Here is a 64,701-nt window from a genome sequence, read left to right as displayed (position 1 = left end):
CAAAAATCATAAATATCAGAAAGAAATTACTTAAAAGGAGCGACTAGTCGACTGTCGGTCTCTTTTACTGTCAATATGTCGGCCAGCAAAGTGGGAATGAGAATGGGATCCGATGGGATGGATGCCACTCTGGTATTGGTATTTTACTGAGCTAACGGCAATTGTGGGAGTGCACACAAAAGAACCATTAGCAGGGAATTACGAGATAAAGGGACACAAGTCCTGAAGCCTACTTTGGCGGCTGCTCCTTCTTGTGAACTGTGCCAGATACTCGACATTTTTCAATGGCCCAGCAACCATACATAAGTATGTAAGTGAGCAACAGCCTGCGGCCTTTATTAGTATGGGGCGTGGCATACCAAACAACACAAGAAGAAGAAGAAGAGAAAAAAAACGACCAAAACGAAAGCGAAAAAATAAAATATAAGAGTAAACTCGCACATATTTATATGTATTTATGAGAATGCTGGCAAGTTCTCTTGGCTGACTTTTGGCGCATTTTATGCTCGTGTTTTGTGTCATTTGCTTTTGAGCCATTAGCACGTACTTCCTGCCAGCCAAAGAATAAAGAATTGTATATATATGTGTGAGTGTATGTGTGTGTCCATGTGGGCTGTCGGAATTGGCTTCATTGTTGTAATGTTTGCCTCCAGCTGCTGCTGCTGATGCACAAGAAAAAGGCGAAAAGAGAAAAAGAATGCGGAATAAAAAAAACAACTAAGTAGTTCATTTTGAGATGCCTGCTTTTGTTGTAAATTTTATGTATGGCTAAGTAAAAAAGCAAGCTGCAAATTGTCGCAAAACAAAAGACTACAACGAGCTGCCAAAGGAAAATGCCCAAAATGAAAAGCGCCCAACAAAAACATAGTTGATGTTAAAAAGCAAAAAAATAAGAAGGAAAAAAAAGGGAAAGCAGTGCTCGCTGCGTCTTGACACAAATAGGTTTCCGCCCCAAATCCCAAATATCCCCGGAAGCCGATTAAGTGTTGCCCGTAAGCGCGCGCAACAGCGTGAAAGGCGACGACGCTGCCAGCAGCAGCGACTGTGACTGCGACAGCTACTGTGACTGTGACTGTGACTGCAGGAGAAGACGGCGGAGGCGGGAGTGACTGCAAATTGAGCTCCATGCATTGAGCAGCAGCGACAGGCTGAAGCAGCTTTGGCAGCATCCGCAGGACCCTCGGAATATAATGGCAATACATGCTGTTTAAGCAGTTATAAAAGCAACGAGGGCTGCCGCTAAAATTTATAATTTACGCCGCTTTAGAAAAGATCTAGAACAGGGAACGGTCTAACCCTCCAAGTTGCCCTCGCATGTGGCGTATATGCGGCAGCCATGTAAACATTGCAAAACACATTACAATAAAATATTTATCGTTATTATGCCTTTGAAATTGCTTTTCAATTGAGGTATGGACTCAGGGCCCAAGGACGCCGCTGACACACGTCCATTGCGACAGACATTTTGGCAGCCTTTTGCCCGCTTTTTGGCTTCTTGACGCGGCCACATGGATGCACGGATGGATGGCAAGGCGTGGAAGGAATGCGTGGGGTAGGACAGCTCGATGATTGATGAAGGCTCGTGGCATGCCGCTTGGAGCGTGTGCGACGCTGACAGCGTTATTGTTCTCTGAAACAACTTTATCGAATCCGCGAAATTTCGCAATATATTAATATCATGCCTTGACGTATGCGTAATATTATATGTAAACGAAGAGACTGCCACGCCCGCAGAGCAATGTTCAGCGTTGATTTGCCTGATCATATTTATTTCGTTTTCGTCAGCTATTTGCATTTGATTGTGTGTCTCTAAGTGCGTTCCAGACTCCCAGCTCCACTGGCTGACACCTATGCCAAGGCTTAATCTGAGCCTCGGGCGACAACTTCATTTATATTATTTCGTTTCCCCTTTGGAAATTAATATGTCATTTGAGCCAGCACCCGCACACATCCACGTGCAGAGTGAGCTACACATAATACATAGAAGGCGAGTGAAAGACACGTCAAGCGCAGGCTGCGAGGCAAAGTTGGCAAAGGAGATGAAGATATAAAAGCAAAAACATGGTAAGCAAGTGCTTAGGAGTTGGGGGCCTTGGCAATGGCAGCAAAGATGAAGCGGTATAAAAATTGAAAAAAAATGGAGGGAGAAAAATGGTCTAGCCGTGGGACTTTTGCTTCTGGTAGGAAAGAGTGGAGTGGTGGGGAGAGTAGAGTATACCATAAGCAAAGAGTAAAATAAAAATGCAAATAAAATAAAATAAAAATGTGTCTGTCATGTCAATATTTGCCGCCAGCAGATGAACTCAATTTGCAATTGGCATTGAGTGTGACAGGCATCTGTGTGCAAATGTGTGTATCTATACACACATACACATACTTACTTACGTGTACGTGTGTGAGTGTTCGGGGCTGCTGGGCTGCCGTACACTTTGGTGGCAAATCGTGGGAAAATTGATTGACATTTTCATTATACAATTTGCCAGGCAAAGGCAAAACAAGCAAACGAAAGTCAGGAAACAGAAAATGCCGATCTGTGTACATAATATTCCGATTGGTGTCGCTCTGGATGTTGTCGATGTTGTTGTTGTGTTTGTTGTTGCTCGCGGTAGCGGCAAATTAAACAAATTGCTCATAATGTACCGCAAATAATTAATGCCAGTCATTAAAATAATAAAGTGCTCGCATATGGGCGACGACTTTTTGGTGCTTGCACCAAATTTCACGTAATTGCTTAAATAATTAAAGCTTCCTTCGATTTTGGCACTCACTCGTCAGAGCGAAACTCACAAATTGATGATGACAAATAAACAACAACAACAAGGTCGTCGGGATCAAAACTGAAAAAGGAAAACCGAACAACAACAAATACAAAAATACCGATACTGGCTATAGAGAGAAATGCAGATACACAAACTGCTTTCGGCTGATTAAGTGGCAATTAATGCACATAAATAATGCAATAACAAGCACAATGAAATTACAGACGAGCCAATTGCAAATTGATTGCCCAGTCAACACGCTGCCAAGAGTGCACAGCTGACACTCACAATCTGGCCAAGTGGAAACAATTAAGGCTGCTGCAACGCGTTGCAATAACTACAATATAAATTATGATTACCAGCACACAAAAATACAATAAATGATTGACACACTTAAAAGAAAAGAAAATCGATTATTTAAAAATACAAAACTGGGATTTTAGCGAAGATAACGACAGGAATTAAAAGTTCCATTGGTAATTATATTGCTTTATAAAAATATTTATAGAAAATTCAAGTATCAAAATGCCTTGCCATACTTAGAAGTACTTTAAGTCGATGAAAATGTAGATACACCTTTGGTTCCTTCCCAAATGTCTTTTTAATTAATGTATTGATTTTCTTGCAAATTTGTGTCTTTCCTTCAAGGCGCTTCGAGTTCAGTTACCTTTCATTTCGGTTAACTTACACTTCTACCTGAAATTGTCGAAATTGCCAAGGGGACATTTAAACTTGATTTTATTTAAATGCCACCACAAATATGGCAAATGGCAAGCTATTTATTTGCAAGCCTTGACCCGAGCGTAATTGAAGTAAAGGATATGCTGCGTAGCACGGACCGATTTAGCTTTAGTAAGCACAAAACATTTGCGCGTTGACATTTGTAAAACTGAAGCCCATTGAAAATAAACAGACAATTGACATTTTGAGCAGCCAAGCGATGACTGAACTCGTGTTCCCATCGCTCTTCGAGCGACGTAGAAGAAGGGTAGGCGGTTGCTGAACATTAAATTAATTGAGCAATTAATTAAGACGCCATCGAGCTGGCGGAGCAGCAACACTTGACGCGAAGCAGCAACGTAGACGGTGAGAAACACAGAGCGAGGAAAAGGGCGAAATGGAACAGCAAACGTGATTGTGATTGCTGTAAAAGGAGCAATGGGAAACAAAGAACAATTGACAGTCCGACTGCCTGACTGAAGGACTGAATGTCTGAGAAGCTGCGACGGAGTGAGTGTCTGGATGGATGTTATTAAGGCTTCACAGAACACGTGAAATTATGAAGTTGAGAAATTAATTCAGCGGCAAGTCGAAAAGTTCGAACTTTCAATTATGTGGAAAGTGAGCAGCGAGCTGGCAACATGAAAATGAAAACTTCGATGCGAATGCGAATCCAAGTGAAAATGAAAATTGGGAATGGGAATGAGAATGGGATGAAAGATGCTACAGCGATGCTCAACTTTCCAATTTATATGCTCGAGTGGTTGCCGTCAGCTACACTCGAGTAATCAATGATGGCATCCAACTTGAATGCCATTTCAAAACGAAATGTGAAAAATAATAGCAAATGATCCCAGGCATCAAGCATTCAGTTGCCAGTTGCCAGTTGCTCTTGGTTATCGATTGATGACGGATATCTAATTGTAAATACACACGTCTCGAGAGCGCCAAGGGCCAGGCAAAAGGATTCGCCACCGCCTGGCCTGACTGATTTGCGACAGCAGCTCATTCAGCTGATGGAACGGCTGCCGAAGCTGGAGACGGAGATGGAGTCGAGGGCGGATGTGGAGGCGGTGGCGGTGGCGGAACATGAACATCTCATTCAAGTGCAGTGGCCATCGTTTCTGTCTCGCTCTGGTCACGGAAACGGACGACATGTGGAGCCAGTTACAAGCAGTGCCTCCCCACACATTGGATTTGACCTACATATGCATACTATATAACACCCAGTTGTTTATGTATGTGTGTATGACGTTGCCCATTGCTTTTCTAATGGCTGCAACACTCGATCACCGCAGGGCAGCAACAGCAACATCGATGGAAGGCGTCTATGGAGATTGAGAAGGAACAAAAGCTGGCACTTCCCCCATATCCTTTGCTGGCTTGGCACTTTGTCCGCTTGTTAAGTTGATTTCTTGTGCTAAGCGGATGCTGCACGTGTGGCACGGGCCACGTTACTCACTCAGGCACTTGCTACATGCATTTCCGGTTTAATTGATTTTGCCGCAAAATGTGAAATGTGTCGAAAACGAGCTGCATGACAAGCTCGAATTGAGTTCCCTCTGCTTAGAGCAGAGCAAAGTTGCCCCAATGGTGGTGCCACAAATAATGTACAAGCTGCAAGTGATTCAAGGGGGGGAGCAAAATTCCACTGATAGAGCAACTTTTGATTGCAGCTACTTCGTAAATAAATATTGGCCAAATCAAACACTGATTGAAAGGAGCAAAAGTGCCTTCATTTGCCACATAATGAAATGCATTGACTGCTGCAATTGCAGTTAACTTTAAGGGTTTGCCAATTGACAAAATGTCAATTCAAAGTTGAATGTAAATGAAAACGAATTTTCATTCGTAGGAAATTAAATTTCTTAAACGATTTTAAAGTTTGTTGACATTTGTAGATTTATTCATTACATAGTTATACTTATTGTTGCGTTTTATTTGTATTATTCACAAAATACTTGTACATGCGTGTATGTGTATAATTATGTGGACCAGTGTTTATAATGTGTATGATATGAAAACTTAAGCATAAAAAGGCACAACATTTCCATGGAATGAATGTGACATCCGGAACCTTAAGATAATATTTTATGCATTGCATGGACTAACACACAATCTACAGAGACATACACTCGCTAGCTAGACTTAAGCAAGGACCTAAGGACTACCCTTAAAACCTAGTAAAATCATAGGTACTCATATTAACAGTATAGAGTTAAACATAGTCTAGCCCTTCTTGAATTTTAGCAGCAGAATGGTGAGTACCAGAAAGACAAGCACCCACGATGATATCGATATGAATCCATTGTACACTGTGGGATTTTCCATGCCCCAGCCGCGTTGCAGTATGGAACGCATCGATTCCGTTGGCTTGGTCAATGGCAGGAAGGCGGTGACAAACTGCAGCAGCGGATACATGCCCTCGATGGGCCAAATGATGCCGCACAGCATCACAATGGGCAGGAACGAGCCCATGGCCACATAAGTTGCCGTTCTCTCTGTATCCACGGCACATGAGATGACAAAGCCGAAGCTCATGCCGCACAGACCATTGAGTATGCACAGTGCAACGACTAGCCAAATGTCACCCACCAACGTTAGCTCAAAGAAATAGAAGCTAACAATCAGCACAAACACCGTTTGGCTCAACATCACCGTGAACTGTGTGACCACCTGGGAGAGCAGTATCTCTGGTCCCGTGATGCCAGCAACCAGACAACGCTCCAACATGCCCTCGTTCCTTTCAATCAACATGGCACCCGAAGTAATGGCCACCGAAAGGAAGAAAATGATTGTGAGAATGACGCCGGGTGCTGCGAAGTCAGTAAAGTTGGGATTGCGATAGCCATAGATGGGTTGCTCTTGCTCAACGGGAATGCGTCCAAGTCGCGGATTCACATCGCATTCCGAAAGCATATTCTCCACAAAAGTGAGGAACGTGTACTGCAGATCACGATAGAGCAGCGTTGATATTTGTTGATCTGTAAAGTTAATAAATTATGAAAGTTGACTGTTTACTTTTAAGAAAGTTATTCACTACTTACTCGACCAGTCCATGCGCACATCCAAGTCTGATGCTTCTACAGTGGCATCATCCGCATAGCGACCATCCTCAACACGTTGGACCAGCGAGTCTGTATAATTTGACTGGATGACAAGAGCAGCCCAAGCACGGCCACGACGCACCTCCTCATAGGCTTCTTCATCATCATTAACATAGTTCTGTAGATAAAAGAAAGTAAAATTAATTAAACTAAATAAAAGAAAAAAGAAATGCGTGTTTGAATTAGCTTTAAAAAGTCATTGCAGCTGGTCTATGAAACGATCACTCTTTACTAAGTAAATGTACTCTATTATAATCTGGTTTGTAGAGGGGCGTAGGATGACTTGGCGCCTTTTGTTGTTGCGCAATTAAAAGCGTTGAATTATTGAGCAACGCATGTCCTTTGGGCGCTTCCTTTTCGGGTCTATGCGAGTCTCTTTGTTACAGTCAACTGCTAGTGCTTTTGCTACTGCTGCTGTTGGTACAGTTACAGTAACAGCCGTTGGTAACTGTTACAGCGTCTCGCTTCATTTCCTGTCGCATTGTTTGTTGCATGTTGTGCCTTGTCGAGCGGCACAATAAAAGTAACTCCGCGTAATTAATGTGCGTTCCTTGCGTCAAGCGATAAATTCCGCAAACAACAAACAGAGAAGGCAAACAGCAGCAGCATCAGCATGAGCAAATCCTTAAGGAAGCGCCTCAACACAATATGCATTGCCTACTTTTGTGCGTTGCGCCTTTTGCTGTGCCATTGTTTGCTGTTGTTGTTGTCAACAATATGTTTGTGTTATCTTTTACAATTTCATTGCGTTGATTTTTTTCGTTGTTGTTGTTTTGTTTTTCATTTTTGTTTTCGTCGAGTCTCAGTACGTAATACGCAAAAATAAATAATGAAGTGTAAGCTGAGGGAAAACATGACCAGCCCGCATATCCTTGGGCCTAAGCTAGTCGTAGTAAGTGTTCATACATTGATTAAGTTCGCCAAGCCACAACTTTGGCCCTACAACTTTGGCCCAAAGTTTTCCCAGCCACTTATGTACATACAATAACACACATACGACGGCACAACAACTGCTCGTACATGTATTGGCATTTGTATTTGGGCTAAGCTATAGCAATTTTGTGGCTAACAAGCTTGCGTATAAGCGTGTGCTGTGCGTGTGGAGATATTTAAACCGAAAGGGGATCTGAAACAACAGGCGTGAAATTTACGCAATTGCCGCATTAATGTTTAGACAAATGAAGTCATACACACTTCTGCCTTTGCGGCTACACACACAACACACACTATCGCACACACATGTGAGTGTGGTTAAATGGTTCGACACGTCGATAAGCTCCATTAGATTTAATGGTTAATCGAATTTGTTAGCTAAAAACTTTGCTTACATAATTTCCACAAAATTTAAGCACCAAACCGAAAATCTAACCAGAAACTTGCAAGCTCATTTGTCTTGCTAGAAACTTGTCGAAGTTAAACAGAAAACATATATATTTGCATAAATGCGAGATAAGTGAAAATATGTATCGAAGATATTGGTATTATCATGCCATTGACTGCAGAGCATAACATTGATAGACTTCAATGTAGCATACTCATAATCCCCTTCATAATAATAATAATAATTCAATCACATGGCCCATCCTTTGCCACACACATAGTATAGTATAGTAGTATATAACTGAAGCAACAAGAGGCAATCAATTTAGCAGTTCTGACAACTTTTATGCTTTAGTTTAACCTTAAGTTCAACATTGTTTATGACAAACTTGAGCCACAAACTATGCGCAAATGAAGTCAACTTGGACTTGGTAAAGCAGGATAAGAATGGGATGAGATATAAAGGATAGGAACTGAGTCTGGGTTTGTAGCAAGTTGGAAGCTCTACGCAAATGAAGTGGAGACCAACATGGGGCAAAACTTTTCGCTACCTTGGTAATTTCCATTCTCTTTCTCTCACTCTATCTCTCTCTCTCTCTCTCTCTCTTTATTTGCTTTTTTCAGCTCTTCTTTCTAACCACAAGTTTGGCTCATAAAGAAAACCACAACAACTGTGAAAAAACAAGCAAAAAAATGAGGCATTTACTTAAAAGTTAAAGCTTCTCGCTAATCAAGTGCAACAATAAACGCACTGCACTTAGCAGCAGTTCAAAGAAGTTTCCCTCGCTACCCCTTTCCAGCCCCTTCCTATGGACATTCCCTAGAGCAACGGTGAGCAGTCAAAGCTGCCTAATGAGCAGTGTTGTCACGCCTAATGAACTTTTAATTAAAAGTAAAAACAACAACATTCACAGAGTGGTGGTAAGTCTGCCCGCAATATGTTTTCAATTTTGGGCATAAATTAAAAGCCAACAGTGCCAGGGAAAGCAGAAGATTTCTATTCCCATCCCCATGGCCATCTCAACGGTTATATTCGTAAAAGGGTCGCCAAACAAAGACCAATTTTTTGTGTATTCTTTTTTTACACTTAGATAAGGGGCCGATAGCAGAATGCCTTTGATCTAGACAAAACCACAAAGCAAAGAGCCTTTAAGTAAAAAAAAATATATATACATATATATGTATATCTAAAATGTATATACATAAATAGGAATATAATTCGTTGTGCATTTTACAGCTTTTCTTTTTATGTATTTTTTTCGCTTCTGTTGCCTGCGGTGCGAGAGAACAGTGAACATGCAGGAGCTGTTCTTGTTGCTTTAGTTGCTTTTGGCAGCTATTGAAATGCTGTCAATACACGAAGCGGTTGAAGCGGCCACAAAACAACAACAACAACAACAACAAAACAACCAAAATAACAGCAGCAGCAACAGAAATTCAAATTTCAGCAACTGCCAACATCGCCGCTAGCTGATGGCACAGTTCCTGCAGAGTAACAGAGGAGGAGTAGGAGGTGGGCGTGTGTTGGTTTTGTGGTGAAGGTGCAGAGCAAGACATGGGGTTTGTTAGGGCTGCTGGCCACGTGCTGATGGCTCCTTGATATGCTGTTCATTGAGCAAAATTAACTTTTGCCCCACCCCCGCAATTGCAAGGTTGAGGCTACACAATGAAAAGGCCCCACAACCAAAAATAAAAAAAGGAGCAGCAAATTTTTAAGGACTAAAATCAGATGCGTTGCAAAGATACGCGAACTGCGTGTTTAGCACTCTCTTAAAAGGTATCTACACTATATCATTTAGCATGTAACAGTAAAGTATATATGTTTAATGATATTTTTTTAAATTTCCTGATGAACTTCTTTCAAATTATTTATGTATTGTATATTTACTTAAGAGTATTAAGTATTCGCCTCGTTGTCAAGGTTCTCTTCTTGTTTATATAATGCCTGGTTGTTGGTATTATTCTATTTTGTTATCTTAGTTAGAATTTACTCAAATTAAGAGTGATAAGGAGGTCTTGGTGGCTGACCGAGGTGCTTTTCAATTTTTTAAGCCAAACTTTTTCCTCGGGCTGCCCTTCGCAAATTGCCAGTTGAGGCGTGTGGATTGTTGCTGGCAGCTTTATTGCTACTGTTACTGTTATTGTATTGTTTTAACAGCAACAACAAAAAACTTTATAAAAATAATAATAAAATAAATGAGCGACCAAATTTGTAAAAGCGACCCAAAAAGGTCATGCGCTAAGACTTATTCAAGGGAATTTGCTTAATTTTTATATCATAAGGCAGCCTAATTTGAACTTGATTGATTTGCTTCGCCAATAGGTATTTAGCTTTTAGTTGGATTCATTCAAGGAAGCACATTCGATTGAAGTAGTCAAAAAGAATCAAACTGTAATTGATTCTATTTCTCTTTATGAATGAGATGAGAAAATATTAATAAACGAACTGACTCAAAACACTATCATAATTTAACTATTTATCAATTATTTGTGGAAAACAAATTGGATTGTTGCTCGGACAGTTTATACTGTTATTAGAATGCCTAATGCAATATGAATGAAATTTTTGGCCGGAAGCTAAACAGAAACTTGAATGAGAGTGCAAGAGAATGGAGATGGAGCACTTGTGCTCAAATTAGGCAACCAGAGGCTTTGTTTTTGAAGCGTAATTTGCAATAAATTGCCACAAGGGGGCTGTGCTCTTGGTATTGGGCGGCTTTCAACTACTATTTTTGCCCCACAGGCAAGTAAATTTATTGATGATCTCGACCGGGCCGAACTGCCCAGCTGCCATACACGCTGTTGCTGTTGCTGTTGCCAAAGATAAGCAGCTGTAATTTGTGTGCGCCAACACCAATGGCAACAGCAACAGCAATAAGAACAATAACAACAGCAGCAGCAACAGCAGCAAAAGACGTTGCCAACTTCGAAGAGAGTGAGAGAAGGAACTGTTCTGTTGATTTAGGAGTGCAAAGGAGCTGGTTCAAGGCGAGGGAAATGCCAGGCATTGTGTGCAGTAGATTGAAGAGCATGCACACGTTGGGTGACCAGCTTTACTGTCCACACAAATTGAAATAAATTACACGAATAGCCAGCAGGGTCGAAACATCGTCTCTGTGTCCTTCAATAAGCAACAGCAACAGCAGCAGCAACATGAGGCAAAATCACCATGAGTGGTTATAGTAGTTCTCTCTCTCTCTCTCTCTCAGTACATTTTAAGCAAAAGCCAAATGATACAGTGGATGCTGCTTCTATACTTGTATCCCTTGCAGCAACTCCCTCTCGTCTCTTTAGCAAGGTAATTTGCATTGCATACTCACCACAACCATGCTCTTGTTCTTGACCAGCATATCGAGATAACGGCAGCTGAGCATGGTCTGATTGCATCCGGCGTTCACTGGACAGAATTGTTGCATAATCATTTCCTCGGACATCTCGTGATTCGCCACGGCCAATTTGAGGCCAGTCGGATCATGTCCAATCGCATAACAGAACAGTAATATTTGCACCACAGGCAGACCCACAATGAACAGCATTACACTAGAGGGCGAGAGCGAAAAGTAGTCGGGTTAGTTGGCTGATTCGAAAAGTCAGTTAGTTAGTTGTCTCTTCTTTACTCACCCCACATTTCGCATCATCCAGAGAAAGTTTTTCCAGATGAGCGCATGCAAATGATGCGACTGCATCACATGCAGATTATACCAAAAGGATGTGGGTATCTCCTGTATCGGTGGCAACGGTGGTGCCGCTGGCGCTGTCGTGGTTATCGGATCCCGGGCTGCCGATGACATCGATATATTATCACCGAACTCGCCGGAGATTTCGGCCGCATGCTGCTCGTCAGACATGTCCAGGGCCGGATTCGAAATGGCCGGAACTGTGACCTGTTCGACAATCTCCTGGGCAATCGATGAGCGTCGACGTTTGCCCATATTCTGCATGACTGAGAGCTTCAAGAACACATCCTCCAGCGAATCGGCGTTGTACTGTTGTCGCAGATACTGGGGTGACTCCTCGGCAAGCATTTTGCCGCCACGCAGCAATCCAATCTGCAAGGACAATGCATTGAATTCAATTGAATTTGAAGGGAAAAGTGTCGTCAAGTCATTTCAACTTTTGACTTTGTCTAGTTGTTGTCCCTCTTCGACTATTCATGCATTTGCTTTGGGTGCAAACTTTGTTTTGTATACACTTCCTGTTGTTGTCGTTGAAAACTTTTATTGACTGTCCACTGGTCACTTGACCACGCCCACCCGTCCAAAGCGTACGCCCCCGGCCCACGGCCCACGCTGCAGCCCAGCTAATCCCCTTGGCCGTTTGTCGAAACGTGCGGAAATTAACTTAATTGATTTCTGTGCCGCACATGACCAGGCATACTGAACAACGCATTAGGCAAGTTCAGGACATTGAATACGGCTGCCTTCACGCTGCCCTGCAAAACTTTACCGCCTTCACCAAAAACTTGACTGACTGGGATGTCTTCACAGTCAAAGCAAACTCTGCTTGTTCATCAATTCCAACACCCTCGATGGCTTCATTAGGCATGCACATGAGTGCCTTCACCTATTGCTCCCTCTTTGCCGCAGCCTTACGACTGACTGCATGTGGCAGCTCTATGCTAACTATGCCTCACACAAAACACACTCACACACACACACATACTTGTTAGTTACAAAAGTTTTGCTGCTTGATTTGATTTTGTCTTCACTCTTCAGTTTGGCCCGGAAATCGGTTGTTTCCTCGGGCTTGTCTATTGGCCTTGCCTTTTGTATTTCGTAATTCGTCTATGGAGCAGCCAATTAGCCACCTAATTGAATGCTCAAGTTAGACTAAGCTACTAACTACCCCAGCCACTCATCATTTTTGTCCACTCAATTGCAGTTTTATAGTCCACTTTTGCAAATTGCAGATGCCTTAAATAAATTGCTACACCTTGCAGTAGGTTTCAATACAATTTTGTTATTCTGGTGACAAGTAAAATAAATAGATTTGACAATAACTTTAGAAGCAGTAAATGTTATCTCATATCTGAGATTTTTCTACTTTCAATTTACAAAAACTACAGGATGAAAACCATTCAAGAATTGCAGTGCACGCAATAGGATATTGAAAAATGATATATGAGGGGTGAACGCAACGCCCATATAATACTTTTTTCGTTTTCACAAAGGTTCTGCTCTTGCCTACTTTATTTCATGCAAATAACAAGCATTGAACTCTGAACATGCATGATAAATATTTGTAATGGAATATTTTAAGGCGAGTGCAGTTAAAGTGAGCTTAAGCTAAGATTTTTTATTGCATGCAGTTAAAGTCTATTAAGTTTTTTTGTTTTCTTTATTAATAACAAATTACCTAATAACCCAAGTCTCAGATCTTATATCAATTTAATCATTTCTTGTGTTTGCTGTGCTCAAGTATCTTTGTGTGTATCTTTAATACCCATTAGTTTGTTTCAATTTAAGCACTTCCTTGCTGTCTAATAGAAACATGTTCACACCCAGATAAAGATACAGTCAGAGAACCCACATCAAAGGTTGACTAGACATTATGACACAACATCAACGCCTGCAATTGCGTCATTATTAGCCTGGTAGTCGACTCCTCTTACAGCTTACCCCGCTCTCTCCCTTCTTCTCTCACTCAATTGCCTGCGTGCAACTGAAACACTAAAACGGTAAACTGGGGGTCAGGCAACCCAAATGGCAACAGAGCCATTTACTTTGCTCTTTGTCCCCGCTGTGTCGCACTCTCGCAGTGTTGTGTTTCAGCTTTTTTTTCTTTTTTTTTTTTGCTCTGTGCTTTGTTTTTTTGACAGACATTGCTCCCCAAATTTAATGTCAGCTCTGCATGGCTCATGGGAAATTGTTGGCGGGCACAAAAACGAGGGTATAGCACACGCTGAAATCGCGTATACGCCGTGTAGCCACACTCTGTTGGGAACTTGGAAGTCGCTTTTGGTTTTACCCAGTTGGATGTGCAGCACTTTCTGCTCTAATAAATGAAATCAGGGAGCGTAACATTATTTGATGGATATATTGTTACGACTACTTTTCGCCCACTTTCCCTCTCTCTCTCTCTCTATCCCGTCCCGTCTCTAACCATCAGCCCCTCCAGCGACAGCGACACTCTGTGCTGATTTTGGTGCGGCTTCTGTTTCTGTTTCGACTTTTTTCTCTGTCTTGTGTCCTTAATAGTTTATGCTGTCTTTTCTTTGCTGCATTTCCTTTTTGCCGCGTAATTTTCCGCATGTTGCTTTTTAATAGGAAAAAAACCAAAAAAGAATTCTGACGAGTGCTACGTGCAAGAGTAGATGGGGAGGCAAGGCCAAAAATGCTAACGGACAGTTGAATAATTGCTGATGCTGAGAAATTATAAATAAAGTGAAACCTGTCCACTACTTCCAACAATTCGCTTGCCTCTTAAATTCAACAATAAGCAGAAACATAAAGCCAAAGTCAAGTAGCGACTGACAGATAGCTGCAAAAGTCAAGGTTTAAAATATTGCGTAAATTCAATATTAACATTTCAAATTACCTTTTAAACTATGCGTTGAATTTTAATTTAAATGTATTTGGTCTGTCAATAACACTTTTCAAATTCCCGTATAAAATTATTGAAGAGATTAAAGCAATGCTTAAAAGAATATTTAAAACGTGAATGATGATTCAAATGATGTTGCAAAAAACCCTCAAAAGCAAATTGATTTATTCTTAATAATAATTATAAGCATTGTACACAAAATATTAAAATCAAAGCAGTGTTTAACTTATCAAAATTATAAAATTGATGTGCACGAATTAAATTTATCAGCCATAAATTTTACGAGCAGTCATTAATAAGTTATTTATTATATCGCATAATCTCGGCAAGTGCCAGCAGCAATATTTCGTATTTTGTTTAAATCGCTGGCAGTTTTCGAATTTTGTTTACATTAGAAATTATTGCACAAATGCGATTGCGATTGAGAGTAGAGCCCGATGCAATTTGTGATGGTTAAATAAATTCTTAAAATTGTTTACAACAATAGCTTGGAGCGGCAAAGATGGGCGACAACGAGCCAAATTGAATTGCTCGAGAAGCGTGGAACAAGTGCCAGTTAGGTGTCAATCGAAATATCGCACTCAATCAACACGAACTTCAGCTCGGACTAGTTAAATATACATATGTATGTGTTTGTGTGTTTGTATGTGGCTCTTGTGCTGCCGGCACGCAATTCTGTTGAGTCAACAGAATAAAAAGACACAAAAACAAAAAAAAAGAGAAGAAACCAAAGGAAAAACAGCTATAACGAAAAAACAAAAAGTGAGCAATGTCCACTAGGCTGTTGTTGGCCAAGTAGCAAAACGTACGAAAACTGAAGCCCGAGTGACGTGCAGAATTGGCGAAAAATATATCTGTCTGGACTAGGCAACTGGACTAAGCAGAGAACTCAACTCCTGTGAGTATTAGAGAACCTGCGGCAAAACAAAAACGTGGCACGAAAAAGTGACAAAGCTGAAAAAGCAATTTGCTGCCGGTCATAATACAAGTAGTCAACTCAACCGGAGTTTGTTCAACTGTTTGTTGCTCTCCTTGTGTGTGTGTGTGTGGGGGGGGGAGAAGACAACACAACACGTGTTCAATATGAGCAATTAAACACTGTCACCAAAGTTGCCAAGCAGACAAAAGTCAGTTTGTGTAACCGCTCGTTTTCCTTTTCTCTGTCTTTTTTGAGACCATAAATTTAGTATAACAATTGGCATTAAATTCACATTTCAATGGCTGCCGCGTCGCTGTTAGATTAACTGAACCTTAAAGCCATAGCCCATTGTTTTATAGACTGGGGATCGTTCAGGTTACCAGCACGTTTCGCGTTTCGCAACTCACACTCGCACTCTCACACTCGGAGTCTCCCTTTCTATTGCCGGCAGTGATTTTGTTTATTGGCCATAACTCTTTACCGCAATGACACTGTGAGGGTGTCGTTGTCCTGACAGCCGTTGGCAGGAGCATCATGTAAGACTCTCACCCTTAGGCAGCCTCTTTGTCATCCCCCTCGGAATAAGTCAAACGAACTCAGCAAGCACACTTTGCTATAAGCGCTGAAGTAAGCTGCTTTACGAAAATTCAATAATATTTTTTTTTGAATGCAATTTCTCGAAAAGAAATCCATATCTTAAAGCATAAATAATTCGCAATAAAAAAAGTTGTATTTTAAGCCATTTATGGGGACAAAAAATCATCTCAACAGTCAGCAGAGTGGATAAGCTAATGCAAAGATTGTCCAACAGCCCCGCTGGACACATTTAAGTTTTGATAAGGACCTAAGCAAATCCCGGATTCGCAATGTTATAAATCGTTTGCCTATCAATCATTTTGATTTGATAGTAGGGTATTCGGTGGTCGTTTTGTTTGCCTACTCGAGAGGAACTCCTGCTACCTCTTTAATGCTTTCTTTTCTGCATCAATCTTTTTATCTTTCATTGTTGTTGCTGCCACCGACTCGTTTTCTCCCAACTTCCGTTTCGGACCTGACCAGCATAAGTGCGTGTCGGTGTGTAGGGATTTGTTTGTTTTACGTGTGCGTGTGAGTGCGAAAGTGTTTATGTATATGTACGTGCAAGTGTATTCGTGTATGTGTGTGTGCATATCCTGTGCGTGTCGCATGGGTATCTGTCGGTCTATCTATCTATATATCTGTCTATCTAAGTGTCCATTGTGACGGGCATTTGCTTTGTGCGCTTTGTCACGCTTTATTTCTGTATTTTCCATGCTTTTTTTTTTCTTTTTTTCCTTTTTCTTTTTGTTTTTGTTTTGTTTTTGTGTTTTTCATATTTCTGCTGCTCTCACAGTTCATTGTCTGACCCACACATTTGGGGCAGGGGCCGCAAATGACCAAACCCCCAACTCCTCTTGCACATACAGTTGTTCGCTCTCTTTCGCTCTTGTGCTGATTATTACGCCTCGCATTGCCAACATAAATAAATCTGGAGTAAATTTTGCAATGTGTCTCGCTCGGAAATGCCTCGTAAATCGTGCCATGGCCATGGGTCAACAGAGACAGACAGATGAACAGATGAACAAGCAGAGTCAGTAATATTATAGTTTTTTTTTTCCAAGGAAGAGAGAGGACACAGATTTGTTGCAGCTCGCGCAGGATACAAATTTGCCATGCCATCTCCCCCTTCCCATCAGAAGGAAGCACTTAGCGCCGCGTGTTGACAGCGTACACTTGAGCTTGAGCTGATAAGCGCCGTTGCGCCGCAGAGACTTATGGTCGACTCCCTCGACAGCTGAGCTTTCACCTTTCACCGTTTGCGAAGGAGAAGCGCATAATATTGCTCATACGCCGCATATTACAAATAGACGTGCAAGCCGTGACTATAAATCAAGCGGGCAAACAATGCGTGGGCGCCAAAAAGCCATTGACACTTGTGTTCCCTGCCACACACAATTCCCCCCTCTGTTCGTTTCACAAGCAAATTATGTGAGAACTTACCATATGCGCCTGGGCACATTCATCGATGTAATGCGTTGTGATTATCACAGTTGTGTGACCATTTTTCGTGATTTCCACCAGATGATCCCAAATGCTGCAAAAGGCATAAAGAGTTAATCAGCGCACATTAATTTCGTAATGCTCATGAACTGCAAAAGAGCTTCAGCTTCAGTTTCAGTTTTAAGCTGAAAGCTTTAACTAATGCTCTTTGTTCGTTTTTGGAATTCTATACGCACCTCTGTCGTAGCACCGGATCCACGCCCACCGTCGGCTCATCCAATATGAGAAGCTCGGGCTCGTGTAGCAGTGCCACGGCCAGGCTCATTCTGCGCTGTTGGCCGCCGCTCAAATTCTTGACGAACTTCGAGCCATTTGGCAAATTGAGCAATTTGAGCAGGAATTCGGTGCGATCCTCGATGTCGCCGCGCGACATTGCAGCAATCAGGCCAAAGTAGATTAAAGTTTCGCGCATTGTGAACTCGCCATAAAGTGCTATCTCCTGCAAATAGAATTATGTTAGAGAACTGGGAATGCAAATTGAAATTTCAACTGAGAGCATATTATTTCGCTTTGCTCGAAATTAAAACTTTTATTTAAAACTTTATGTTTTCCTCATGTTTTCTTCCTTTTTTGTTCTTTATTTCAGTTTTTTCCGGCCATCAGGCATTGTTTGCTTTTAACATTTTATTGCATTTATTTAATTTAGTTACGAGCAGCAATGCCAACTGTGGCAGAACAATAAAAACCACATGAAAAATTCAACCAGCTGCCGTTGAGCCTTTGAGAGAGAAGAGACGACAACTCACCTGTGGCATGTAGCCAATTCGCGGACCTGGCACACCGGAACCACGTGACCCCGGCCGTCCGCCAAGCACCCAAATTTCGCCCGAATTGAGACGCCGTCGTCCAACGATGCAGCTGAGCAGCGTTGTCTTGCCACAGCCCGAGGCACCAAGGAGACCGTAACTGCAGCACAGAGAAAGAGAGGAAATGAGAGCGGTGAGTTGGTTGAACTTAAGACCAAGGCTTATATAATAAAATGCATATAGATAAGGCCACATATACACAGACAGACAGTCATGTGAGTACTCCACAGGAGCGGTTCAGACCAAGAATTGGGCCCAACATATTCATATTTTACTTTATTCATTTCTAAAGTTGTATGGATAATTAAAGTTTGTTTAGTGTTGTGAGTTCACTGCCGAATTTATTTTAAAATTCCCATTGAGCATGCACTTGCTTTCACTTTAAGTGCGCCAGTAGCTTATGTAAATAATTAAGCATGGCAATGAAATTGTATGTGAGATATATTCGCAGTAATTACTTATGAATGTTCTTGCTATGTGCAAGTCCTTAGGCAAAAGGCATCTCATTGAGATGCTCTTAAAGCGCATTTGGTAATTGCCAGATTGCCAGGCAGTGTCCAGTGGATGCACTTGATGCCACAGCCGGCCAAAGCTGCGGCACTGCAACTGTGCAACTTGAGTCGCATATAAAGCGAAGCGTTCTGTGGCAAGCCAGACATTCGGACAGGCTGCCAGGGCATGCCACAGCATCGCAGGTAGTCAGGCAGTCAGGCAGCCAGGCAGACAAATATTTTAAGCACTTGCATGCAAGACACACACACACATACATAGGCGCATGGAAGGGTTATATAGGGAAGCTCTATGAAAAGCATCAGGTGAAAAATCAACTGTGAATAGTTTCGGAAAAATATTCAGGTGCAAAAAGTTTCATTGCAGCGAAGCGGTGCACACTTCTCGCATCGCATCGCATCGCAGCATGTCCTTGCCGTTGTCCTGCCAGCTATGTGCGCCGCTTATCTCGCGTGTATGTGTGAGTGAGTGGAGGAGCTGTTGCAAAATATATTTAGGGAATGTTTAGCACAGCTTAGCGCGCTGCAATCCACAAGCCCCTCACTTACAGCCAAGCCCCACTTCAACTATCTAACCCAGCGCCCATCTCCTCCCACTTGGATCCTCTCGAACAGTCCAACGCCTTCATTTCACTATATGCGCAGCGCGCAAGTTTAGAAAATTGTTTGCTCTGCAGTTGGGATTGGGAACACGATGGTATGTGTTTGGATGTGTGTGTGTGCTAGGGATGTGCATGTGTGTGCTTAGCCATGAATAACATGCAGGTCAAAGTGACTCCGCAGTGTGCACATGAAAAAGCCACACTTGAATAAGCCAAACTGAGCGCCAAAGGGATAAATAAGAGCGCAACTCTTTCGCTGGCCAGCTTCAGGCTAAAAACCAAAAACAACAACAACATCAGCAACAGTAAGAGCAGCAGCAGGAACCTTAACACGAACAACAGCATCAGGTAAAACAATAAGCACAGATATGATTAAAGTGTGAAAATTTAAGAGCTAAGAGAAGTGCGTAAATAAAGTTGGAAAAACACTTTTTGCTGCCATAAAGCGTTTTGCAACTCTCAAGTAAATGGCTTGAAATTTGAGTAGGGATGAAAATCTAACAGTTTCTTTGAGCTAACTAATAGCGAGTAGATAGTTGGGGCTATAGAAATAGACGGGAATATTATAGCGAGAGCTAAATTAATAAAATGCAGTGCTTCGAAATGAATGTAATGGGAGAAGCCATTAATAGAAAGTTTATAAAAACAAAAATGTTTTCAGAGTCTCAAATTAACATTTAAAAAAGTTCAATGCTCTACAATTTGTAAATATTTTGTTTCCAATTAAATTAACATAATTGTTGTGATTGATAATCGAGATGAGAGTGTAAAGATTAGAAGATACGAAGAGTTTATTACAGAGAGGCTTGCGTAATTCAAATGCAGTGATTTATTATAAAAATAATAATCTTTATTTTATCTTTAATTCCTTTTTAATATTTCATATTTATACATTTTTTAATTAAGATTTTCTAATTAAGATAAGAGTGTAGATATTAGGAAATGGATAGAGTTAATCACAAAAAAATGTTATTCAAATACAGTGCTTTGATATCAGAATAAGAAAAATTATATGGACTAATCTAAATTTAATAGTTACAATTTTTCAATATTTCATAATTTTTCAATTACATTTGCTCTCTTATTAAATTTCCATAATTGTTCGCATTGAAAAACTTATCTTTATTTCCGTGTTCCTGTGCTAAATTGTGTTACCTGCTGGCTTACAACATTAGACATGCAACCGCATATTGCCACACACAGCTTTTGTATAAATTTACTTTATGAAAAGAAAAACAAATGCATGAATGGCACTGCAGCAAAAAAAAAAACACATTGTGAAGTCACAAATTACCCACAATTTAGTTCGGGGCCTGTGCATAATTTAACCCAAACGCTGTCGCCCTTTTGCCGCTAACGAACGGTAAATAACAAACAATGCAACATCAAATGGCGAACGAGCGACCAAGTTGATTTTTTCATCCATTAACCTTTTTTGTGCTAAGCTTGATGCATTCTTTGAGCACTTGGCCAACTTATTTTTGCCGCAGTGATTGATGATGTTGTACTGCTGAATTAGTTTGTGGCATGCCACCATCCGTTGCCTCAATGTTGCAGCTGCAGTCAAAGTTGCAACTGAAATGTCCACTAATTAAATGTGATTTACTGTGCGACATTTGTCATTAAGTGTGCATCCATCGGATTTTCAATTATTCTTTTCTTCAGCTTATCTCTTTCGTGGTTTGCTTCGTTCTCTGTCAGTCTGTTAGTCAGAGGTCAAAAGTGTCAGAGAATAATTAAATTTAATTTTTGCTTATTTTTCTGCCATTTTTCATCGACTGCAACATGCGCCCAGGAAAAAGAAAATGTTGTTGTTGCTTCTCGCTGTGTTTTGCTGCCTGTTGTTGATGTTGTTTGTTATTGCTAAGCAGCAGCACATCGCAGGCAATTACAGGCGCGGTAATGCGTATTTAATTAACAAGCTTACTTTGTAGTTTTCCATGGAAAATTAAGAGCATTCCTGGCAATAACGACCAGCTCGAAGTCTGAATGACTTACTGACTCCCCAAGTAGTTAGCTGTCTAATTAAACGATAAACTTTTGTTATAGACAAGAGCTCGAGTCCCGACAGTGCCGTCAGACGCTCAGGCTCACACAACTCACACAGCTAGCAACTCATTGCTCACTCAGCATCCATTACGAGTCGCCGAGTGTTCCAGAGAAGTGACTCAAGAATGCAAAAGTCAAAGTGCTGAGGATTAAAGTTTAGCATACTGAATGCTTGAGGCTAGGCTGAGTTCTGCACATTGTTGCATAAGTCAATAAGTAAATGACAGAAGTATTGCATGATTTATGATACAAATGTGCATTCAATATTTTTGCAGTCAGGCAGCAGATGTTGTTTTATACGACCTCATGACTTGTCCGTCAAAACAATTGCTCCACATGGCGTAGTCTTCATATTTTTTCAATTAGACACAGAACAACGCACGCATTACGCATACGCAATGTGAGCACAGAGGACAATGAAACACATAAAACTCAGCTGGCGACGTTACTCCCACTACGTATGCTAATAATTAAATTCTGACCCACACAAAAGCAAAACAAAGCATAATAGAGACAGAGAGAAGAGAGCGAGAGAAAAGTTATGAAGTATGACTGGCAGTGCAGTTATAGTTAAAGTTCTACTTACAGTTGTAGTACGTGCCGGACCATATAATATACACACAACACTTTTGACCCAACTTGAGCCATAACAATGACTAGGATTTTGGTTTTTCACACAGCAGAGCAGACTAAGCAGGCTGGCCAAACAGTTGCCATAGCATCAGCAAGCAGCATCTGTCTGATTTCATTTTGCAGCTTTTACTTATAAATTATTTAAACAATTTCATCTGAGGCAAAAAAATGCTCACTTATCATTTGTAAGTTTTGCTGTATTGTTGTTGGTCTGCAGTCAGCGTATTTCACTTGCGGTCAGTTGAACTGCAAAACGAAGCGTTATCTCTGTAGTGTTGAATACTGAATGCTCTATATTAATCGTCTACATATAATCAAGCTTACACAAAAGTCCTTTAAATGATAAAGAGCCAAACTATATCTAGCCGAAAGCAGACTCTATCCGTTTATTATAAAGTTCTAATCTCTGGCAGAGAGTATAACCAGTCATATACTCATACATAACATACATAACAAATATGTTCATTTCACTGACAGTTTGTATATTTGTTCGTGCATCTGTCCAACTCTCATTCTGTCTGTTTGTTTTTCTAACTGTCGTTCTGTCGTTCCGGAGGATATCAGTATCAGTGGCATGCAAAGTGCATGTGTATCGTTATTTGCCATAATTTAAACAATTTTGTTGGCACACACACGTTCAGTGCAGTTCGGTTCAGTTCAGTTCAGTTCAGGCTGCTTTTGTTTCACTCAAGAGTTCAGTTGTGCATTGTTTTGACAGTGCACTGTAATATTTAAATGCTTGTCTTGCTTTTGTGTCAGACTGTATGGCCTTTAATTAAGTTTGCGTAATGCCACTTTCCCCCAATGTTTTTGCCAGCTAAAAAATTCACAAACACAACAAACAAAAAAATTGAGAATTGAGTTTGGGCGAAAATTTTTAAAAGCACCGGCCTTCTGTCTGTCTAGCGCGTCGACTGCAATTACTACGTTTATTAAACTTTTGGGTCAATATTTGAGTTCAGTTGCGGGATGTGAATAAAAATCAAGCAAAAGAAAAAAAAAACCAAATGCAATTTTCAAAGGTGAATTTTTCTATTTGCTTCGTTAACCGCACATACAAAAATCTATTCTGCGACTGAATGTTTGGAAAACTTTGTTTGCTTCGACTCCCTGTGTATTATGCTAAACTTTCGACTAGAGTATACTTTTCGTTTTTATTTTTGTCAAATGCAGTGTGCAAAAGCCAAAACCAATTACAAAATCTACAGCCGCAGCAAGGGAACAAACGAAACGAAACGAAACGAAACTCGGATAAATTGGGGGCGTGGGTGCAAAGTTAGCTGGCAAACAATTGCAATTTATTAAGCTAAGGACCCTGGCCGAAGCTACTGAGGCAACGCAAGCCAAGCGCAAACAATGTCCATGTCCAATGCACCCCAGCGTCTGTCTGATGTCTTCTGGCATAATTAAAACTAGGTTCAATGCTCCAATGCAGACAGCGAGCGAAAATACTCGAGAAGACAAATATCGTCACTGCGCTTAGAGACGAGCACGTCGCAGATATCGACAAAGCGCGTAAATGTTTCGGTATCCAATTATAACAAGTATCTCTAAGGCTCTTCAACGAACGAGGGTAGAAAAGCTAAACTTTTGAAGTGAAGATAAGTATTTTTAGTTTTCTAATATATTTATATAATATATTTTTTGTATTTACTAAATTCGAATCATGTTCAATGCTTGATTGAACCGTGCTCATCTCTAACAAGCACATTGCTCATACGCCCCGATGTCCAAATTTATTATGCACTGCAACGTTCGCAACGTGTAATTATGTTGCAATAAGTTGGCCATGGTCAATATGCTGGCCGGACACGGAACACGTTAATGCGCGTGTTACAAATATGTGAGTTGGCACTTTAATAGAGTGTGCACAGAATGGAAGTACGATTGATAGGGAAAAGGGGGAGGAATCAGTGATGGCGCAAGACAATGGAGGCACTGATTAGTTCAGAATTTACTGCTGATTAAGATGCTTTTTAAAAGAAGTTGCCAAGCTCAGCTGGCCAAATGAACTTTAGTTCAACTTTGTGTTCGGCATCTGTTTGTTTGTGTTTGTTTCTGTTTCCGCCAGTCTTCTTGTTGTTGTTATCGTTGTCACAAACTTTTCGTTGAATTGGCAGTTTATGAGAAATTCAAGGACAGCATTAATTTCAAGTATACCAAAGCAAACATACACACTCACACTCACACTCACACTATTGCATGCGCATTCACTTGAAAGTTTGGACACGCGAATTGTAAATAAATACATAGCCAGTTAGTGTATGTATTATTGTAGCCGTAGTCGAAGCATGTACACGATGAAAAGTCAGCAGTTAAAATGTGCAAACAAATCAAAAATTGTTGAAATGGCGAGTTTTTCCACGCTTAGCGCAGCTTAACCCACCGCAGAGTGACGATGGCTTTTAACCCCCGCCTCGTCGTCTATTTGTTTATTGATGCCGCAGTCTTTAAAGCCAAACACAAATGCAATGAGTAATTTATAAATTTAAAAATGCTGCACAGTTTGAATATTTAATAACCAAAAGAAATATAAGCGTTAAAAAAAAGCATTTGTTTTTTTTTTATGTACTTTGTGACATATAAAGCGATACACACGATTAAATTGAACTATTATAAAAAACGGTTTGTATAATTTGTGCATATGTTAAATTCAATAAATTTGCGTCTGATGGCTGCAATATACCCTGTAGATAATTGCAAACTAATTTAACCTTAGATTGTTGCCTGATTATCGTTATTCTACCCTTCGAGCACTGGGATATTTATAATGGATAATAATAACTGCTGTGTCCAATATTTTCAAGCTTATTAGCATTCTGGCAGTTCATGTACGTATTAAAACACATATTTGTAAATGCTTATTCATAGGCACAACCCACTTAATTACAAGTTTTTGATACGGTTTCATGCGAATCGCGATTGAATCTCTCTCTGCTGTGTGTTTGGCCGTGGCCGAGGCCGAGTCAATGCAAATATTTTGTCATTGAATGTAAATATAATGCAAAATGTTATTTAAACAATACAAAAAAGTAAAATCACAGTGTATGTTGCCATTGTTTTGACTTGTTTACAGGCCAAATGAAATCACGACAATCAGCTGAGATGCAATTTGCATTGCACTCGCATAGCTACAGATATCGAGAATGTACATAAGTAGATATAGAATCTACTATGCCATATGTCAATTACAGTATTTTGATGTCTAAATTGTTGTTGTTGCTGATGCTGTTGCTAAACTGTTGGCCATTGCACGCAAGCTCGTTGCCTGATTGCAAATCCAAAAACACATTGCCCGTTGCCGTTTTACAAATTTGTTCAAATTTATCGCATCGCATTAGATCACATCGCATGTGAACGTATGTGTGTGTGTGTGTGGTGGATCTGGGACCAAACTTGCAAATGCGCATTTTCAATGCAATTAACAATTTAGCGCAATGGGTGACATTTTGTTTTTTGGCCAAATAAAAGAGCAAAAGTTGAAGAGCCTGGAATGAGAAGTTTTTGTGTGCTCGCAAAAATGCAGCTAAATAAATACGAATTTAATTTAAATTTATTTAATGCGCATTATCTAATTTTAATTAGAATTTCTACAAAGTGAAAGCAAACCCTAATGGGTTGGCTAACGCCAAGGCCAAATTGCCTTTGGCAATGCGGCAATAAATAAATATGCTACCAACTATATTTTAATAGCTAATTTAATTCCCTTTTAGAGACCTCTTTTCACATTTTCACCTGATTCATGTGGGGGAAAATCGGTTTTCTTTTTTCTAGCGGATGTTGCGCATACGCCGCATACAACAAAGGTCAACCAAAATGCCGCCAGGCACTTGATGTTTGTAGTCAGATGGGGGTAACTGCACAGTAGTCACGGCTGCCATTCCATATGAGTGTAGAAGCATGGTGTGTGCTTATTGTGGCCACATTATGCTGTGCACAAATAAACGAGCCAATTGGCTGCATTGTGCACCTTGTGGGTTTGGCAGGCTTTTCTGCATTAAAAATGCCACAGTACAAGACACAAGATACATAAAAAGCGCTAATTAATTAAAGAATATTCTAACATGCAAAAGCTAATTTTGGCTAACTTGTAAACTAACAAATGAATGCAGTGTTCAAACAATGAGCTTTGAAATTCATTCTGAAGAAATTATATTATAATTCTCATTAATATTTTTTAAATAAACACAACATTATTAAATATTCATTTAAACTTTTTTTTCTTAAAAATAAACTCAATTTACTTAAGGCTTGAATTCAATTTGTAGAGTATTAAATATTGCATAGTAGAACGAATGAATAATAAAAGTTAGGGCAGGAAAATCAGTAAAAACAATGTCGCAGCAGGAGCGGAAACTCAGCAGCTGCCTTGCGACTTGCATCTGTATGTGAGTGTGTGATGAGGGTTCGCATATATGAGTGTGTGTGTGTGTGTTTGAGTGCTGCAGCGCTTAACTTATTAAACGCGCATACTCCATTTTAATTACTCACACAGCTGTAGGAATATGCTTACACACACGCGCACACAAGCTCACACATATGCGCTGCTAATTGCGGACACACTTACCAGCACATGCACACCTTACAAACACACGCACACCAGCACCGGTGGCATTGGCTGACATGCAAGCATGCAGAGTTAATGTGCACTTCCGTTTCCGCTGTAATACCCTGCGCCATAGTTATTTTTATAAGCCCAATCCATCCGCCCCGTTGGCCCGTTGGCTGCAAGGTGCAAAAACCCCTCCGACCGCCGACCTCTCACACTGCACATTGCGGTGTGTAATTGTTAATTTCAGCAGTGCCTCTGCCGCACTTTGAATGATGAACGTACACACGTACACACACAGACATACAGACTGCCCGCGTTTAATGCAGAGAACAGTAGAAAAGCAGAGAACAGAAGCAGAAGCAGTGCAGAGCAGAGCAACATGCCACATTGACATATGCCATGCTGTCAGTTTGATGTGCTGCGTTGCAAATTAACAAGATTTTAAGTGCGCGACCGCAAAGGGAAAAACTGCCAGCATGGATAAACATTGACAGATGCGCGAGCCAGCGCAATGTGGGCGGACATGTCTGCGGCTTGGCTAAAAATGAAGTGCAGCTTAAGCAAATTAAGCGCAAAATCAGAGCAATGACAGCAGCAGCAGCAGCAGCATCAACAGCAAGCTGAGCTAAGGAACTACCAGCATACTATTATGCAATCATTTAAAAATTGAAATAGCTCAACAAAGGCGTAGACAAATAGAAGCGTTGACTTGACATCTCTTGGACGTTGACTGACTATAAAATAAATTGAATTCCTAGACGCCTAATTGCGGCCAACACTCAAAAGCCGCCTGTCAACGTCCCTGGCACGTAATGTCCTTGGCCAGGACAGTTGAGTTTGTTCAACCCCTTTACCTCCCATTTTGTTGCTCACATTTCGATCTAGGTAATTGCTGCTTGAATTTCAATTCACATTCCGCTTTTGTAATTGCCAAGTTGCGACGACGACGACGACGACGGCGACGATTTCACTCCGTCCAGGAGTTAAATTTCTCAACAATATTCTCAAAGTGTCGCACAGTCAATGGAAATCAAATTAAAGTAAAATCTCTTCGCTTCGAGTCGAGTCGAGTCAAGCGTGCGCTTTACAAACAGATCGACTTTCTGTTGGCGACCCACAGTAATTACTTTAAATCTTTTCCATGATTTTGTTTCAAATTGAATCTCAGATCTTATTTAATAATGTAATAAATAAAGTCCACCAATACTTTGATAACAAATAAACTTCGACTATGTTGTTACAATTAGTAAATACTTCTATATATTTTATCAAAGCATCAAAGTGTGTTTACTTTTTGAATATACGGGCTGCAATTGATATTGAAAATCATCATACCCTCTGGGTAAGGGCAAAACGATTGCGATAGAAAATTCATTTCTTAGGCAAACTAATTTTCTATGCCACTTGGCCAAGGGGCGTGTGGTTGCGGGTTGCGTTGCGTTGGGTATGATTTGGTTGCTGGTCGTTGGTCGTTTGGTTGCTGGTGCTTTTGGCTTCCGGCGTTGGCCATTTCCAACTACATTCAATCAATTAATTATTGTTTTATGCTGCCTTCAATCCTTCAAATGGAGCACAAGTGTAGCCCAAACCAAACCAAACCGAAACCCAAACAGACCGCTGCGAAGGCAACAAGCAAAGCAAAATGGCCGCACACTTTACAATTAATTTGCCATTATGTGCGAGGGGAAGTGTCGGATGGTTGTTGTTGATATTGCTGATGGTGTCGGAGCCAGAGTCGGCGTCGGAGGGTGTTCTATGCCATTTTTAATCGATTTTCATTAGAGACTCGTTGCGGCCCAGTACCGTTCGTCACTCACTCACTTGACGCTTCAATTGGCCTCGTCGAAATGGGCAAACAAACTCTTGACGCCGCGTCGCTGTCGCTGTCGATGCCAACGCCAACGCGAGGCAGCCTAATTTGGCTAATAAGCTGCCCATTGCAACGGCTGTTAAACTTCCGGTTCCCAACTGCCGACTCCTGTCTACCGACTACCGACTGCCAACTGCCAATTGCCAACTGTCGGCATGGCTAAGCCAAGGGCCACTTTGGTAATTATATGCCACAACAGTTGGCCGCTGATGCGTCTTCCTGCCCCAGGCCCTAAAGTACTTACTTTACCCTCTTCTTTTCCTCGTCCCATTTCCCTATTCAACTCGTAACTTTGTTCCTTTGCCTACGTCTAAGACTTTCACGCCATTTGGGCTCGTCGTCTGTGTGAGTTCCGTTCGTCTTATTGGTTAATCATTTGCCATAAAGATTTTAATTTCCGCTTTTTAAAAGGATAGAACGCTCATTCGGGTCTCTCAACGTTTCTGTTTGCCTTTTGAATATTAACCCAAAATTAGGCCCGACTCCGGCTCTAATTGGTTTGACGTCAGTGAAGTAAACAAAAAAATTACACAATTTAAGGATTTAAATGGCCTGCGTACCGTGACAAATATCAATGCCAGCTGCTGATAGATCGATTCACTGACAGACCATAGAGTTATGAGTGCCAACAGCTCACACAAATCGACCGCAATCATTTGAACCTCAAGCATGCGAGTAAACAATAGTTTTCGCCTTTGTCAGTTAAAGTGTTTGTCTGTCAGTCAGTTTCTCTGTTTCTCTGTCAGGTTGGGGATTGTATAAATCGCAGTTACACACGCATTGTGTATGTAGAAAAGCCAACCACGCGTATAAGGCACATGGCATATGGGCAGGGCTAATCATTCAGTCAGTCAGTCAGTCAGTGAGGCAGTCGAGCATCGATTGATAAGCCAACAGGGCGACGTATGAGCTGCCATTAAAAATCACTCAATAATTTAGTGGTAAACAAGATAGAAAGAGAGAAAGAGAAAGAGAAAGAGTGAGTCGAGTAATCACAACAAATTGCTGAGCCATGTCAACACTAAAATGCTTTATAATTTCAGCGGCATACAGATACAGATATCCATATACAGATATACCATAGCTATAGATACATTCGCAGCTGTAAGTGTTATTATTGCTATAGGCCACCCGAAGCCAAGTTTACTTACGCAAATGAGACTAATTCGAAGGTGTTCCAATACCAACCAACCTGACAACAACAATCGACATTATTGATTTACTTGAAACTAAAGTTATTGCTAGCAAATGTTGACACCCCCCGCGGAGAGTATTTTGATTTGGCGCAGGCATAACCTCAACAACAAATCGTATGGCATATTTTAGTACTATATAGAATACAGTATGCTATTGTAGCTGTGTAATTAGTGGCAAATGCTTTTGATGTTGACCTCAAATAAATACACTCTCACACACATACAAGCTACGAGCATGCCTTGCGGTTAAGTGCAATTGTACAATGAATTACGGAGTGCTCGTGCCAGATATTTGTACTATACATACATATGTATATGTACATACATATATCGAACCATTGAATCGCATTAACATACCTCTCTTCTTCTCTCTCTCTCTCTCTCGCTTTCATTTCAATCAGTAGATACAAATGTACGCATATCTAATTGCTGATACTACAGACTCAAGTGACTGCAACTAATAAGCATACTAACAAACACTCCTCACACACACACACACACACACACACTAGTGCGTAATGAGCACCAGGCAATTGGAATAGTGCGAACGTAACAGATCTTTGTACTCATATGCTTGGATAGACTCAACTGCTTACAATGGGTTGAATGCTCAATACACAAATTGATATAAGATATGATATTGATTTTGTTTATATAATACATTCCAGCGACCTATGAATAGTATCATTCAATTATATTTAACTGTCTTAATGATAGCAAATGCATAATGAAAGTAGCAATTCCTCTGGAATAGTACGTCATATCAGTTTGCACCACTGTAAAGTCTCTTATTAATGGCCGGCAATCAAGTGATTGTTGCTGTAACCCATTGCTCTGGCATGTGTGTAGTTAATAACCCATAATTTGTTTTGCTAAAGTTCTCAGTATCGTTCCCTTTTTGTCGGCGACTGTAAAGCATACAGATCTCTAATAGCTGCACTTTATAACACACAAAGTGACTGTTGTTATTCATAGAAATAGATGTGTCTGTTATTAATATGCATAAAAAAAAAATGAAAGGAAAATAATAACTAAATGTCAGAAATGTTACAATTAACGTCAGAGCTGCAAAATATCTGATTGCTCGACTTAAGCCAATAATTACGGCAGCATTAGTCGACCACAGTATTTGTTATAGCTTTAATCATTTAATAACCATTTCCATGTCCATTAAAAGGCAAACTCTATCAACGAGTACGAGGCGAGTGTGTGTGTGTGTTGAAAATCTCAGGTCAGCAGGAGGTAAATTGTTGCTCCGTCTCCGACTTTCAGCGCGAACACTCTATAATCTCTTGTATGGCCTGTTTATTGTGTGCACGTGAATGTGTTTGAGTGTGTATGTATGTGTTTGTGTGTGTCTGCGCTCAATTTACCCTGACTCATGCACCATTAATTGGCCATTTTCATGGTTGCTGCAATATATAAGGACCAAAGCCGACGAAAAAGGGTCACTGCCATTTGGCCGAAAACCCACTCGAAACCCTTGGCCAAAGCCATCTGGCTGGCAAAGCAAGGCAAGGACGCCCCCCTCTTGTGACCCCTCTCAACGACCAATTACACCTAAACAGCTTTAATTTAATTTAGCCACCCTGTGTTGCGTCTGCCATCGCCACAACACCCGACCACTACTCCACTTCACTCTACCCCATTGTGTCAGCACAAGAGCAGAGGAGGGGAGAAGGGCGAAGGAGGCCAAGAACAATGGCGCGGATGTAATGTTCGCATTATGCTCGTTCACAAATTGTAAGCAGCCATTATGTTTCTTCATGTTGCTGCCCATGTTGCCCTCTCTCGCTCTCATTCATTCGCTATCATTGTGTGTGTGTAATGCCTTGGACCTGGACCTATGGAACCGCCCTGAACATTGCCAAGCTGGCAAACTGGGCCCCCAGACGGGGCTCGTCCTTTTCAAACTGCGTGTAAAATGGTTCAGCACGCGGTATTTTTCTTTGTTCCGGTCGCCTCTCAGCGCTCTCGTATGTCAAAATAATGGCAGCAACGGGTGGTCATTGTTCTTGTTGGCCATGGCCATGGTATTACATTACCTGACGGACGCAATTTGAGAGTCAACAACATTTTGAGACTAAGTGCAGTACGCATAATAACACAGTTGAAGCATTCTTCGTTTACAGCTGCACTCTCACTGCAATCAATAATCTAAACTGATTTCATTGACTCTGCAATTGGACAGTTTGTCATATTCTGAGTTTAATCTGCTGTTTCTTCGAAAAGGACTTCAATTTCAATTTAAAATGGTAGTTCGTCTGTGTGTGTAAATCATGTCGAAAAGGTCATTACCACAGTAAATTGCTGGACAATCAATGTGGGGCCAGCCTACAATTTGTGGTCAACTGTCATTTCAAGGCAGACCAACAGGCAGCAGCAACAGCAGCAAGCAACAAGTAAAAAGAGCACAGCAATTGCCAACGAACGAGGAGCAACAGCTGAAAGTCCGAAGATTAAATGCTCTTACTTAAATTAATGTAAATAAATTAATATGAATAAACGATATAAATCTTGTTCTCAACTGCCAGCCAGACACTTCAACTTTAAGTTTCAACATAAATTCGTTTGACTAAATTGAGGGCAGAGACAGAGTATTTATTCTATGGCATTTAGCTCGCTGAGCTGACTAGATGAATTGCTAGTCCATGAAGTACTTATGTGGTCATATATTTTGTGGTCCATTTTATTTGAATGGCTCAACGAAATGTTTGGTGTTGTGGCCTCTGCAGTCCGGAAACCAAGAGTTAAATATTAAATATGAAATATGAAATTTAGACAGGAAACAAATACACACACACACACAGCATATAAATGCTATATGTATATGTATTAGTCTTCAATTTTGACAAGTGCATTTTGAAATTGGTATTTTATGTGCTGTATGTATGTCATTAAGGATAGTTGATGCGAATCCTTGAATTAATTACTAAACGGCAATCAAGCTTGAGTTTTGTGCCCTACATCTTTAAGGACTAAGTAATTGCTTTTGCCTCGCGTCATCATAATCAAATTACACAGTCGAGTGATAAACTTGACATCGACATTCGAATTTAACTCCCAAACGGAAAGCCACAATGATTTTTGGCCAACATTTTCAATGGGATTATGTTCACTCAAGCTATTTACTATTTATTTTTGAGGTAATTAAAATAGGACAACAAGTGCAGTAAAGCGAAAGAAATAAGCTGGACTCAGTAGTCAAAAAAAAACCAAATACCCAATTTATTTATTGCCGTAAATACTATTTTCCTTTACCACATTGGATATCTGCTTGTCAAGGGTCCTCCACTCAAACATTCATATTTTCGAGTGCATTTGACGCCTGCCACTTATTCGCGTTAGCCGCAATTTGTTCCTTTTTGCGGAAAACACTTCTGATATTTTTATTTGCATTCGGTAGCTGCACTAACCGATTGTCGTTATTCAATTAAACCGCTGCCCGACTGACTTTTCAATCGAACAAATCAAATGCAGTGAATGGGGTGGAGATTGGACCATAAATTTCACCACTTTTCATGGTTTGTGCTGACAAAAAACCGCGTAATTTTCTGCATACTTTATTTATGCGTGGCAGGCGTGATTTATTTGCGAGTTTGTTGGTCGACCACAGAACAACACTTCTGTTCTACTAAGTGCTCATTGTCTATGCTCTTGTTCTTCTGCCGCTCGATATTCATATGTATATAACATATATATCACATAAATGTGTCTGTGGCACAATGAAAAAAATATAATTCAACACACACACACAATTATTTATCACTGTGGCGGCCATCAAACGGCAATGACAGCAGTCAGAGTTGGTGCTGTGTTGATGCTGCTCCCTCGCGGCTGTGGCTAGTGGAGCCTACCAGCAATGATGAAAACAAATACAGCACAAGAAACGTCAGTCAACGGAGACTCAGACACAGACATTGCGAAGCGAGACGCGCCTACAAAAGCGGCTCAAACATTTTGGCGCATACCCTAAAGTCATTGTCAGAAGGGTATAACAAATTTGTGGATTAAAAAATTCACAATCATTGTGTTTGTAACATTAAAAATCAAAATTAAATTAGTGCATTATTTTTACCGATTATAGTTCTAATATTTGCAATAGATCTCTAACTGTGCCTATTAAAATTTTCCACAAAATACATAATTTCTTACCCTACGCCATATATTTTATTCGAGCACACTTTCCTCACTTTTTATGTTTATATTCTGCCTACAACAACAATCGCAAATCTTCGCTTAGGGGACGTCTGTCAGCTTCGGGGCGAACTCCAGCTGGGAGCCGCAATGAGGACGGCAGAGACGGGCGGGTTCCAACATATTTTGTGCTAAATCTTCTTGTTCACACTAACGCGTTGCTGACAGTTTTTCGTTTTCATTTTGTATTTTCATTTTCTTTCTTTCATTCATTTTTTGTTGCGCTGCTGCTCATTCGCCTACTTCTCCCTTTTTAGCGGTCTTTGTTTGTCTGCCTGTTCGGAGGCCTGAAGTTTTTTTGGGTTTACACTCTCCAAGTGTCCGCGACGAGTGTCTTTTGTTATTGTTGTTGTACACTTTTGTATTTATTTTTTTTTCACAGATTTTCAAGTGTCAGTCAGTTCGTGAGTCTCTCGCTCTGTCTGGCTGTCTGTCTGTCTGTCAGTCTATCTGTCAGCCAGCCAGTCAGCTTGTAAGTTGTGTGAAATATCTCACTAAATGGCCAAAACAAACACCCGCTTCAAGGCAGCCGCTTCGACGATTTCATGGTCAAAAGTTTGGTAAGTTTATTATCTGAATGTATGTAAGTGTGTAAATATGTTTGCGTATGCTGTTGTGTTTATTGTTGGGCTCAATTCATTCATGCTTTTCTGTTTGAGATCTGGCAACGCCAATGCCCGTATCAAGCTAAGTTTGTGGTTTGTGTCTTGTCTACAAAACTGGTTTTGGCTTTGGGATGCTGTCTCTGGTTAAGTCACACACTAACATAGATACTCACACATGCTGCATGTGTGTGTGTGTGTGTAAGTGTATGTTAATTTGGCAGTTTTTCAAGTGCTGACATTGACCCACTTATCGTTTGTCGACGTTGCTTCGTCGGCTTCATCTTCGCCTCATTTGCCTCGCTTGGCAACAACAATTCGACTGTTAAATGCGGTCAATAACATTTTACAGCCAACACACACACACACGCTCGCACACACGCACGCATACACGCACAAGTAGTCAGCCACCCACAAACCACAAACTGCATTTGCATTTAGTTTTAGTTTATGGTGCAAGCTGTTGCCCATTTTGTTACCCATTTTCGTTGCTGCTTTCTGCCCCCACACAAATTACCACCAAATCTAAATCCCCATCCATTTACATAAGCGAGTTTCGGTGAGTGCCTTTTGATTTTGCTGTGATAAAACCGAGTTTTCATTATTTATCGAAATCATCTCATTGTTAGGAAACTGCAGACATCGAGATGTGATGCAACATTTCGAATGCCAAAACTGTATTTTCTTATGTTTATGGAGATGTGGGAAACAAATAAAACGAATGATATTTCCGTTCCCAAAAACTGCAAAAAGATTAGACAACTAGCATGTTGTCTTCTTTCATCTCCATAACTAGTTTTAAAAAAAATGACACTTTGATATTTTATAAAAATTAAAAACTAAAATCGAAAAGTTATTTTCGCATATCGTTGACTATTTGAATTATGTTTCACACCTTAAACATAACTTATTAATTAGTTTAAATTTATTATATTTTGAAATGCAAATAATAAATTTGAAGAAACTTCTTTAAGTAAATATATTTTAGTGCTTTGTACTTACATGGAACCCTTGGGCACTGTCATATTGAGGCCATCGAGCACGATATTTGGATTCTTGCCGCCGCCGTACATCTTATGGGCGCGCCGCACACAGACCGCCTGTTGGCGACGCGATGCCAGCGTCGATGGCTGTGAGATGAAGAGTCGTCGTCGAGCGGCCAAGTCTAGATCGCTGTTGGCTGTTGTTGCAGCTGCAGCTGGCGCCGCTGGTGGCACTCCATCGGCTTCAACGTCCATGTTATTTGGCTGTAAATGGTAGCGATACAAATACGTGTCTTTGAAAATTGAAAAAAAAACTAAGAAAATAAAAGTAAAATTGGCAAACATTTCGGTGTCGTTGTCGTTGTCGCTGTCGCGGCTGCTGCTGTTGTGCATTGACAAGGAAAGTGAATCGATATATGTACGTATATATATATAGCTTATATACACACATAACTTTGGCCTGACGTGACCCACGCAGCAGTTGGCTTAAATGGAGACCCCGAGCTAAACCAATCCTCCCAGTCAGTACCCATAGCTGTCAATATGCGTCTAGTGCCGGGCAAAGTTCTAACGATTGTCGCGTTCTCTTGTCACTCTTGTTGTTCGATTGATGTTGTTCTTGTTGTTCGTTTTTATAGTGGCTATTTTTGCCAGTGATGGTGTAAGTGTTAGTGTTAGTGGAACTACTGCTAGTGCAGTTGTTTCACAGTTGATTAAACCAATTTTTGTATACACGAGTCGAGCCAAGCCATGGCCAGTGCACTGAGCTCGTGATGGATATTGCTGTCATGTAGTGGCAGCTCAAAGTTGCTATTGCCAATTTTCTACTGTAGTAGCGAAGTGAAATGAATGAAATTTCAAAATGGCCATCTACCCGCATCCGCATCCGCTGCTACTACAAACTGGACAAGCAAATTCTCTTCTGCCGAGAGTGTTTTTAGTTCAGGGGGATCGGGGTTAATAGCGATTTCGGCAAATGCTCAACTGATTTTTCCTTTTATTTTCATTTTCAAGTTGACATTTTGCTAATCGAAAATGCAGCAAACAATTTGCCAATTGCCGCCAAAAAGTTTTGCAATTATTTTTGCCCAAAACCTCAAAAAACAAGAGGAAAAAACCCAAAACACTAAAAGTAGCAAACACAAAAAAGCAAAAAAAAATAAAAATGGCCTAAGCTGCGATTCATTTATTGATTTACTTCTCACTAACAATGGGCTGGCCAAATAAATAAAAATAAGCATAACAACGGGCAAATAACTAACCCAAAGTAAACAACAACTGACATCTTGTGGTTCGAGGTTTGCTTCTGTTATGCTTTTGGTTTGCTTGCCTCTCCTTATTTTTCGGGCGTGGAGGTGGTTGAAGAAAGACGGGAGAAGGGGGAGCTGGGCCAGCAAGAAATAAACTTTCTTGATAAATGACTTCAATGTAATTAATTTCTGCTCAGCTCGCTTGCAGCGCTGGCAAAATTGTAAGCACAAGAGGTGGAACGGTGAAGTGCTTCACAGTCCTCTCTCACTCTCTCTGTCTCTCTCTCTCTCTCTCTCTTCACTCTGTGGAGTACAGAGTGGCTTGGTACGAGGCCAGGGTTAGAGGGCCAGGGCCAGGGCTATTGTGGTGTTTGCGGGAGCTAGGGCAAGCTCATGAGCAATGGCCTGGCCAAATGCTGTCATTGCAAATGTTGAGCTGGTTACTAGCATTCTCTACAACTTCCCCTCATTTATCCATCCCACTCACTCGCACTCAATCCGTCCTTCTCTTTGTCTGTGTCTGGTTACACAAGTCAAGAGTTGCCCCGCAGCATTTCAATTAAGAAATATTGTTTAAACATGTAAGTAGCTGCCAGGGGAAACTATTGTTGTCCACACAGAGCTTGGATAACAACAAGATTCTATAACATTCTTGCTCGTTTTGCAATAATTGAACTATCAACGAGATAAGAGTTCATATGATTAAATTGGAAATCTCATTAGTTTTCCATCTCTTTACTGTGCTTGCTATAAATATTGCGTATACGTCATGTGACTTATTGAATTGGCTACATCTCACATCCAAATGTAATGAATAATTTCTCTTAATTTGAAAATGTTGAGCTCTTTTATTAGCCTAATTTCCGCAATAAACCATTTTCTTTGTAGTAATTGGCTAAGAAATATTACGTCATTTTGTTACTGAATACACTCGTAAAAGATGATCAACATCCGTTTCCGTTGGCGGGTGAAATTATAGTTAATAACAGATATTAATCAGATCTGTTGTATAAATTAACTTATTTTGAAGACAGTCGGTGGTAAACCGCACTCTACATTGTTACAGCTTCAACAAATGTTTAATTGAATTTACATGCAACTCACACAATAACCACTGAGTTCTCTTCCATCTTTCCCCCTCCCTACGCTGTGCTAACCCCTGTGGTGTTGTCCACTTGCAAATGCCTCTAATTAAAACTTTATTTATCTTTTGCCGGCAAGACCTTAGAACTAGCCTGATTGCCTTGAGTGAGGACTGAGTGAGATGGGGGCACAAGAGATGGGGGCAACACCATGCCAACACAGGAACCACAAATTTAATCAAATAACTACAAAACTAATTCCATACATTGGCTTGGAGAGATAACTACCTTGGCCAAAGCAAAGCAAACAAACCGAAACACGTACGTAGAAATCTTTTCGAGTGCCTGCAAATTGCAAAAGCAACAAAAAACTTGTGTGCAATAATTTTTCAAACGGCAAAAGGTGTTAGCCAACTGGGGAGTGTATCTAAACAGACAAAAGTATCTTTTATTGTAATAAAGCAGCAAACAACACGTGAACAATCTGTATGTAGGTTGTATTTATTTTGTTGCTGTTTTGTATTGTTTTGAGCAAATCTTTTAAAGTTTTACGTTCCACCACGTATCTATTGCCTTTAGTCGCAGTTGTATCTGTATCTGGATCTGTATCTGTGTATCGGCTACACAGATTTGTATCCGTTTGCTGCGTTTGAAGAGGGAATGTCGTACTTCGTGTTGCCGGAACATGGAACAGGTGCCAACTTGGCAGTTTGGCAGGCAGGCAGGTAAAAGTGTAGGCAGGCAGAACGGAAATAAATAAAATCACACAAGCAAATGCTAAGGAGATTGGGAGGCGTGGCAACGGAGCGGCGCACATGCATGAAAAGTAAAATATGTTTATAAATAAAATACAAAACACACACAAACACTGATATCAACACACGCACACACACAGTCACACACTCATGGAAAGTTTGAAGTTCAGCAACATAAAGAAGTGCAAATTGTTGCGTGCTGCGATTGTATCTATCGAATGTGAGCACACAAAGGTATTTCCTGCCAACAAATATAAACGCCGCAATAAAACGAACACACAACAACTGTAACAACAACAACTAGGCTGAGCTGAAGCGAAAGAGAGGGAGCGAGAAGGAGCACTCACTTTTCTTTCTATCTTACTTTTCGTGGGCGGAAAATAAAAAAAAAAGTTATAAAATGAAATGATTATCTGGTGCCTGGCGTTTGTCTAGCAATTGAGATACATGACTAAATGTGCCCACACTCTCGCAGATACGGATACAGATAGCTCAGGCCTTAGTATTTTTTTTCCTTTGTATCAACGATATCTCGAGGATGACTATGGGCAAAAGTTGAGTTCTTGTCGCGGCGACAGGTAAATAAGACTATAAAGAGTGTATGAATCTGGAACTGCGTCTGTGGCATTGTTTACGAGTATTGCAATGCGAGTCACATATTTGTACAGCTTTTACTTTACTGCATTTATATGATGTGCCACACACACACTCACATACACACATAATATATATATTTATAGCAAAAATATTATATGTAAGAATATGATCTTTCGCCTGTTTATGGTGTCAACAGTAAATGTTTATCGCTCACATCAAAATTTAGTGCACATAGCGATGTTAATCATGACCTAATCGCAGCGAGCAGATCAAAAACTGTCATTAAATATACGAATCAAGTTGTAAAAGTTTAATGCAAACTCTTCGCAGCGAAACGGCCATAAATATTGCTCAAATAAAGATTTATGAATTATTAATTTTAAATAAATTCTCTCCAGCAGCAATCGAAAGCTGTAAACATCGTTTTTCTATCGTTCCCACTTCGGGGATCTACAATTACCTGCTCAGTGGTCTGCAATGCAATTTTCTTTGCAATCTATGCGCCATTAGCTGCTTGAATGCATCATTTGATTACTATAGTAACTTGGCTTGGGCCGGGCCAGTGTTTAGGGCACTTTTGAAATGGGTCAATGGCTCTTCTACACACATACACACACACACACAATTAGATTCAGTTGCTTCATTTACATATAAAAAGCATTTGATGTGCCGAGAACTAAAACCAGAGCCATCTCTAAGTTCGGACTTCTAAAAGTCATTTTTCGCCAAAGTAATAAATATTTATATTTATTTTAGCACAAAACGCGTCTCTCTTTCTCTTTTGCCCTGCATTTGGGCAGTTGTCGTTAGCCAAAAAAGCAAAAAAAAAGACGAGAAGAAATTTGCACAAAATTTTACGCTCAATAAATTTAACAACAAAAATGTTGCCGGTCAACGCCAAAAAATGCGCTCATGTGTTAGTAATGGGCAAGTTACACAAAATTCGCATACAAATACTCACACACACACGCACCCATTCATTTACATACATATAAGATTTGCCATAATAGTTAGCAAAAAAAAAAAAAAATACAAATAATTTGCCGCAACTCTCACCAAACACTTTTTAAAGGCACTTTTGTTGCAAATTATGTTGCGCATAACAAAAGCTTTGCAAGTTCCCAATTATTGTGTTTAACATACACAATTTTTTGGATAATCGAAATAACGCAATAACAAATTGTTGGAGTTTTCAATTACAAATGTTGTGCTCATAAACTGAACTAAATAAACTCTTAAAAGAGCCCTCTGGATATGTGCTCACAATTTTTGGAAAATATAAATCGAAAATTCGGCAAACAATATCCCAAGCAGCAGCGGCAGCAACAGCAGCCACAACATTTTGGGAGCAAACACATTCGGTTTACAACACACAGACGGACAAATGAACATACATAGATCATTTGTTGTTGTTGCCATTTTTGGGGTTTTGGGCTTTGGGTTTTGGCTGCTTCCGCTTACTGCTGTTTCTCTGTGGGCTGCTCGTTTGCCAAAGCACATTTGTATTTAATGAAGCCTATTTTTTGCCTTTGTTCACATGAGTGTGAGTATCTCTGTTCCCAACAACGAGTAAGTACCGCAATTATTACAAGCCATTTGTTACTAATAATCATCGAAGCAGCTCGGACAAGCAGCCTATTTCTCTCGACTGCGGAGTAAATCATTAAAAGTGTTGGACATGGGAAGTAACTAGTTGATTGATCCAATTACTATAATACGATACGAATTTCTACATCTTCAAGTCTTATTACCTTAAACGCATTTCAAGACTTCTTTTCTTTTATAGCATTCGAAATAATCGTTAATGATTTGTGCGAGTGATAAAGCACTTGGGTAAGCGTTTGTGGAATAAATTTCGCATCGTTTTTGCAACATAAACGTGGCATAAAAGGATTATTCACATTGCAAGCTTTTAAGTAAGGAGAGGGATTTTAAACGTTGCACTATTTTGCCCACATTTTGCGCAGCAATATTGATTAAGCCATTTCAATGTAGCCAGCGCACTTGGTTGACCCCAGTCACACACACACATTCGCGCACACACACTCGTGCACACACCCATATCGTTTTCATTACACGTAGCATACTTTTATGCGTTTTGAGCTTTAGCGCAACATTGTTAACTCTCCGTGTTATTTTCTGATTGCGAATGCTGGCACTGAAAACTGAAAATACAGAATTGCTACTGACCAATCTACACTTGGCGAAAAAACGTAGTCTCAAGTATATATTGATTAACATTAATGATTGGCCGTGTAATTTGCATAGTTTTCGCATTTATACAAATATTTAAATGCTAATTGAATTGTCACAACACACACAATTAATCAATAGTGTGTCTGGATATTTTTAACCATGTACAATTTGCGATTCGTTGCACCTGACCCGTCGCCCCTCTTTGGAACTGGAACTGACTCAGCGTATTTGTTGCCTGGTGCCTGTTAATTGAAAATTGTGCACTCAAATTTCTTGTTTGCAGCTGCATAAGCAATCGTCATTACAATTTCAATTGGTCAACTGCAAAATGGCATCGCTGCTATCGATTTGACACATAATAACAATTGGTCATTCGTGCAAAACGCTTTTAGCCAACATATGTTGATCGCATAGAGAGTCTGATAATTATCAATTGAAAATATCATTGTTTTAATAAATTTACGGAAAAGATTCAATGAATTTCAAAGTCATGCTCTAATGCCCCCCACATGAACTTTGTCAAGTACGAGCATATTACAGATTATTTTCCGGAAAGTTCCCCTTGTTGTAGTTGATTTGCTTTCGAGGTGTTCTCTAGACTTTGTAATTTACTGTAGGCGATCAACAACTCAGACGCGTTCAATGTCTTGACAAATCAGTAATTATAGTCTGTAAAGATTTAATTACTTGAGTAACTCAGTGGCCTACACATACGACTGAACTTTCATACATATGTTAAAACTTTGATCAGTTTGTTATTTTTGACTGATTGGGGTTGCACTTTGAGCTGATGAAATTAGCAACTGCATGATAATTAACACATCTTGTACATCAGATGATTATGCAGCTTATGCAACATTGTTGGTTGACTTTGAACGTGGCCCTTGAGAACTTGAGAAGTGACAGAAACAGAGATTGAGCAAGGAATGTGCATCCTCAAGAGTGAGTGTGCGTCTAAGCAAATAGTTAATACTAAGGTTATACGGGGGAAAAACACACTGACAATTCTATTGCACTTAGTCACTGAGATAACCGGTTACTGAAATCGAGCTGCTAATCAAGCTGCCTATATTCGAACTGTCATAAATCGAGAGCCCACAGAGGTCGAGTGTTTTCTGTTTATCGCAGCATTTTAAAATCACTATTTGCTACTTCAACTTGACAGTGAATATAGATAGTTTTATCATGTGTGTGTGTGTGCACTCTGTATACAAATCTGTGAAAACAATTGCAACGATGTCAGCAATCATTGCAATTGTGATTGCAGCTTATCTATTACAAAATGACATGTAATTTAAATGTGTATTGAAATGCAATATAATACTATATTCTTGAACTCTATCCCAGTAATAATTTGCATTGTATATACATATGTATTGTGTTATCTAAGGAACTATATAACCAGCTTGCGTGCACATTGCATGGCAAATTGTCTAAGGTTAGTTTTGGACAATGGAAAATGTAATTTTAACCTATAAGTTTAACATTGCCACACCCAAAAACACAGATCTAATAAACAACCAACGCCCAAAGAAAATCTGACGCCAAATAGTGCAACAGAAATGCGCAATGATATCATTTTCAGAAATCACTGCAAATAAAAATCCATAGCTCAACAAGCTTTCATTTCTTATAATAATAGTCAATTAGTGGTACAGTTCAAGGCATAAAGATCGAGAACCAGTTCAATTAACAGTCCATTTTCAATAGCATTTGCAACCATAACTTAATTGAACTGCAATTTGATATTAATTAATGGTTGCCATTTGGACTTTAGTCATTTATATATAGATTATCGTAAAACAAACAATTATTGAAAATAAAATCACTGTCTAATGTCTAAACTATAAAATAAACAAGCGCAAAGACTCGAAAGTAAATTGTGTTGACGTTTTCCATTAACCTGCAAATTAACCTTTTTTTTCCCGGAAGCTTTGACTTTGTTCAACCGCAGTGTAAAGTGAATCACTTCATTCTGTGATTTCTGAGCATCTCCGATGGCCAGCAGTTGCTGTAGTTTTTCTCACACCCAGACGAAACCCATTGAAATATTTATGTCTTTGCATATTTTACAGAGACATTTGCACTTGACAATAACAACAACACAAGAACAAGAGTCACTGCAGCATAGCAACCGAGCAGTCGAGCAGTCGAGCAGCCGAGCCGAGGACCGTGACAGGGATTAGCGCCAGCAGAGGCAGACGTTGATGATGATGACGTTGACAATCACTGCAACGACGCGTCGTTGCGTTGTGTGAGCTTCTGAAAGAAGCAACAGCCCCGAGACGCCAGCACCGCCATCAGGAGGCAGTAGAGGAGAGAACATAAAGTGCATTGTGTCTGGTTGGGTGAAACATGTTTCAGGTTACCCTTCGGGATTGGATTTGGAACTGGGATTGAGCTGGGCGGCGAGACAATGCCTGACATGCACAAGGACAGTCAGAGAATGAGAGAGAGGCAGATCGCAGTGAAAGTGTTGCTGTTATTTGTGTGACAAACGCACGAAACACCGGCAGCTGTTACTAAGCGGGCAGATAGTGAAGAAGAAGGTGAGAAGTCGTCTGTGTATAGGCCTGGGAATAGTAATGTCGACAAAGCACTCTGACACCGACAGTCACTTAGAGAAGCCCAACAACGTGCACACAATACAGCGCACAAAACAAACAAAGGCAAAACGAAATGCATACATTGAACTTTTGGTCGTCGTCTGAAATCTATCAAGTATACGCCGTGTATGTGGCATGTGAGTGTGTGCAAAACGTCTTCCCATTCTTCGCAACAAAAAATCAAGTCTAACGAAAGCCTTCAAGTAAAAGTCGAGACAGAAAAGCGTCTTCGCCCCACTTTTGTTATCCTCTAACACCCTGTTTTGTGCCCCAAACTCAAGAGTGTTTAGCATTTATTTGCATAAGAGCATGAAGGATGCGTCTCAAAGTGTGTGTGTGTGTGTATGTCATGTCAGGGGTGAAAGGAAGTGCGGGTATTTGTTTGTTTGCGCTTTTGTGTGGGTGTGCAAATATTTAAAGGCTTTTATTGCTTTTTTAGCAAAGCTCTGCGCGTGGCATTGTTGTTGAAAGGAAACGAGACATAAAACAAATTATACACAAGCGTTATGGGAATATGAAAGAAAAATCTTATGAAATGGCTAAAATTATAAAGAAAATTGGATTGCGCATGCAGAATTGTGCAATTTAAATGTCAATATTTTATTATAACTATTTTAAACATTTCATAATATTATGCAATTGCATTAAATTCCATACACAAAGAAAAAAAATATATATTAGATATGGTTTTTCATTTTAGCATCTTGCAGCTGGAAAGATGAAAAGGAGACGAACTTTTCAATCAAATGAAATGCAAAATGATTGAAAATGCAGTTGAATGCCAATTTAAAAGTCAAAAGCCATATTTGTTGACCAATAAAATAGAATAAAACATAAATTTATTTGCCATTCTTCATTCAAATATATAAGTATTTTATGGCAACGATTCGAATCGAAATGAATCGCTGTGACTGTGACTCTGACTTCTGCAGCTGGGCATAACAAACGATTTTTGTGCGAAGAACAAAAATATTTGTTTGTCGATTGTCTGCTGCAATTGACTGTCCTCTGCACACTGGCAAACACTGTGATTTAACATTCACACACACACACACATCACACATGCAGATGCAGTTACAGATACTGTTATGAGCATCCAACCAGAAAAAAAACATACTCATATATAAGTATAATACATACATATATATTGTGTGTCTCTGTGTGTGTACTTTATGCATTGCCATAATTCATTTTTCATGTGGCAAGCAGCCGTTCTACATGCATTTAATTTATTTACCATTTTATTTCTTTATTTGTTTATAAACAATAAAATGTTGTAATTAACACTGTACACCGTGACAAACAATACAATGATTTCCAGTTGTCGTTTAATTACCCATACGCATTCGCATACGAGCATTCAAGGTTTTCCACGTGCTTTCCAAAAAAAAAAAACCAAATAAAATTCCCACTAAAATGGGAGCAACAAAAAAAATAATTAAAAATTCGCTAACATTGCATTTTCAACAGTTTCACAGTTGAGCTGCTTGCAATGAGACGCAGGGTGGTGGGGCAGGGGGGCAGGGTGGCAGACGGCCACAAGAAGTACTTCGGTTACGCTTGGCCGTCTCAGATTACGGCTTTCAGCTTTTCAGCTCGTTTTGACCAAGTTTTGTGTCTAGCTCTCTCTAGTCACGATGGCTCAGCGCTTAGTCAAGTTTTGTTTGTACTCTGACTCTGAGTCTGAGTCTCTGGGTGAGTAATCGTTGAATGATTTGTCTGGGCAAAACCCTGAAAACTGAACTGCAAATGGGTCCGACCATAAGCCGATTTCAACTGCTTGACTGATTCGGCTTCAAGTATGCACTTGAGTCTATAGTCGGCAATTTAATGAAGCCTTCTCTCTGTGTTGCGGATTTCGTTTCAATTTCAATAATTTCCTTCTGTTTCGCATTGAAATCAGAGCTCAGAATTCGGTTATATCCCGCCCCCAAGGTGCCCATAAAAATTATTAATAATTCTGGCAACCTTTAAAGGCGATATGCAAATAAGAACGGCCAACAGAAATGAATGAAAAAAGAAAAGAAAAGTTGCAACATCAAATGAAAATCGGCTACATATGCCTGTTTATATGCAAATATTACCTTCCCATACATATGTATCCAAACATTTGGCAATTACTCGACAATGTTGTTGTGCTCCTCGTTGTTGCTCGGGGCGAGCTGCGTCAGTTGTTTGTCTATTTGTAGATACAAAAATACGGCGCCCAAAAAAATTGGAGGAAAAAAAATGTAAAAAGCCGCTGCCATCAGAGTTCACCGGTTTTTTTTTTTTTTGTTGCTCTATTGGAAATTTTCAATTTAAATTGTGATTAAATTTTGCACGCACCAATGCAAAAGTCGCGTCTGTATAAATTCTCTGCATATATTTATTGATATCGAGCATCAAGTGCAGATTTCGGTATTTCCGCTGAGTGTCTGTGTGAGTGTGTGTGCTTGTCTATGAGTGTATGTGTGTATGCGTGTGTGTGGGACAGATCCTGCCTAGGAACTGCCTTGGCCGCTATTTGTTATGCAAATTTATTTTCGATTACTTGTTACCAAAGATTTGCTTCAGATTATGCAAATGTGTCAAACCTAAGACGTACATAAGACACACTCCACGATGACAAGCGCTGCAGGTGGGGCAACCAGAGGGGCGGGGTGTGGCGACGTCTTATCTCTCTGCCTTACAAGTGGCTTATTACTGTTAGTGGTTGTTGTCGTCGTCGTCGTCGTCGTCGCCGTCGTCGAATAAATGCAAAAACTTTGCATATTTTCATGAAGTTGTTGCCAAAACGCTTTCCTATTTTTAGGCATAAAAAAATATGACTCGGAAAATCTATTTTCACATTCGCTGATTGTTTATCGCTCAGGCTATTGATTCCGTCTTTTATTTTCACATTTTTCCCCAAACATATCCACACATTCATTTGCATAATTTGTGGCATGAAATCATCATTGCAAGTTATTTAAATTGATTTTTATTAACATTTATTATGATCCACATGAGACGTCCCGACCACAATCATAGGAAATTATAATCTTAAGAGATTTAAACACAACGCTGCCAAATTAAATACTCTCTATGGAGTTGGATATTTATTTAAAGAAGTTTCGCAAAAAAAATTGACACAATAATTTAATACTTTATTACTGGCACTTTTACGCAATTTCGTTGAAAGAGAATTTAAGCTGTATAAGAAGATTAACTGGCCGCTGATTATAGTTTCAATTCTCTTTACATAATCCTATTTCTATGGCATATATCAGATATCAGAAAATCCCTTCAATAAACTCATTCCCAACTCTGAACACATTCGAAGCCCCGCTCATTATGACATTACAGCCATTTTAAAATGAAATCAAATAAATAAATTCAATTTATCATTAAATTATTTCATAAAGTGCAATTTGGCATCGCCCTTTCGGATGCAATCTTTTTTTTTTTCGTTTAATTTTTGTGCATTTTGTATACGGTTGACTATTTTTATTGGCGGTTACGTTTGCGCGCTGTCAGTTTGATAAATATATATAAATGTGCGGTATTTTTAATTGAATAATTACATATAAAGGCATGCATATAGATTCATTTAATTTGCCATGCGTTTTTTTTTTTTGTAACTTGACACGAATAGCTTGTAAATCAATTGCCATTACGGCGGTATCCGTTTGACTGCAAATACTACTACAACAAATGGTCGAAATGTTAAATCGCCTTCACAAAATTCAATAAAAATCGTTTACCGGCAGATGTGTTGACAGCCCGTGCAAATTGTTGTCAAAATAAAAAGCATTTTATATACACACTAAAAAGTGCTGAACTAAAAAAGGAGAACACTAACAGGTTTCCAACAAAAATTAATTTTCTACAATTGGATACATTTAATTTACGTTTTTGCCGTTTTTTATATTTGGAGAACTGATCATGAACATTTTCAAGTAAACACACATTTATTTTCTAGTTTTTTCTCTTTTTTAAATATATTGTTATTCATAACAATAGAGTGCTAGTAGTTACGAAATTATTTTACCAGGATTTTGTACGCCTTTGATTCCACTTAAAAACCGAAACAAGTGCCCAAAATGTTAAATGAAATTCAGTGCCATTGGCACTTTGAAATAACGAGTGTATTCAAACATGAAATAAAACTCGCTTTAAATTTCATTCGAACTAATTAGAATTTTTGTTTCTATATTTGGTTGCAGACAATTTGCAAAAATTCATTATATTTTATGTTAGACTAACGAAATAATTGAGCTAAAAGTTTGGCTATTGTATTTTACTATTTTAGCTTTGAAATTGTCATTTTACGTATGATTTTGGATTTTTGGAATTTAGAATAGCTAAGGAAAAAAGGTTGAAACCGAATGAAACTGAAATTATAATTTAATATACAATAACCCGAATGCAGCATGAATTGTTCTTTGAGACCATTCGCATAATTCCATTATATGTTATTATTCTATTTTAAGTCCACAAATGAATATGTAAATAAGGGTATTACGAGGCAACGATACAATCAACATAATTGCATATCAGAATGACTTGTAAAATGCTAAGTGTTATTCACAAGCAGCCGATAATGGTAGCTTCAATTCGATATAAGACCGTCAATGACAAAGATTCATTTGTTGTGGCGAAAAAAAAAGGAAAAAAAAGAACGAAAATAAACTTAAAATCGAAATTCATAGGCAGCAATAAGGGAATGTTTTTGCTTATTTTATTCGTTTTTATCGGGCAATATAATGGTTAATGTTTTATTAAGTGACTCGACTCGCTGAAAGTTATAAACACATTTTGTGCAATTCATGTGAAATAATTAAATGATGCGAACCAAGACGCCAACCAAGTCTTGACCAAGTCCAATGCCAAAAAGGACCAGTATTACGAACCTGTATAAACCAATTTGGTCAGAGCTGGAATACACTTAGCACTCAAACATACGCACATAAATGCTGCATAATCATTGCGTAATTTATTAATTCAATTAGTCAGAAGTAATGCGACTTTAACCATACTTAAATATGCGTCCCTTTAAAAATTTGACCCTTTTTCTTCAGTTTTTATGAATTCAATGTGCACACAACATACTATAAACAAAGGGGCAACCGACGCTTTATAGGTGGTATGGGCCAGGTTGAGCTTTGCGGTTTTAATTGCGCCAAGTAATGCGGTTGCCGCAATTGTTAAAGTTATTGTTGTTGTTTGTGTAGTTGCTATGGCAGTAGATGCTCGCATTGTTGCGGTTTTGTTGTGTGTAAACCGAAAGGTTAAGTGCCGTTTTTTAAAGCAGCAAATTAAATCATCATAAACTACTAGTCGGGGACAAGCGAAGACCGCGATGCGATACGGGAGCATGACCAGACCAACATCGAGTTGAAGGTCTCACAACGACCTTACACACACACTTGAGACAACAATCATCAGCAAACGGCAGCTTAAATACCCTTTTCCTGAAACAGATTCGACTTGAAGTTCAAGTTTATTTCTGCGAAGACACTTTTTGAACTTTACTCAATTAGTTGTAGAAATCTTATTACAACTTATCTTGATACCCTTCGCTGCGATACAATCGAGATGCTCACATAAAACGTGGCCTATAACACGTATACATGATATTAAAACCAGATTCCAACAAGCAAAGCTCAAAGCATTGATTGCAAATGGAATGTGTGCAAGCAACTAATTTGATTTAATTGAACTGTAACCCCGATAAAAAAAACACTTAAATATTATTCTCGTAGGCTTATTTAAAATGAAGGAAATAAGACAAATTTGAGATTTTTAAGTGGGAGTAATGCTCTCATCAGTTTCTGTGGAGTCTGATCTCATTAAAACACTTATTGCTTAGTCTAATGAAAATTAAAAGCATATTCTGTTTTAATATGAAATGACGCGCGACATTTCGACACCAAATTTAATGCAGGGTATAAATATAAGGCAACAATCGAGCGACTCAAGAAGCTACACTATTGGTTGTATTCAACTTTCAGCATCAGCGTCAGTTTCAGCGTCAGCTTCAGCTGCGGATTCAACGCTGAACGTTGGCGGCAGCTTCAGCTGAGTTTGCATTTTAAAGTCGTTACTGCTGTTGTTGACCTTGAGCTGCATAAATTGAATTGGAGCAGGTCGTTGACGACGCTGCTCTTGTTGATATTGTTGTTACAACCGGTGTGTTGTTGCTGTGCTGTTGCGGGAATGTTGCTGTTGTGTTATTGTTGTTGTAATGCTGTGCTTTTGCATTATCATTTTTGCGACTGATATCATCCTTGAGATTGAGCTGCTATTTCGTCAGGCTTGGGCCCTTTTACAATTTTAATGAGGTTTGCGGTTTCTTACCTTAGTTTGCAGTTCTTTAAGTTGCAGCTGCTAAGTTTACTATTCTCGCTGTTGCTGTTGCCGTTGCTGTTGCGGTTAAAGTTTTGCACACTTCCACATACAAAATGTAAACAAAATATATATGTATTTTTTGTTGTTGTTGCTGCTGCTGCTGCTGAGTAACTTTGGCGTGTTTTTGCGTTTGCAAAGTCAACAAACGTAAAGAACACGTTTGCTTTTAGTTAACCTGTTTTGGCAGTGCCCAAAGATTGCGATTGAGCAAAGATTGAGACACTCACACACACACACACTTAGCGAGATACACTTATACACATACAAAAACTAGACAAACTTTGCGCATGCGAAATGTGAACGCTGATTTGATGTTGTTGTTGTAGCTGCTGCTGTTGCTGTTGCTGGGGCTGGAGCTGGAGCTGTTGCTTTTTGGTTTGGTTTTGTATCTTTTACTCGCGCAATTAGCCAACAACTAAGGCAAAGATGTGGCACAACAGCAATTATCCACAGATTTATATATATATGTGCATATACACCTAGATGTATATTAACCACAATTACTTAACCGAAACTCATTCACCAGTCATCGCATAAACGCGTTCTAATTTTATACATTCAATTCAGTGGAATTCACACACCTGTCGTAAAACGTTGCCGATCATTGACTTAATTCGATTGCAAATGATTTCAAATTATTTCAGCCGCTTGGTTCTCTGTCTTTCTTCTGTATTCAACCCGTTTCTCGAATTATTTCCGCGTGTTGTGGCCAGAGCTAGCGACGAATAAAGACTGAAACTAAATGCTGACGGCGCTGACAGATCGCCAGTTTGGCTAGAGCAGCAGCGCAGTCGCAGCCGCTGTCGCTGCCACAGCTGACGTCAACGTTCGTCTTAAAGTTGCCTGAGCGGCCCCCGTCCAAAAGATCACATTCAGTCAGTGGGTTGCCTTCTGTTGTGGTGGCTAAGCAGCTAAGCTGCTTAGCAGGTGTGACGCTGTTGGGAAGAGTTGAATTCTCATGGTTCGTAGCTCCGCTAACCAACTGAACACGTTTAACGGCGGAGCATTCAGCTTTTACGCAGATCAGTTTTGTAGCAACGAGCTTTTGAATTACCTTACTGGTTGCAGACTTTGCTAAATTGAGGCTAACTAGAAAAGAAACGTTGTTTGAATTAATTGTAATGCTTAAGCATTACCTCTGAATAATTTAAGAAAACTCTTGTTTGTACTTTAAGGTAAAACATTGCATAACCAAAATATATATAGAATATCTCTAGTTGGCTATTGTGTTAGGAAGGAACGACGACTAGAGTAAGCACTACTGACAACACAGTTTGCCATTTATATTGCAGCTTTTGGTCAGCTTTGTTTGGGCTCTCTAGAACGAGCGTTGCCATTTCTATTGCCGGCTGCCCAAACTGCATCCCACTGAATGTCTCTTTGTCATTGTCAGAGAGCTGGCAGTCCTTTCAGGTATGCCGTAATGGCAAGCTGCGCTATCTTGGCACCTACTTGGTCCACGCCAGAATGGTAGCAGCAGCTACAGAATTTCTACCTGCTGCCTGCTGCCTGCTGGTCACATTGCCTGGAAATGGTAATGGCAATGTCGTCGTCGTCGACGCCGTTGTTGTCGTTGTCGAGTCACAATCATCTGACATGTGCACGTCTCTCGGATTCGAGAAATGCTAAAATGAATTGCCGCTTTTGTAAAGATTTCTTTGCAGACGCTTTTTTCTTTAGCTCTGCCTGCTACTTGCCACTTGCTGCTTTCAACCTTGCTGTCTTGCTGCTTACTGCTCACTGCTCACTGCATGCACCTTGAAGTCGCTTGTGTAACAAGTTTCAACGTGCATGTTTTCAACAATGTCGCCATTCCAGTATCCGTTTCCGCTGCCGTTCCCGTTGCCGCTTGGACGCGCTGAATTGTCCCCTCTCTGCAGTAAGATGTCATGCAAAAGCATTAAGCCTGTGACAACCAATCTCTCTTTGTTGCTGTCTTCCTGGCAATGGCAATGTTGTAGATAAATTTCAACACACACATACACCCGCACACACACTCAGAAGCGCATGCACTTTACAATTTGAGCTGCTTAAGTGTCTACAAAATATTTGTGCATCGTTTTAACCCAGATAAGTGCAACGAGGCAGCAACATGCCGCATGTCTTGCCCCCTCTCTCCAACGAATAGCACATGCCATACATTGCTGCCATTTTTGTGCCCCCAACAAGAACTGAGATGTCGCTAATGAAGTGCAGAGCATGCAGGCCGAGTGCCTTTGAGTAAATGATATGACAACAGACGTCGAGGCTTATGCTATCCATGACAATTGCAGGCATTCGATTTCGTTGTAGTAAGCTTTAAGACGATGAAGACATTTGAGACTAGCATTTCTCTTCTTGTGCTCATTTTATTTTTTCTTTGCGGTTCGCTTTTGAGTGCAATTTTGCGAAATAAATTTTACCCAACGGTGCAATTTTCGTACTAACAAATTTATGTGCTCAACAATTGATTTTCCAGTTCAATTTCGGTTGCTTGCAGCAAGCACTACGTGTCGGCCAGGCCAGGCTCGATGCAATGCAACCAAACCAAACCAAACCCATAACCACAAGGTGAAAAACGTAAAAAATAATGCCCTCAAAAATGAAGAGACTTTCAATCGCTGGCAACGACAACGACCAAGGTGGAAGGTAAGGTATCGCGGTCCGCCACTTCATAAAATATGAAATTAGATTTGCAAGTGCAGCAGCAGCAACAACCAAGTCAGCTAGCAGACAGGACCGACGGACAACCGTAGCTATAATGGATGAGCATTGGGGATGAGGATGTGCATACATATAGCGGAGCCTGTTGCGGATGAATGAAAAAAAGTAAAGAAAAAGAAAACCCGCCAACATCGCTTAACGTGCAAGTGCTGAGGCGAAAGGGTCGTACTCTCTAAGTGGAGCTGGGAAATGGAATCAAATGGTCAACCAAGCGACCATGCGACCAAGCGACCGACGTTGACTCAAATGGCTTGACATTCGATCAAAAGTTGGACGGAAACAGCGCGAAAAGCAACAGCTAAAAGCAGGTTTAACTCAAGTAAGTTGGCCAGTGAGATAATTCGATTCTCTGCAGTTAATCGAATGGTACATGTACATATATTATATTTTGTTCAATATTATTTATATGATGTGAAAATTTAAAGCAAATAAATTTGAAATTTATTCTCTGGTGCCTCATTTTAATAGTGTAAATAGTTTATAATTTTTGTGATTACTAAATTGCCGTCAAAGATTCATCTTTATTCATATGCTGATTAAAAAAAGCGTAAAAACCTATTTTCTTATGAGTAAGTTCAAAGTAGTTGTCGCTGTCGTCAATGCCCTGCTTGCCAATGATTTGTAGAGGACGACGAGCTAAAGCTAAAGCTAAAAACAGGATGAGGAATTGGGGACGGCAGCAGGACCACGACACACAAATACAAAGCGCAATGCGCGGCTAATGCCGCTTAATAGTTTTTACATTTTTTGCTTCGGTCTTTGGTCTTTGTCACTCGTCAGAGCCAGAGCCAGAGTCAGAGTCAGGAGTCCGCAGGAGACCCAGACCTAGAGCCAGAGACATGCTGACTTAACTGATTCGATGCTCGTTCCGTTTCTCGCTTTAAAACCGAGCGCAATGTTCAATAGCTGGAAAATGTAAATCCTATTGAGTTGGTCGTTATTTTTTTTCTCTCTCTTTTTTTATTTTTTTTTTTTGCTAGTTTTTTGTTGCCATTTTTTCGCTTTAGCTTTTTTGTCGATTTGGAGTGCTGCTAATGCAACAAAGGGCGTGGTCGTGGCTATTGCTGCGGCTATAGTTGGGTTCACCGCAGTTCGCTCGCTTTGGCTTCAATTGCGGCCAAATGTCTTCATTGGGTTTGATTTTCAATTTGATTGCATTTAATGTCCCTGGCATAAGCTGCGTGTGCCAGCTAACAGCAGCCGATTGTCGATAAAGAATTTATTGTTGCTTGTCGCCGTCTATATTTAGACGCTCTGGGTAGACTTATATTGACAATTTATGACATGATTTATGATTGCATCTCTCCCCCTTATGTGGGCAACATCAAGTGTCTCGCAAACGCAATTTACACGCTTATCACTATATATGAATAATAACTAGGGGAAGCGAGCAAAACAGCTTGCTTCCGACACGATAATTTCACAGAGTACCATAGCTTTGCTAATCAGTTTGCAGTAACATAATAATTCTTACATTTTCGTAGCTGTAAATAATTAAATTAATTTTTGACAGCAAACTCTAACTCATCATAAATATCTTATCAGTTGTGCTTAACTGTGCAGAGCATCTGCGTTTCGTTTTGGGATTGTTAAGCATTGTTATTGGTTGGGCAGCAGCCACAAAGCTGACACCTCAGACACCTCAGCTACCTGCCCTGGCCCAACAGCAAAAGTACACAACAACAAGGACAGCGACAACTTTGTCTGACAACAATCAATCAATATTTATGTCCTCAAGCGTTTAGCAGCTAGCTGTCACACTCTCTCCGACGTCCTCTATCTCCACCTCACAGTCTCTCTGTGTGAATGTGAGTGTGTGGGTGTGAATGTATCTATAGATACAAGTCTAGTTGTATCTTGTTCTTACACAAGGCACAGCTGCGATTGTTCTGGTGTGAGCTGTGACAGCACTCTAATGATAATGACAAGCGCAATAATACTCACAGCAACCTTTTGCGAAAGCAACCCCTCAACACCTCCTAAACACTCACTCCCTCTTATTGCTTGGAGACATAAGCAGGAAAGCAGGAGCATGAGCAGGGATGAGGAACGGGAATCAGGAGGTACAATCCCGTGGCAGCAAGAACTTTAGCCATTTACACTACACAGATTTATGTTTATCCGCTCAAGTGCTCACGCTTTAGCTTCAGCTCTAGCTTCGCTGTTGATTGATGTCCTGGCCAAGTTAATTACGTGACTCGAAAAGTGGCCAACTATAAGAAGGACTCAAAAACTTTGCAGCTCGCTTCTATGTTAAGAGCCACAATTAATTGATTATTTTTTTTTTATTATTTTGTTTTCTTTTTTTGGGTCGCTGTTGAAGAATGCCAAACAAAGCACTTGACAGACAGTGAAATAATAATAATGCGAGGTGCTGCCAACATAATGATTATTATAATGTTATTATTTCTGTTGTGCTTCTTGTTGTTGTTTGTTGTGATTGTTGTTGTTGGTGCTGGCGTTGGCGTTGGCGATGGTGTTGTCAGGGCAGGCGTTGGCAGAGATTACGCATTAAATAAATCATCAGAGCCGCTTTGCGAGATGTGCTCGGCAAACACTTCACTTTACTTGAAGTCCTCAGTTGAGATTTATTGTAAATAAGCATGATTATCATAGCATCACGTATACGACATGCTCAACTTGGCAGCCTCAGAAGACGAGTAGGCCAGTCGTAGGCCTAACAATAGGCAGCAGCCTAATCAGCCCAAGGAAATAAGTTTTGTCTGCGGCTGGGCTGGGCCAATAAGCAGTACTTCTATATGCGGAACACGCGACGTATACGCGATATGAGTCTCTCTGCCACTTTTGCGGTCGTTTGCCGACAGTCTTTGCTCTATTCTCTGAGCATCGCATCAATTCAACTGCCAGCCAATTAGACTGCAAGACGCTTTCAATTCAGATTTTAAATGTATGTATTTTCACAGTAAAGTAATTTGATTTTGAGAGGCGACATTTTGACTGGCTGTCAAAAGCTGCCGCAATCATTTAAATTGCTTTACTTTCTAATTTTTTCATTTTTTCTTCAATCTTTAATTAAACAAACTGGCTCAATTAAAACACCCAACCACAAACACACGCAGTAACTACAACAAAAGCGACAAATAAAAGAAAATAACATGGAATTACTTAATTTGGAAAAGTCGCTTTCATTAGACGATTTGCTGGGCGACGCTTGCCATGGCGTCTCTCAAAGTTAAAACGTTTTAACCTTTTAAGCGCAACTGTAATGCGACTAAAGCTGCTGACTCGATGTGTGCTAGAGCTGAATTAAGGGTGGGAGAGAGAGAGTCTGAAGTCTGAGCTGGGGCCAGCAGCTGGCAACCAAGCGTCCCATTCCCACAGGGCATTCATATGGAGCGTGCGGTGCCAAGGACACCCAATTGCTTGCCCCTGCTCTTTCTCCCGCTTGTCGCTTCTATTCCTGCTCTGTTGCTGAGTCCTGAATCTGATGCTGATGTGTTTGCAACACATTGAGGTTACGCGAAGCGAAAGCAGCTATACAGACAGCCAAGTAGACAGACAGATGGACAGACACAGATAGACAGACAGACCGTAAGATGGACAGACAGATAGACAATTGAAAATGTACACGCCAAGATATGAGCTCTTATATGTGTGTGAGTGCGTCTCATGAAAGTTTCTGGTTACTGCGGTCCCTCTCAGCAGACAAAGATATGTCTCAGATATATCGTATATGGCATGGTTATGCGACGCAGATAGATACGCCAGATTCCATTTCTCAGTTACGCGGGTCACTCAACAGATGTGGCAGGCGGCGCTGCGGCAGAATGTGGTGTGCCACAGCCATTCATTGCAATACTTGAGGCAACATGGAATTGAATGGGTGAGAAAACCGCAGACAAAACGATGCAAGTTCTTCCACACCACACACACACACAATGCGAATGGGTAACAAGAGTTGAAAGAGATTCTTTGAACAAATGGAATGTGATTAAACTTTCAACTTAGAAGTACTTATCGGACTTTCAGCTTAGTTGAAAATAATAATATTGCGATTAAATATTATATTTAGTATCACGTTAGAGTCAAAAGTGTTTTCAAAACTTTTTCATTCAAACGTAAATTTTGGTAATAGTAATTGAAGCAATTAATATAAAGCACAAATTTAAACAGCAAACGAACTTCTGGTATTTTTAGTTTTAAGTCTCAACTTAAAGTACTTTAATAAACCGAAACTTTAAATTCCATTTCGAGTTGAGTGCTCTCCAAAAATACTCGTCACGTTGTGTCAGGTATTTATGGAGGACATTTTAATGATGGACACAAAAATATGAAAGTTAATTAAGTTGAAGTGCACAGAAATGTAGACGCTATCAATTTTTGGGCTGTAAAGTTGGGTGATTCCTTTTTATTAGCATTTTTCAAGGGACTCATCACAGTTAATAAGGCGGCGAAGAGCAGCAGCAAATGTGCTATTAAAGTTGTGTTTACAGTAGATGTGAGACTTAGCCGCATTGCTGTCAAATTACGCACATTATAAGCCTCATTTTCGTGGCATCAGCCAGGCAAATGGCCTAGCCACGCCCCAAACTGCTCGTTAGCCAAGTCCACAACGTCGAGCAGGAAGAGCAAGAAGCGAAACGTACTCTTGACCCACTGACTGACCTCAATGAACTTTGCAGTGCCAAGCACAGCATCAGAGCAGAGCCGAGCATCATATAAAAATTGTGGCTCTCATTGCGACCCGCAAAACTCCACTCAAACTTGACCCACTGTTGATGCTGCTGCTGCAATGGGTTTACTTAGGGTCTAGGTTTTACCTGTTGCAAATACCTAACTACATTCTCTATGCTCGCCCTTAAGGCACAGCATTGGATGTGTGTGTTTGTGTGCTGTGCTGTGCAAATGTTTTGCTTTGGCTCGAAATGACATTCATAATTTTTATTTACTTTCCTTTCGCGTACATTTCTCGGCTCTTTAATATTTGTCACCGCTTTGCCACATTTCGTATACTTAATGAGATTTCTCTCAGACATATTTGCAATTTGGTGGCAGTCGGCGTGAAAAAGTTGAAACCACAAAATATTTTGTATTACGCGGATAGGCTGCAGGGTGTGGGATAGTGTAGGGACGCGCGTTTCGGTTGGAGGGGCCAGTTCAATTTGAAAGTTTTCCTTTGCCCGAGCTGCAGTTAAACCCGGCAGCAACAAAAACTAATTACAATCTCAAGTTGTTTTTTCAACACTCAAAGCTGGCTGGCAGACAGTGCGGCCACCCACCAAAGCCGAGCCAAACTAACCGAGCCACTGAACCACCTTGAACTTAACGCAACAAAACACCCTTCCACCGCGAGTGGGCGTGGCTGCAACTAGCAACAAAAAAAAAACGAAGAAAATTATATTAAAAAAAAGAAATAGGGAAGCGGGGAAAAAAGTGCTGCAACGCAGTCTCGGAGCAAGTTTAATTTTAGTTTTTCCAACTATTTTCGCTGCCGCTTCGCATTGTTGTTTTTGTCTTCATTTTGCACTTGGCACTTTGTGCGAAAATTTATTATTGTTGATGGCATTGCACAGTTGCTCAAGAGCTCAGCATCTCAGTTGCCCTGGCTCTAACTCCAAAGACGTACTCCAATCGTAATGTTACTCCCCGTTTTATCTTGTGCTTTTTCGAGTGATCTGTTAGCTGGTAAGTGTTGTGCTCTTTTGTCCAAATTGCACCTCTGTGATTATGGCCACTTGGCATTGTTGTCGTCTATTTAGCCATTTAATGTGCAGCTCCTTTCCCCTAGCCCCTTCTGTCGTCTGGTTTTTGCATTTGCTACTAATGATGTTACAACGAAATGCACTTGACAACACCTTGACATTATTCATTAGCGTTTGAATTGGTGCCAAGCGACTCCTCGACGTTGTTGCCTTGTTGTGCACGCACTTGGCTTCAACCAAATTGCTGCTGGTCTTTTGGGGTCACAGTTCCATTCAAAAGCTGCTTTCCTAATCTCTGTCATCGGGCTTGATAAGCATTTCGAGTTTAACTGTCCTCCGCCTTCGGCCTCGCAGTGGGGCCTCCTGATAGTCCTGATATAGCTGAAAGTTTTGTTCCTGCCTCAGCTGCTGTTGCTGCGTCATTATTCAAAATGTCAATGTCATTTCATTCGGTTTTTTTGTTTTTGTTCCTGGTTCTGGATTTAGTCTCGTTTTTGGTGCTGAAGTCTCAACTCACTGCTATGACAGTTGCTGATTGTTTTCACCGTGCTGCGCCTAGTTTTGGAAACTTTTCTCACACTTTTCAGTCTCTAGGCATTTGATGACAGGTCTTCAGACCAGGGATTCGCATTGATAAACTGTCAAGGAAATTTGACTCGATTGTCTACCGTAAAGAGAGTACCTTTAAGTCTGCCTCATTTGCTCTCTTGGTTTTTAGAGAATTTGCATTGATAAACTGACTAGATTGTCTGCTGTACAGAGTATCTTTAAGTCTGTCTCAGTTGCACTCTCTCTTTTAGAGAATTCGCATAAATAAACTGTCAATGAATATTCGCCTCGCTTCTCCACCGTACAGAGTATCTTGAAGTCTGTCTCATTTTCTCTTTCTTTTTTTTTAGAAAATTCAGACCATTTGGAATGATAATTTTGGACCAGCTTATTTGCCAATAACCGCAATGGCCATCAATTTATTTAACAAATGGCAAACACTTTACAAATCAAACAACAATAACTAATAGACCTTTTGTTTGTTTTATTTTGTGGCGCACTTATTGTGCTGCTGCTGTTGTCGTTCATTCTTGTTGTAGTTGTTATTTCTGTTGCTGTTTCTGTTACTGTTGTTACTGCCATGTTATTTAGTACAAATGGTTTTTGGCCCTTATCTGTAGCACAGCCAGCACAGACAGCAGTGACTGTGGTCCCAAAGCGGCTTTATCTGTGGCCCAAAACACAAACACAGAGCAAACACTGTGTAAGGCTAACTAATGCACTCTTTACAATGCACGATTTATATAGTATGCATTATAATAACCGATTTGCGTGCTTAACGCATATAAGTCGAGCCACCAGCAATCTATTGTACTTTGTTGTTGTCGTTGTTGTTGCTGCTGTTATTGTTCATATAATGAAAAATATTATTATCATTTATTAAGTCGTTAGCTTGGCTGCCTTTCTAAGGTTATTGCAGTTGTTCCTTTTGTTGTTGTTGTTGTTGCTAGCCATTGTTAGATTTTATGCGCTTCAAACGACTGAAATAAAAATCAACAAAGAAAATTAGTTAAATTACATGGAAAATAAACAGCATATTTCTGGTTGCCAGGCAAGTGAAATTTTCGAGGGAAAAGCGCGAACAAATAATGTTTATTATCTGGATGGACACTAATGAATTCGTTGGAAAAAGAAATATGAAAATTAGCTTAAATCAAATAATAATATTGACTAGATGTATGGCCTTGAAGTTGGACAACATTGTTTCGACATTGCCACTGAAATATTTAAGCTATCTGAGTGAGGTGCGATATCCAAAGCTCAAAGGCATAGCAATCATTTTAATTGAAGTCGCAGTGCTTCAAGTCTACTCTCGATTGCAAATCAAATTGAAAACAAGTATGCCAAATTCATAGCAAATGTTTTGACCGAATCGCAATTGCTGTTGCCATCGAAAAGGGTCCCTTCAAAATGGTGGCATGCCAAATGCATGTTGCAGTGCCAGTTGCAGTTGCAGTTAAAATTGCGATTGCAATTGGCATGGCCGCCATGCTATTAACCGCTCAAATGTCCGACTGTCAATTGCGCAATGATATCAAACGACACGCGCCATGCTGCGACCAATACACACACACACACACACTCTCTCTCTCTCTCACACACACGCATACACAGAGATAAGCAAACAGTTAGACAGACATCAGACCGCACGCAATGGGTTGGAATTACATGCAATGAGCGCGTTAAACGGTCCGTGATTTGGCCTCCTTTCATGGTCAAAACAGTCTGCATATGCTCGACAAAATCCCAATGCAGATTCGTCCTTTTGTCACCGAACTTTGTTGGTGCTACAACAGCTCAACGATTTGACAGCCACACGGCGATAGTGAAATTGCAAAAGAAATGTCATACTCTTGAATGTAATTCATCTGTAATCGTTGATATCTTTGCATTTTAAGTGTAGCAAATCGATAAACTTAAAGCAGGGAAATTACATTGATGTGTCTAACTAATAAATATTCAATTGCAACATAAATGACTTATTCTCGAATGTTATTCATCTGTTAACGTTGATATCTTTGCACCTTAACTGTAGTAACTCGATGAAATTAAAGAAAATTATATAAATGTGTCAAACTAATAAATATTCAGTTCAATTCAATATTTAATTGCAACAGAATTGGCTTATTCTCAAATGTAATTCATCTGTAAACGTTAAACTTAAAGCAGCAAAATTACACTAATGTGTCTCATTAATAAACATTCAATTCATTCTCATTACCAGTCTACCTACAATACTTTCTAACTTGCTTTCAAATGTCTCGACTCTGCATACAAAATAGAAACTTCAACAAAAGTTCTTTAGCATTGCAGTGAACTTCCTCTTCATTTTGTTTTTTGTTTGCTTTCTTTTTTTGTTGCTGCATTACTCGTTTGTTTTTATGGTGTGCTAGGCCTCGATGACGTCAGCTGCATACCATTTAGGAAATGAGCCATAAAGTGGAGCTGAGCCCGTTAGCTGTCTCTCGGTTGCTGCTGCTGCTGCTTTGGAAATTGGCTCAGTCAACTGCACTTTAACCCAAGTATGCACTCAATTTCTGCAAGTGTCTGGGTGTGTGTTTGTGTGTGCGAATGTGTGTTGTCTTTGCATGCATAAGCAGCCATTTAGTGTTGTTATGCTTATTATATGTGCATGCATACATACCGAGTATAACTACAGGAGACTACAGGACTAGTCCCATAGTAGTTGTCCCATACACAACGGCAGACGGCGACTGTCAACTGCCGCTGTCGTCGTTAGGCTCATTTTGAGCAGTCTGCCTAAGTGCCAAGTTGTCTGTACCCACACACACACACACACGCACACACATTCGAAGAGCCCACCTACACATTCAAAGAGCAGTCAACAAAACAACGTACAAGCTTACAGCAACAGCAACAGCAGCTGGGACAATTTCCATTTTTGTGTGCAGCTCATAAACCTTCAACTTAACTACAGCATGGCAAGGACATGTACAGGTGTTTCTAGGTCTACGACTACGATTACAACAACAACAACGACACCTACATACATACGCTGATGTCGACATCATCGTCGCCAGGATATTTTTATGTGAATTTATGTTTTTGATTAGTGCAGCCTCTGACTTATGTATGCATTTTAGCTTTGACTTTCATTCGCACTGACTTTAATAAATTTAACGCAAATGCAGCAAGCAACGACGAACTGGAGTCTGAAGTTGTTCCAAAAAAGATTCAGATAAGAGTTTTAAAGAAAACAAAATAATGAAATAAAATGAATAAAACAATGTTTCATTTCACATTTATTATTCACAAAAATATTTATATTTATTAAAATGAAAGGTATTTAAATTTTAGATTTAAATAGAATGAAATGAAATTTTCGTTTTCCACTTAAAAAATTATGGGATTTTTCTGTTTACTAATATTTCTTTAATTGAATAAATAATATTTAATATATTTAACATTATAACTAAAAAAAAAAAGACAAAATGTGGTCTAAAGATATTCTCAAAAAACTCCAAAAATTTTTCGTTGACTAAAATATTTTTAAATTGCAGAAATTTTAAAGAATTGACAACCCAATACTTTTATGAATTCAGTACAATATGCTAATTAATCTATCAAAGCACAATTTGAATAATGTTAAACACCATTTAATTTATGTAAGCAATTTTTACATTTAAGACAAAACTAAAATTTCTTCTTGAATACATATAAATTTAAAGGCGATTTGAAGGCGATATCACTTTGTAAAGTGTCTCAGAATTGTATTGCTTTCCATGTGGCAAGTTCTAGCCCCGGTTCCACTTTATTTATGTGCTCGTAAAATACCGCGCCTATTCTGGGTCGATCCCAATCCAACGCTTGCCTCCCTGTAGAACACGCACTGATATCACACACTCACACAGTGCGAAACACACACACACTCGAACACACACACACTCACAAATTTACACCATGTTTAGCTTGCATGCGGGCTGTCACATTTACATATGCCGGGGACTTATGTTGTGTTTAGTTTTATTTTTGTTTTATTTTGTATTTTGTGTTTTCCTCGAGTGCTGCAAAGAATGCAATGGAAAATTAAATTTATGCATTTTCACCTAATAGAAAGTGTGCAAATGTAGCACATAAACCATTTAAACTGCTTTCCCAGTGCACACAAACGAGTGAATGTATATGTTCAAAATGCACAGATGCACGCATAATTTGTGAAATATTTATTATCCTGCACAAAATATACTATTTAATAATTTAAATGTCAATGTTACGTGCGAAATTCAAAATCAAATACTAAATTCAATTGGCTTGTCTCTAAGTCGAAGCACGAAAAATCATAATTAAATAAAATCAAATTTTGATATCGTAATGGACTGTCCATTACAAAAGTTTTATAACAAAATGCGCACTTTGTGTATAATCCGTTTGATTGTGGCTTAAATATATATTTAAGCTTTGCATTGCAATTCCCACAACGCACACTTAACATTTATTTATACGCTTCACACAACTTTAATAGCATTGAGTTTTCATTTTCGTTTTCGTTTTCATTCTCGTTTCGCTTCCTCTTTATTTTCTTATACGTTTTCTGCTTCTTCTTTTTTTCGGAGAACAATAAATAGTTTATTTAAGGATTGTTCGTTGGTGACGAATGACTGCGCCAACGTTCGCAGACGCAGAAGGAAAAGCAGCTGAAGCAGGAGAAGGAACAGGAACAGCATCAGCATCAACAGTCAGGAGTAGAATCGTCAGGGACATCAGAGAAGAGCGAAGCAATCCAACAGACATACACAGACACACAGAGCAACATGCGTCGAAATGGAGAAATGAAAATTTCATTGTTTTTGTACCCCAAGTGTTTGAAAAAGTGTCGCATTTTGATTACGTTTTTCCTTACATTAAACAGTGCCTTGGCATTTGGTCACGCTTGGGTAGCTAGGTAGCTAACCACGCCTCTATTTTTTTGTACTCCCTCTTATCTTTTCACTTGACTCTTCTGGCTTTGATGTAACTCCTGCCATTGGAGGGAAGCTTTGCACTTACACCTCGCATTGTAGTTCCCATTGCCACGCGCGGCATCATCTTTAATTCATGATGGAAAATTTGAAGCCCACATTCTGTCGGAATTTCGGATTCAACTGAATGAAGCTCGCAAGATTTTAAAGCTCAACGCAGCCACAAGGAAGTGGAAAAACCATTTTCATTGTGGTCTAGTTGTGGTTTCTAGACTGATATTAGATTAATAGAGAAAGCTGTTTGCCTTGCGCTGTGCTAACAGAGCTTCTTAATGTACCACTAAATTGAACGAATTATTTGAATTAGTTGCCATGAAAGTTGAAAGTGTTTGGAAAGTAGAGTTTGCACTTTCAACGTTTGCAAAGAGCATTCAAATGCTATTCAATTGTACTTTCTGCATACGTTTTAATAAAAAGAAAACTATATTACGAAATCTGATTATCTTTCTTCATTAAAAGCCACCGTGTATAATAAAAGTTTATGCAATTTGCTTTAAAGAGCT

General features: G+C 39.8%; 1 protein-coding gene across 3 annotated transcripts; it reads right to left on the bottom strand.

Annotated features, from left to right (window-relative positions):
- Positions 1 to 5,355: 5,355 nt before the first annotated feature.
- LOC117573735 (ABC transporter G family member 20) lies at positions 5,356 to 51,029 on the bottom strand. Of its 3 annotated transcripts, XM_034257113.2 has the most exons (10): positions 50,886 to 51,028; positions 50,254 to 50,343; positions 35,466 to 35,710; positions 18,194 to 18,353; positions 17,624 to 17,886; positions 17,388 to 17,481; positions 11,528 to 11,955; positions 11,227 to 11,446; positions 6,527 to 6,704; positions 5,356 to 6,463 (listed from the first exon to the last, which is right to left on the bottom strand). In XM_034257113.2, exons 3-10 carry the CDS (start codon positions 35,699 to 35,701, stop codon positions 5,709 to 5,711), a joined length of 2,334 nt encoding a protein of 777 aa, XP_034113004.1. In that variant the 5' UTR covers positions 35,702 to 35,710; positions 50,254 to 50,343; positions 50,886 to 51,028; the 3' UTR covers positions 5,356 to 5,708. The 3 variants fall into 3 exon arrangements, with proteins under 3 accessions (XP_034113004.1, XP_034113002.1, XP_034113003.1); XM_034257111.2 differs by lacking the exon at positions 50,254 to 50,343 and having other exon boundaries at positions 50,886 to 51,029; XM_034257112.2 differs by having other exon boundaries at positions 50,254 to 51,028.
- Positions 51,030 to 64,701: the final 13,672 nt, after the last annotated feature.

Source organism: Drosophila albomicans, chromosome 2R (genome assembly GCF_009650485.2).
Source record: "Drosophila albomicans strain 15112-1751.03 chromosome 2R, ASM965048v2, whole genome shotgun sequence".
Taxonomy (NCBI): domain Eukaryota; kingdom Metazoa; phylum Arthropoda; class Insecta; order Diptera; family Drosophilidae; genus Drosophila; species Drosophila albomicans.
Note: the sequence above shows the minus strand (reverse complement) of the source record. Positions and strands in the feature narration are given on the sequence as shown.

What these genes read in the sequence shown, in the direction of transcription:
- LOC117573735 (XM_034257111.2), bottom strand. Translation starts at nt 50,909, where the DNA reads ATGATCGGCAACGTTTTACGACAG. An exon ending in ACAGTGCCCAAGGGTTCCAT is followed by an intron (nt 18,354 to 35,465) that starts GTAAGTACAAAG and finishes TCTGTGCTGCAG; the next exon opens with TTACGGTCTCCTTGGTGCCT. An exon ending in GATCCGGTGCTACGACAGAG is followed by an intron (nt 17,482 to 17,623) that starts GTGCGTATAGAA and finishes TGCCTTTTGCAG; the next exon opens with CATTTGGGATCATCTGGTGG.